Genomic DNA, 71250 nt, shown 5'->3' on the forward strand with positions numbered 1-71250 from the left:
ATCCGATGAGCTATAAAGCTCGTTTTCACTGATGCCCAGTCGGGGCAGGTCAGAACGTTACAAGAACAAACAATACAACAACACTATAGGAGTTCAAAGTATAGAAAAAGGTAAACAGATCACTTAAAATACGTACAAATAAAACTAAACTATGTTTTATCTTACCGAGTAAAGGCGCCATGGTGGCGAGATGTTAACTACCTCGCCTGGTATACAGGAGGTTGTGGGTTCACTCTGTATACTTGGAGGTTGCATTTTCTCTCTCCTCGTGGTTGGATTTTTTTCTCGGTCTTCTGGCTTTCCTTCCACATAGTAATAGGTTTTTACCCTTTCAACTGGTATAAAAAAACTGACACCTTTATACGAGGCATCATGTTTGCAATAACCACAACACAAGCAGTCAAAATGCAAACAAAAAGAAACAACTTTGATGATGATAATGATATGCACTGTCCTTGAAGTTGATTGGTCCACACTCGAGACAGCTTTTCTTAGAGCTTAGTCTCCATTGGTGTTGGACCAGATGACGCCAAAAGGCGTACAACTCAAAGACAGCACACTATCAGAGTATTGAGAGCTCGGGGTAAGCATTTACACTATGAGACCTCCTTTACCAGTGGCAAAATATAGTAATAGGTTTTTACCCTTTCAACTGGTACAAAAACTGACACCTTTATACAAGGCATCATGTTTGCAATAACCACAACACAATCAGTCACATTTCGAATCAACATGCATTTTGATTATTTGCCTGCGATAGATTTCCACGCGATGTTTTAGCCACTCCGTTGAGCTGTCATTCGTGATGGCTAGGTCGCTTCTGGAAAGAGAAACAAACCAGCTATATAGCCGAGTGGGCTTTACCCGGGTCAAATAAAACATAGTTTTAGTTTAAGGCCCACTGAGCGATGTAGCTTCTTTTTCAAAAGCGCCATGGCCACAAATGATCGCCCAACGAAGTGGATCGTCATCGCGAGGAGCGAGGAGAAGGAATTTTGATTGTGGGCTCTGAACTCTGGCGATGAGTTCTCAATTTCGATTTAAAGCTTTCTCGCGACTGCAGGGATTCATATTCGTGGTTCTTTCGGTAAAGTCGCGTAGAAGGGAAACAATAAAATGATAAAAATATAACACAATACAAATTTCGATTTAAAACTTTCGTGACTGCAGGCATTCATCTTCTTGGTTCTTTCGGTAAAGTCACGTAGAAGGGAAGCAATAAAATAATAAAAATAAAACATAATACAATTATTCTCACGACCTTTCGGCCACAACGCAAGCAGCCGTCCTCAGGTGAAGACCAGGTCTGTCGGGGAGATAGCTGGTCTTCACCTGAGGACGGCTGCTTGCGTTGTGGCCGAAACGTCGTGAGAATTATGTTATTATGTTTTATTTTTATTATTGTATTACTTCCCTTCTACGTGACTTTACCGAAAGAACCAAGAAGACAATACAAATTCTCACGACGTTTCGACTGCAGCACAAGCAATCACGTCGTGATAATTTAATTGTTTAATATTTTATTATTTTACTGTTTCCCTTCTCCGCGACTTGACCGAAAGAACCAAGAATACGAGTTCTCAGTTGCACAAAATAATTCTGACAATTTGGCCGCGAAGGAAAACAAACCAACCAGGCACACTTGAATATTAGGTCTACATTCTCAGGATCAGCATCTTTAGTTATCGTGGTAGAAATCCGATGAGCTTTGAAGCTCCGTTTCACAAACGTCCAGTTGTAGCATCTCAGAACGTTACAGCAACAAACAATACAAACATACGATCGGAGTGCAGAGTTTAGGAAAGGGGTGAACACATCGCAAAAAAAAACGAAAATGAAACTATTTTTACATAATGGGACCTCCTTTGCCTGTACCAAAATATAATAATAGGGGTTTTTTTCCTTTATTATTTGGTACTGGCAATGATGTAGATGCTCACCCCGAGCCCTCATTACTCTGATAGTGCATTGTCTTTGAGATGTGGACGCCTTTTGGCGTCCTCTGGTCGAGCACCAATTGGGACGAGGCTCAAAAGAAAGCCGTCCGTTGGTGTGGACCAATCAGCTTCAAGGACAATGCCAATATATTATCATAGTGTGGTTTTTTTGTGCATTTTGACTGCAAGTATTGTTTGTGGTTAATGCAGACATGAATCCTCGTAAAAAGGTTTCAGTTTTGTTGCCAGAAAAAAGGGGAAACCCCTTATTATTATTAAACTATGTTTGTTTTGCGGGGGAAACCCCACTAAATCTATTCATTCTTTTCCATGCTGTTTAGCCAGTACCTCTGGGCAGAAAGAGATGGTGGGTGTCCCCCCACATGTTACCGCACTGCACGGGACCCTGACGATCACCTAACTGCTGGTTGTACCCATTTGATATCGCCCGTACACTTACATGGGGAGGTATATGGTCGACCGATTTCCACGGCTGACGAGGCATGGGAAGGCCTTCACTCAGCAGCGTATTGAGCAAGGGCTGTACATGGTGATGATGATGATGTTGGTGATGACTACGATGGTTTATTAATTGATTCATTAATTATTATTTACATGTTTACCTCTGTATTTGATTTAATTATTTTTTTCTCGAGATCTGATTTGTTGCGTCGCGTTCTATAGATAATACCTCGTGCTGGAGTATCCCACCCACTCTCTAGCCCCTCCCACTCTCTCACTAGCCCCACCCACTCTCTCACTAGCCCCTCCCACTCTCTCACTAGCCCCTCCCACTCTCTCACTAGCCCCACTCACTCTCTCACTAGCCCCTCACACTCTCTCACTAGCCCCACCCACTCTCTCACTAGCCCCACCCACTCTCTCACTAGCCCCTCCCACTCTCTCACTAGCCCCTTCCACTCTCTCACTAGCCCCACCCACTCTCTCACTAGCCCCTCCCACTCTCTCACTAGCCCCTCCCACTCTCTCACTAGCCCCTCCCACTCTCTCACTAGCCCCTCCCACTCTCTCACTAGCCCCACCCACACTCACTAGCCCCTCCCACTCACTCACTAGCCCCTCCCACTCTCTCACTAGCCCCACCCACTACTCCTGTGACCACGCCCCTCTGCCGAGTACGAGGTCACGACATTTGAAACCGGGAACAAATTCCGGAATGTTTTATTTCATATTTTTTTACAATTTATGTTTTTGTTCCGGCTAAACCGGGGCCGCTCCGGCTATTGCCGGCACGTTGGTAACTTTATTTCGGTTGTGGCGTTGTTGGCGCGACTGTTGTTGGTTAAGCGGGCACACGTGACTGCCAGGCGTTGGACTGTACCTCTATGTGTCCTCACGTATACTCGTGTACGAGGTCACACACACACACATTTGTGGATGTACACACTTGTGCACACACACATGCACCAGTGCACACATGCGCACTCTGTAAACACACTTGTGTGTACAAATGCAAAGCTCCCCCTTATAGCCTCGACAGACTTTTGTGGAAAGTGCTGTTTCACAAAGCTGTGCACATCCACAGTTGTAGACACACACACAGGTGTAGACACACACACACTTGAGATCACGAAGGGAGGGGGACAACTGGGGGAGGTGTGGCTACAACCCGCACCTTGATGACCCCTTGACCTCAAAACATTGACCTCAGCCCTCTCCCTCCTCCTCCTCCTCTACCTCCTCCTCCTCCTCCACCTCCTCCCTCAACCTCCTCCTCCTGCCTCCCCTTCTCCCCTCTCCATCCCCTTCTCCACCTCACCACCACTGTGCCTTGTTTGAGGAGGGACGGTGTGAGCTTGAGATGATGTATTTTATACCTCGACTCGTCATTCGTATTATTATTTGATTTATAAATATATTTTTTCTGGCAAAGACAAAAAAAGTGTGCGGGCAGAATGGTTACCTTGACTCCAATAAAGATGGCGAGCAAAGAGCGGGTTTCCCCACGCGTGTGTGGATTGTGTGTGGGGGGGGGGGTGACCGTGTTGGTGGTGGAGAGGATGGTCACAATTGTGGTGGTGGTGAATGGTGGTGATGATGGTTGTGATGGTAAGGGTGATGATGGTGGTGAAGATGGCCATAATGGTGATGGGGGGGTGGTGATGATGGTGGTAAGGGTGGCCATAATAGTGATGGTGGTGATGGTGAGGGTGATGATGGTGGTAAGTGTGGCCATAATGGTGATGGTGGTGAAAAATAGTGATGATGGTTGTGATGGTGAGGGTGATGATGGTGGTGAGGATGGTTGTGATGGGGAGGGTAATGATGGTGGTGAGGATGGCCATAATGGTGATGGGGAGGGTGATGATGGTGGTAAGGGTGGCCATAATGGTGATGGTGGTGAAGATAGTGATGATGGTGGTGATGGGGAGGGTGATGATGGTGGTAAGGGTGGCCATAATAGTGATGATGGCGGTGATGGTGAGGGTGATGATGGTGGTAAGGGTGGCCATAATGGTGATGGTGGTGAAACATAGTGATGATGGCAGTGATGGTGAGGGTGATGATGGTGGTAAGAGTGGCCATGATGGTGATGGTGTCGAAGATAGTGATGGTGGCGGTGAGGGTGATGATGGTGGTGAGGATGGTCACAATTGTGATGGTGGTGAATGGTGGTGATGGTCGCGGTGATGGTGATGATGGTGGTAAGGGTGGCCATGGTGGTGATGGTGGTGAAGATAGTGATGATGGTGGTGATGGGGAGGGTGATGATGGTGGTAAGGATGGCCATAATGGTGAGGGTGATGATGGTGGTAAGGGTGGCCATCATGGTGATGGTGGTGAAAAATAGTGATGATGGCAGTGATGGTGAGGGTGATGATGGTGGTAAGAGTGGCCATGATGGTGATGGTGGTGAAGATAGTGATGATGGCAGTGATGGTGATGATGGTGGTGAGGATGGGCATAATGGTGATGATTGATTGTGCTGGTGATGATGGTTGTGATAAAGGTGAAGGTGGCGATAGTGATGATGGTGGTGATGGTGTTGGTGGTTAGGGGCCGTCCATAAATGACGTCACGCGATTTTGGACGATTTTTGACCCCCCCCCCCTTCGTCACACGGCGTCACAAAGCTCTGCCCCCCCCCTCCCCCAAATAAAACATGCTTCAAATAGATTTAAACTATTGTCATTATAGTGCGTATTTAATGTGGCGCTGCACTCTGATGTTGTAGGAGAAAACATTTATTTAAAAGTCTATTTAATGAAGTAGAACGTGTTGTCTATATTTATTTAAAGTTGCGCATTTTTATGTGTCGTCACATTTCTCAAACCCCCCCTCCCTCGTCACACATGGTCACAAATGTCTGACCCCCCCCCCTAGGTGCGTGACGTCATTTATGGACGCCCCTTATAATGGTGATGGTGAGGATAGTGATTGTGGTGATGGTGATCCTAATGGTGATGATAGTGATGATTGCGGCCGACTCCCCTAGGTCGACTCAGCCTCAAATGAGTACCTGGTACGGTGTGTAGACATCGCTACGAGGGAGACAAAGGCGGCCGGGTGTGGTGCTCGCCACCCACCCCCTCGAGTACCATGCCGGCCTTCATAGGTGTTCGCTAACAGCACTTGCCCCTACAATCTCTTAGGGCTATACGGGGCAATCTTCGTCTCGGTTGATGATGATAACGGTAACAATGGTTGATGATGGTGTTTCTGATGATTGAGATCAAGGTGGTGTTATTTTTATATATACAACTTGGCAGAGGTGGGACAAAGTCATTGTTATGCAAGTCACAAGTAAGTCTCAAGTCTTTGCTCTCGAGTCCCGAGTCAAGTCGAGTCAAAGATGAGGCAAGTCCCAAGTCGAGTCAGAAGTCAAAGCCTGCAAGTCTCAAGTCGAGTCCAAAGTCCTACCATTTTAGTTTCGAGTCATTTCAAGTCCTCTTACCACAGAAATAAAATTTATACAAATCATGTATGTCTGTAACATTTGTATTTATTTAAACCTCTTTTTATACAATGACATTAATCAAACACAGTAAAAAACAGAAAATTTAATTTTCACAAAAAATGCTCTTATTTCAACAGCATATTGCACTAGAACAATGCACAGCAGCTTCAGTCCTGTATTGCATTGACCTCATATTGCAAAACAGTTTAACTTTCAAATAGACATGGGTTCTTTTAGCCTAAACTTTTTTAAACATGTCATCAATAAAATCCTCACTCCTCAAAATTATCACTTCTGAAAAACTGGACCAACCTGATAATATAATTGGAATGCCTCCATAGAGACTGGTGTGTATGAGAGAGAGAGCTGTGTGGACAGGTGATGAGCAGAGAGTGAGTGTGTGTGCGCATGCGTGCTGTGGACAGGTGGAGGGAGGCCCCTACACTGCATTGCATTTGCAAAAGATCAAATTGGCCAAAAGTCTGTCAGTCATTTGTGCACGATGGGGACGCAGAATGATGCCACCATGGCTGAAAACTCGCTCCACTGGAGCACTAGAAGCAGGCACTGCCAAGACTCGGATGGCTACTTGAAAGAGTGAAGGAAGAGTCTTACTGTTCAGTGCCCAGAACAAAAGGGCATTCTGTCCTTCTGCCATGTCAATGTAGTGACTTAGCTGTACTGCTGGTGGGGTCCCAACATCCCTTTTCTGCCTCTTATGGTATGCAGCAAACAGCCCTTCTCCTTCCATGTCCTCTAGTTCTTCTTCAGCAGGCACTGGCACAGGCACAGGTTGCTCCGTCTCTGCAGCATCTTTCATGATCAATTCTAAAAAAACGTGTCACAACAGCAGAAACAAAAGAGCTCTTATTACCATTACTGATGTTGATGATACTGTGCAAGACTGAACATTGTTATTATTGTTAAAGTCAGATTAATATCACATTAGATCCTAGATCAGATTAAGATCAAATTATTTTACGTTGCATTTAAGTTGCATTGCAAGTCAATAAGATTTACCTTTAACTCGTTGTGCCACCTCTGCCTTGATGTCACGGTTGACCAGCACATGGGGCTCAATCCACAGCAGACAAAAGGCTGGATCCAAGGCAGCTGCTTTCAGGTAGACTGTGTCTGAAAAGGGGGCAGTGATCCCTTCTTGAGACTGGGCCATTTTCACATTAATGAAGATCCCAAGAAATCTTTTTTCCAGGGATGCCTGCAGACCTCTGACCAGGCCGCTCAGAAAACGAACTTGAGGCTTCAGCTTCTCAAGATGGTGATTGAGGGACAAGACGGATGGAACAACTGCACTGATTGTAATGACTTTCTCCCCGTGTCAAATCAGTTGCTTCTCCGAACGGTTTCAAGATGTCCACCAACTCCTTCAGCAGATTCCACTCTCGTAGTGTGAATGACAGTTCTTTATGCCCGGCCTTCTCAAGAACTGCGCAGAGCTTTTGCTGATCACAATGAAGGACTGCTTTCACCTGCCGCAGTGTAGAATTCCACCTCGTGCTCACTGCAGCAGGGATGCCTCTGTGCTCCCCAAATTCACCATCGAATATGTCTTTAAACGTTGTGCTTGTGTGGAGCAGGGAGCTAAGTTTTGATAACTTGGAGAGAGAAGGACATGCCGCTTTTGTTTATTTCAAACCGTCTCCCACCACCAGCTGCAATGTGTGTGCAAAACACTGCAGGCGATGTTTCTTTGCCAAAGCAGCATCGACGGTTTGCTGGTCTTCTAGGGTTAAGTCATGCCATAGCTCAGGATCATCAAGATTATCTCCAGCATCATCATCTTCCTCCTGTTCGCTGGGGAAGCATACCGTAAATGCCTTGCGCATGTTAGCAGCATTGTCACTAATGATATAGTCCAATTTAGCTTTGATGTTGTATTCATCACATATTGCCTCAAATTGGTCACAGATGCGCTCCGCTGTGTGAGAGCCTTTGAAGCGGTTGCAGGCCAAGAGATTTGTCTTTAGCTGTACCCTCTCTGCATCTCTCTCCATCCAGTGCACAGTGACACCAAGGAATCCCCTCATCTTTCAATCAGACCAAATGTCCACAGTGACTGAAACATGGTCAGTGTTGCTCAATTGAGTTTTTAACTTTGAACGTCTCTCCTCAGCAAGGCTCTCTGTTTTTGTGGTCAGCGTTCGGCGACAGACTGGGGTATACTTGCTGTCCAGCACAGCCAGAAAGTGACGAAAGCTCTCATTTTCCACAATAGATAGAGGAAAATTGCAATCAATAATCAAGTCAGACAGTATCGCATTGGAGATGGCCTTCTGCTGTGGGTGGCTCATGCTGTAACGCCCTACACGAGTGTCCAGGAATTGTGAGATTGAAGGCTGTTGTGGTTCATCTACGATGCTTTTGTTCATCTGGTATTCTTCATACCTGTAACAGAAAAGAATATGAAACAGATGTCAGAAAATCCCTTATAGCCACACATGTTGTATTTGAAACTACTCTTTACTCATATCAATGTTGTTGTGTTAATATTCATTGTCTATTGTACACTACGGTATACGATAATACATTTCAGTTTCAGTGTATGCAATATTAAGAATATTTTCACTGCTTCAAAACTCATAAGAAAGCCCTTTCCCTCAAGAAACTGAAGTCATATCCTTTATAGCAGTGGTTTTCAAAGTGGGGACAGGGACCCCTGGGTGCCGCGAGGGGGTGCTAGGGGGGCCATGGCAAGTTGGCATGAAAAGTATAGCAAAACAAAATAATTGAATAAATTAAATAAGTAAAATAAACCAAATTAAACCAAAAATAAGCTAAACAATATCCCCATTAGTTAAGAACTGCACTATAATAATCTATTGCATCTCTGAACATTACTACTATAATCGTTTTTATTTTATTATATACTGTATATATCCCAGTGGTGCGCTGCCTCACAGACCTAGACTATGGTACCACGCTATGTCCATGCGCTGCCTGCTGTTTGGGCATGATATGAAAAGGGAAGGCTAATGGTGGATCTTCTGTGACTGTGTCATCATTTTCCTCTTTACAGTGTATATGTCTTACTATGTTTCCTGTTGTACTTGGATGGGTTTAGGGATGCACCAACTCCATCGAGTTGTGAAAGGAGGTGCACAGAAAAAAGAGTGTGGCACGGCCCATGTCAGGGGGGCCTTGGCTGGAATCTACTGGTATATGGGGGGCCTTGTCATGGTAAAGTTTGGGAACCCCTGCTTTATAGTTCACTCTCTCCTGCACACCAGATTCCATGGTGCCTTGCTGCATCACACAGCAATTGCAGGTCTACTGCTGCCTCATTCATTGTTTAATTGTGATAGTTTATGTCTTCAGCGACAGTTCAGCTTAGTTGTGATTAACCAAAATTACATAAACGACCTCAATGAGGCAGCACACCAGCCACTCTGAAACTGAACGATTGAAAGAGTAAAACTGGAAGGCCTGTTTTTGTCTCATGTGTGTTGGAGAGACTGAGATATACATTTGTGTTTATCCGTCTAGCAGCAAGGTAGAAATGATACTTTAAAACGGACGTTGACATGATGTTGAAGAGGTTTTCCATCTGAGTGTGCTACACTCATGTACCTCATATAATCGGGGTTCAAAAATCCCTATTTTTGTAAGCATTAACCAGCAAGGGAGACGTGCGTTTACTGTCTCGTTGATACAGTAAATATGCAGCAGCTAGTAAGTTACGGTACATCCGATAAGGTGCTTAGCATTCGTTCAAAACTTACCTTTCTTTGTGCAACTTCAGGTGTCGAACAAAGTTAGACGTTGTGGCAGCACCGTCTGTAATCTTCGACCCGCATGTTTTGCAAATTGCAACTCGTTTTTTGTCGACTACATCGTAATTTTTATAGCCAAACGAAACTATCTTCGGTATCATTTTGCCAACTGGCGCGTTGTTGCTTGTTGCGCTTCATTGGTTGTCTTGCAATGTGCCTGCTTAGATGCTGTCCAATCAAAACAACGTGGGACTACAGTGATTGGATGTCGTGCAGGCAGCGCGCGTGCTCTCTGCATGCATACAGGTGGTGCACATTTTTTTCACAGATGCAGATAAACTGAGAGCGGCGCGGCCGTGTGAACATTTTTTCCCCCAGTTTTCATGGGAAGTAGCAAGTCTTCTCGAGTCAAAAGGCGCAAGTCCAAGTGAAGTCACGAGTCATTGATGTTAAAGTCCAAGTCGAGTTGCAAGTCTTTGTACATTTTGTCGAGTCGAGTCTGAAGTCATCAAATTCATGACTCGAGTCTGACTCGAGTCCAAGTCACATGACTCGAGTCCACACCTCTGCAACTTGGATGTAAATCCCACAGGAGGCTATATCGTCATCGGCCTTGATCACTCCACTGCCGTGAGAAGGGGCTTTCAAAACCCATCGGATTCCTCCTCGAGTGTCAATAAAACATTCTCATTCCGTTCGACCATACTTCACCTGCAATAGTTTGCTGTCTTTTCTTGGATTTTCTGTTTGCACATAGTCACTTTAAGATGTTTTCTTGTTCATGTTTTTGTTTTCTGTTTGTTGCGGTTGCACCCGATTCAAGAGCCGAATGGCTCACAGGGCTACACCTAATAAATGAACTTGAAATTGAACCACGCTGGCTGCCGGTGTGTTGCCGAAGGCGATTGAATGAGCGGCCCATGGCCGGTTGAGGATGTCACGCGCCAGTGACGTCAGCCGTGACCGGCAATTCCAACGCGGGTGATCCCTGGCGTTGGGGTGCCACGGTGGCTGGGAGATGTTAACTCCCTCGCCTGGTCTGCAGGAGGTCGTGGGTTCTATCTCGACCATGACGCCTGCTGCTGTGTATTTGGAGTTTGCGTGTCTCTCTCTCTCTCATCATCATCACGGTGGCTAGGAGATGTTAACTCCCTCGCCTGGTGTGCAGGAGGTCGTGGGTTCGATCCCGACCCTGACGCCTGTTGCTGTATATTTGGAGTCTGCGTGTCTCTCTCTCATCATCATCATCACGGTGGCGAGGAGATGTTAACTCCCTCGCCTGGTATACAGGAGGTCGTGGGTTCGATCCCGACCCTGACGCCTGCTGCTGTATATTTGGAGTCTGCGTGTCTCTCTCTCTCATCATCACGGTGGCTAGGAGATGTTAACTCCCTCGCCTGGTATACAGGAGGTCGTGGATTCGATCCCGACCCTGACGCCTACTGTAAATTTGGAGTTTGCGATGTCTCTCTCTCTCATTATCATCACGGTGGCGAGGAGATGTTAACTCCCTCGCCTGGTATACAGGAGGTCGTGGGTTCGATCCCGACCCTGACGCCTGCTGCTGTATATTTGGAGTCTGCGTGTCTCTCTCTCTCATCATCACGGTGGCTAGGAGATGTTAACTCCCTCGCCTGGTATACAGGAGGTCGTGGATTCGATCCCGACCCTGACGCCTACTGTAAATTTGGAGTTTGCGATGTCTCTCTCTCTCATTATCATCACGGTGGCGAGGAGATGTTAACTACCTCGCCTGGTATGCAGGAGGTCGTGGGTTCGATCCCGACGGTGCCTGCTGCTGCTGCAGTATTTGGAATTTGCGTGTCTCTCTCTCACCGTGGTCGCGTGAGTCGAGATTTCCACGCAATGATACACCACTTCGTTGAGCTATCATTTGTGCCTATGTCGGTTGTGCAGAAATAAGCGAATAGCTCAGTGGGCTTGAAAGTACAACTATTGTTGTCTTTATTTGACCAGGTAAGGCCCACAGAGCTACATAGCTGTTTCTTTACAGAAGCGACCTGGCTATCGCGAATGACGGCTCGGCGGAGTGGCTTTATATTGCGTGCAAATCGATTGCAGGCAGATAATGATCGAAATGCATGTTGATCCTAAATGTGGAGGGAAAAAGCCAGAAGACCGAGAAAAAACAATCCAAGAAACCACGAGGAGAGAGAGAGAGAGCTACGTAGCTTAGTGGGCATTAGCTGGTAAAAAAAATATAAGTACTTTTATTTAACAGCGCGCAGTGAATTTCGATTTAAAGCTTTCATGACTTCAGGGATTCATATTCTTGGTTCTTTCGGTAAAGTCACGTAGAAAGAAAATAATAAAATAATAAAATAATAAAAATAAAACTATTAAATTATCACAAGAACATTTTATTTTTATTATGAAATTTTTACTATTCAATGTTTCTTATTTTGTTATAAATTTTTTTATTATTTTATTATTTCCCTACTACGTGACTTTACCGAAAGCGCGCAGTGCGCTATCCACTGCCCCACCGCTTCCCCCTCCCCTTCGCTCCCCCACTCCCCCCTCCGCCTCACCCCTCCGCCCCCCCTCCTCACCACGTGACCGTGACCACGTGCTCCCCCGTGTGCATCGTGGAGACGCGGCGTGAGACTGGTGCCGAGTCTGTAACTCGGAGTTCGACTCGCCGAGATCCCGTGAGGCGGGCCGGAGTTCGTTGTTTTCCCCTCCCCTCGCACGCCATGTCTCGCCTCATCGTCAAGAACCTGCCCAACTCGGTGAGGGGCCGTGGCGGCGGCCGAGAGCGCACGAGAGCGAGTAGGCCTCTCCGGGAGGCCTCGGTCTGGCCTAGAAGTCCTGCCGGGTTTGGTGAATGGACTCCCGCGAGGATGAGAACGCCGAGGCGGGGGCAGTGATTATGGTGGTGCCGATGATGGTGGATGGAGGTGGTGTTAGTGACGGTGGTGGTGGTGTTCATAATGTGGGGAGCGGTCGTGTTGCGGTTAGCGCGCAGCGTTATGAACCCGGCGACCCGAGTTACACCAAGTGACGAACATCTGAACCGGTCATGGGCCTTCCCTAGGTCGACTCAGCCTCAAATGAGTAACTGGTGCGGTGTGTAAACATCGCCACTGGGGAGACAAAGGCGGCCGGGCGTGGTGCTGGCCACCCATCCTCTCGTGTGCTGTGCCGACTTTCATAGGCGCTACTCGCTAACAGCACTTGTCCTAACAGTCCGTTAAGGCTATACGGGGGATCTTAACAATGTTTATGTGGTGCTGGTAGTGGTAGAGATGACGATGGGGGGGGGTATGTCTTATTCTTGGTGATGTGATGATTATGATAGGGTTAGTAAAGATGGTGGTGATGATGGTAATGATAGTGGTGGTGGTATTGAGAGTGGTGATGGTAGGAGTGATGTTTGTGATGGTGATCGACATTGTTGTGGTGTTGATGGGGAGCGGCGCGCGGTGGTTAGTGCACTCCCAACAAACCCGGCGACCCGAGTTCGATTCCCGCTCATTACCAATAGCAGTGGCTAATATCTGAATCAACTTAAGCTCACATGAGTACTTGATACGATGTGTAAATACCAGCACAGGGCAGATAAAGACGGGATGGAGTGGTGATGATGGGGATGTTGGTAATGATATTGGTGGTGATTTATGGTGATGCTGATAATAGTGGTGGTGGTGGTATTTGGAAGTGACAATGGTGATGTTACTCGTGTCTTTTGTGATGCTAGTGGGATTTCGTTGTGGTGTTGGTGATTATTGTGGTGTTGGTAATGGTTGTTGTGGTGATATGGGAAGAGGCGGCGGTTTCGTAATTGTGCTCATTATTCCGAAACAAAAACATAGTTGTGGTTGCATCAAGAACATAACATGAACCACGGTGACCTCCTGAACCCCCAGATGACGGACGCGCGCTTGCGCGATCTGTGCACCGAGTTCGGCGCCGTCACGGATTGCCGCATCCGGAGGGACGCCGCCGGGAGGTCGCGCCGCTTCGGCTTCCTCGGCTTCTCCAGCGAGGACAGCGCCCAGCAGGCCCTGGGGGCGCTCAGCGGCTCCTACGTGGGCAGCTCGCGTGTCACGGTGAGGGCCCCCTCCTTCACCAGACCACCCCCCCCCCCCCCCGCTAGGACCCCCCCACCACCGTCACGGCAGCGCCGGACTAACTTAAGGCGCCACGGTGGTGAGATGTCAACTACCTCGCCTGGTATACAGGAGGTCGTAGGTTTGATCCAAACCCTGACACCTGTTGTATATTTGGTGCAGTTTGCGTGTCTCTCTCTCACCGGGTAGGTGAGTGTGTGAGTGGTATATAAGGTGAGTGAATGAGTGGGTGGGTGAGTGAATAGGTGGTTGAGTGAACGAGTGAGTGGGTGAGTGAATGAGTGAGTGAGGAAATGAGTGGGTGAGTGAGATTCAAGGTGAGTATGTAAATGGTAAGGGGGTAAATATTTGAGTGAGAAAAAGGTACAGCAAGAAATAAATTCTCGTCTCATCTGTATGGGATAGATATTTGCCCTTTCGCGTGCATTCACACACCAAATGAGCATTCACTTTGCATCTCACTATTTAATTAGCGTCTCATTAACATATCATTTGCACGTGGTTCGATTCTCGCTGTTGCCTTCTTTGCCGCTCGTTTTCATGGGGACGCGATGGGTACATCGGTGGTGATTGCTCATCGGTTGTTTCCCAGGTGGAGGTTTGCAAGCCCCTGGGGCAGTCCACAGGAAGCGGGCGGCACAAAGCTTCCCAGAATGCTGAGCGGCGACCAAAGGGGGACAGCTCTTCCGCCAAGGCCAAGGTGACCTTCCTGGAGGTTGTGACCTTTGAGGGGTCATCACCTACGGGGGAGAGAGGAGGAGGTGTGGGTGTGGGACCTGATATTCCGAGTTCCATGTCTGGGTCTCTGTCTCTCAGCGGGGTTCACAAGGGCGCCACGGTGGTAAAGATGTTAACTACCTCGCCTGGAACGCAGGAGGTCATGGGTTCCATCCTGACCCTGACGCCTATATATTTGGAGTTTGCATGTCTCTCTCCCTTGTTCGCATGGATTTTCTCCGGGTCCTCTCCACATTTAGAATCAACATGCATCTAAGAGTATTTTGCTGCTGTGATTTTCCACGCGATGATAAGCTAAGTCGTTGAGCTATCGTTTTTGGCCAGGTCGCTTATGAAAAAGAGCTCTATAGCTAAGTGGGCCTTACCTGGTAAAATAAATAAAACATTAGTTTCGTTTTATTTTCTGTGTTGGAGACACTGAGCCAACACCGCTGAGAGCCTGTGTTTCAATCCGGGTTTCATCTCCAGCCATATATACGTTTACACTTGGTTCTCAGATGTCTTGGGTCTCTGCCCGGTCGCCAGAGGTTGCAAACGGGTTTTGATTCCTTACCCGTACCCGTACCCGGCCGCACCACGGTCGCAAACGGGTAACCGTACCCGTACCCGGCCGTACCCGTACCCGTACCCGGCCGGGTACGGGTACGGGTATCGGGTACCTGATTGCGACCTCTGGGATGAAGCCATGTTGCATGCACGGGTGGGTTGATTCTAGGAACTTGAATTGTGAGAAGAGACATGACCTTGGGAAATGAGTGACAAACGGTTACTCACCAGTGACTTACGGTCTACCCGTACCCGAACGCACCAGGGTCGCAAACGGGTACCCGTACCCGGCTGGGTGCGGGTAGCCGGGTATCGGGTAGGGTACGGGTATCGGGTACCCGGTTGCGACCTCTGCCGGTCGCAATCGACTCTCGTAGAGACTCATAGACTTGCATAGAGTCTGATAGACTCGCACATAGACTGGGTTCGGATTGAACCGGGATTTCAGGCGCAGGGGATTGATGGACTTGGTGGTCTGCGTTGTTTGCCCACAGACGCCAGCAAAGAAAGGGAAATCAACAGGAGCCCTGGGAGAAGTGAGTGATGCACACACACGCTCACTTGCACAGCATGCACCCACTCACACAGCATGCACACACACCTGTATTACAATACCTCTGTGTGTGTACGCGTGTGTATGGGGAGCGGTGGCGCAATGGTTAGTTAACTGATCTGCGTACCTGGCGACCCGAGCTAGATTGCTGCTGCTCACGGCCAACACCAGTGACGATTCATCTGAACCAGTTCTGGACCTCCCTCCCCTAGGTAGACTCGGCCTTAAATGAGTACCTGGTGCTGTGTGTATCAAACATCAGCACTGGGGAGACAAAGGCGGCCGGGTGTGGTGTTCGACACCCGCCTCCTGCCTCGTGCATCTTGCCGGCCTTCGGAGGTGTTACTCGCTTCCAGCACTTGCCCCGGCATCACGCGTGGGCTACACGGGGGGGGGGCCTTTGTCTTAATCTTCTGTGTGTGCGAGCAGACGGACTCCGGGTTCTCCGAGTTCCTGGAGGCTCATGTCAACCGCGCCGAGTCCACCTTCTGGGGCAACGACGATTGCACGCTTGGGCACCGCCCCGCGGCCAAGAAGGGTGTTGGCGACGATGACGACGCCGATGACGACGCCGGCGGCGGTGGTGGTGGTGGTGGCAAGGTCAAATCAAAACCCAAACCTTCGGCGGTGGGCAAACTTGCCGGAGCGACGCGCGTGGGGAGAGAGAAGGCCGTAGCCAAGGATGACTACCTGAACTTTGACGATGACGACGATGGCGATGATGATGATGATGGCGGTGATAATGGCGATGATGGCGGTGATGATGGGAAGGCAAGGAAGGAAGGTGAGGAGGTGATGTGGTCGTGTGGTCGTGTACCGAGCGTGGCACAAGCGCCGTGGTGACGTCACCGCCACTTCGTGGCGAACGATGGTTGTGTGTGAGGATCTAAGTGCGAGTGTGTGTGTGTGTGTATGTACACGTGTGTGTGTGTGGGGAGCGGTAGAGTAGCGGTTAGCGCGCTGCGCTACGAACCTGGCGACCCGGGCTCGATTCCCGCACACGTCCACCAATACCGGTGACGATTATCGGAACCACTCCTGGGCCTCCCCTAGGTCGACTCGGCCTCAAATGAGTACCTGGTGCGGTGTGTAAACATCGCCACGAGGGAGACAAAGGCGGCCGAGCGTGGCGCTGGCCACCAACCCCCCTCGTGTGCCGTGCCGGCCTTCATAGGTGCTCGCTAACAGCACTTGCCCCGGCATTTTGTCTTTGGTGGTGGCGGCGGCGATGACGATGATGATGGAACGCGTAGCCGTTCGCGACCGCTATTATTTCACGATGAAGGTTTTTTTGAGTGAGATCGACGCATTTCTATTCACGCGATCCACCCCAATAACAAAAAAACACGACGACCTATGTATGGCCGCGGGCGACGAGGTTTGCGCATGACGACGTTTTGCAGAAGTGAAACCCGCCAACATGAAGCAGCTCTCCGACCTGGAGTACCTCCGAACGAAGATGGTCAAGGCCCTCGGCAGCGACGACGATGATGGCGGCGACGGCGGTCACGGCGAGGAGGAGGAGGAGGAGGGGTAAGGAGTGCGGTTGTTGTCGCGGTCAGCGGTGACACCGTGGGGGGGGGGGGGGGGGGCGGGACCCTTCTGAGTTTGAGGGTCAGGCCACGCGTCCTATGGCAAGGCTCGTGTCGTCACGGTTATGTTGTCATCATCATTATTTTTATTATTGCCCCTTTACCTGGTCACGTAAAAATAGTTTATTGATGCACGTGGTCAGTGCCCTCCCTCCCTCCCTCCCTCCCTCCCTCCCTCCCTCCCTCCCTCCCTCCCTCCCTCCCTCCCTCCCTCCCTCCCCTCCCTCCCCTTCCTCCCTCCCTCCCCTCCCTCCGAGAATGAGCGAGTCCTGTAATCGTCATGCGTGTGTTTATGGGTGACGCACGCCGCAGTATTAACCAGGGCGGCCCGCTGCACCTACACTGCTGTGCTCTTGCAGTGGTGACGCTGGAGGAGGAGGAGGAGGCGGAGGCGGCGGTGGAGGCAGGAAGTCTGACAGCGATTACGAGACGGGCGGGGAGGGAGGGGCCCGGGCCGGCAAGGGGAAGCCGCAGCGACGGCGGCGACGAGGGGTGAGGAGTGCCGATCGGCCATACTTCACCCTCACGGTCACCTTGACCCCCGTACCCCGTCCACAACCTCCCGCCCATAAGTGATGATGGCGATGGTGGCGATGGTGATGATGGTTGATGATAATGTACGTTGAACTTCTTTTGCACCGTACGTAGCCAACTGTGCTAATCTGAGCATGACAATATTAACGGTGGTGGTTGATGACGATGTCCATGATGATGATGATGATGTTGATGATGTTGATGATGATGATGATGATGATGTTGATGATGATGATGATGATGTTGATGATGTTGATGATAATGTTGATGATGATGTTGATGATGTTGATGATGTGTCCTGCAGAAAGCCATTGAAGAGGTGTCCGAGCCGAAAGCCGTTTTCACAGCAAAGCTACGTGGGGTCCCTTTCAACGTCAAAGAGGTGAGGATGTGTGACTGGTGGTGACGGCGTGTGACGACGTGTGTGTGTGTACGTGTGTGCGTGACGACGTGTGTGATGTGTGTGACGTGTGTGTGTGTGACGTGTGTGTGTGTGTACGTGTGTGCGTGACAACGTGTGTGATGTGTGTGACGTGTGTGTGTGTGTGACGTGTGTGTGTGTGACATGTGTGACGTGTGTGTGTGTGACGACGTGTGTGTGACGGTGTGTGACGACGTGTGTGTGTGTACGTGTGGGCGTGACGACGTGTGTGATGTGTGTGACGTCTGTGTGTGTGACGTGTGTGTGTGTGTGACGTGTGTGTGTGTGACGTGTGTGTGTGTGACATGTGTGACGTGTGTGTGTGTGACAACGTGTGTGTGACGGTGTGTGACGACGTGTGTGATGTGTGTGACGTGTGTGTGTGTGTGACGTGTGTGTGTGTGACGTGTGTGTGTGTGACGGTGTGTGACGACGTGTGTGTGACGTGTTTGTGTGTGTGACGACGTGTGTGATGTGTGACGACGTGTGTGATGTGTGTGTGTGACGACGTGTGTGATGTGTGACGACGTGTGTGATGTGTGTGTGTGACGTGTGTGTGACGTGTGTGTGACTGCGTGTGTGACGGCATGTGTGACGGCGTGTGTGATGTGTGATGTGTGTGTGTGTGACGACGAGTGTGATGTGTGATGTGTGTGTGTGTCGTGTGTACGACGTGTGTGTGACGAAGTGTGTTGATATTTGTGTGTTAATGATTTTAATGTTTGTAGATGATGTTGATGATGAAGGTGTCGCTTGTAATGTAGATGATGTTAAAGATAATATTGACGACGATGATGATGGCGATCGTGTGGTTTCGATTGCAGGATCGCATTCGCGAGTTCTTTCTGCCCCTGCACCCGGAGTCCGTGCGCATCGTCACCACCAAACATGGCTCCCGCACAGGTACTGTCCCGCACACACCACCACCGCACACCACCACCACACACTTCCACCGTACTCCACCACCGCACTCCACCACCGTACTCCACCACCGCACACCACCACCGCACACCACCACCGTACACCACCACCGCACACCACCACCGCACACCACCACCGCACACCACCACCGCACACCACCACCGCACTCCACCACCGCACTCCACCACCGCACTCCACCACCGCACACCACCACCGCACACCACCACCGCACACCACCACCGCACACACTGTCCCGCATATTGTGTGCCGTGCCGGCCTTCATAGGTGCTGATGCTGCTGCTGTGCGTGTGTTCAGGCTACGTGTTTGTCGATTTCAAGTCTGATGACGACCTCCGCAAGGCTCTGAAGCGCAACAAGGACTACATGGGTACGCACACACGTGTACAACACTCGTGTGCACACAGTGTAATGCGATGACGCGACCCCGTGACCCCACGATCACATGACCCCCACCCCCCCCCCCCCCCAGGCGAGCGCTACATTGAGGTGGCACGCGACACGAAAGCGGGGGGCAAGCCCCCCCCACCGGGTGCTCCCACCCCCCGGGGCTCCCCCGGCCCCCCGGAGGGCGTCACCCCCGCCCCCGACGTGGCCGAGACGGGGCGGCTCTTTGTGAGGAACCTGCCCTACACCTGCAGCCAGCTCCACGTGGAGCAGCTCTTCAGCAAACACGGTGGGGGGGGCGGGGGGGGGGGACAGGTGGGGGGGGGGGGTCATGGGGGGGAGAGGGGCGGGGGGGGCAGTGGGGGGAAGGATGCTGCCACTGGATGTGCCGTGACCTCTCCACCCCCCCCCCCCCCCGTGTTGCCCCCAGGGCCCCTGTCGGAGGTTCGTTTTCCCCTGGACACGATGTCCGGCCGCCCCAAGGGCTTCGCGTTTGTTGGGTTTGCGCAGAGCGAGGACGCCGTGCGCGCCCTCGCGCTGCTCGACGGCTCCATCTTTCAGGTGCGTGGCCCCCGCGGAGACGGAGCGATGGAAGGACGCGTGCGTAGCGGCCAGCGTGCGCGTGTGTGGACTGTGTGTGTGTGTGTGGACTGTGTGTGTGGACTGTGTGTGTGTGTGTGAACTGTGTGTGTGTGAACTGTGTGTGCGCGTGTGTGGACTGTGTGTGTGTGTTTGGACTGTGTGTGTGTGAACTGTGTGTGTGTGTGAACTGTGTGTGTGTGTGTGTGGACTGTGTGTGTGTATGTGGACTGTGTGTGTGTGTGGACTGTGTGTGTGTGGACTGTGTGTGTGTGTACTGTGTGTGTGTGTGTGAACTGTGCGTGTGTGTGTGTACTGTGTGTGTGTGAAGTGCACATAGCCTGGCGCAAGCGGTGACGTCTCCGCCACTTAGTGGCGAATGGCGGTTGTTGTTGTGCGTGAGCGGTGGTGTAGTGGTTAGTGCGCTGCGCTACGAACCCGGCGATCTGAGTTCGATTCCCGCTCGGCTACCACCAACACCAGTGACGATTATCTGAACCGGTCCTGTAAACAGTTAATCGAATGAGTACCTGGTGCGGTGTGTAAACATCGCCACTAGGGATACAAAGGCGGCCGGGGGTGGTGCTGGCCACTCCACCCCCTCGTGTGCCGTATCGGCCTTCATAGGTGCTGCTCGCTCACAGCACTTGCCCCAACAGCCTGTGTGGTCCATAACACAGGTTTTTTGGGTGAGATCGCGTAAATATATAAATGTGTCGTTAAACCCGCCACCATCCGACACAGCCAACTAATAAGGGTTGTCACGTAAACAGAACGTGGCCAATTCGTCACTAGCACAGCACTAGCCGCTTGTGTGTTGGAGAGTGAATCCACAACTCTTTGGTTTTTTCGGTAAAGCCACATAGGTGAAAAATTTAAATAAATTAAATCACGACGTTTTAGAGGCAACACAAGCTTACTGATACAGTGATTGTGCTGTGACGGTTTCACCTGAAGACTGTTTCACCTGAAGACGGAAGCTTGTGTTGCCTCCGAAACGTCGTGATTTAATTTATTTTAGTTTTTCACCTTCAGTGACTTTACCGAAATAACCAAGGAGTATGAAGCCTTGCAGTGACGAAAACTTCCAATCTGGAATTAAATCCACAACGTTGACAATCTGTGCGGGCTCCACTAGGGATCTTTGTCTTGTGATGTGCGTGGTGAATAGTGAGCGTGGTGTGTGTCTCCCAGGGTCGCATGCTGCATGTGCTGCCTGCGCTGGCGAGGAAGGAGGAGGAGGAGGAGGTGGGCCCCACCTCGTCCACCTCCTCGTACAAACGCGACAAGGAGAAGCGCGACAAAGCGAGGTGACGATGGCGTCGTCATCGCCATCATCGCTCTGCCATCGTCACCATCGCCATCGATGTCACAGTCGTCAATCAACTAAACCTCATTGAAACCTGATTTGCCAGTAAAAAATATGATAATTGGTTTTTTACCCTTCTATCTGGCAACAAAAAAACAATTATCATATTCTTTACTGGCAAATGAGGTTCCAATGGTGTAAATGCTTTTACCCCGAGCTCTCGTACTCTGATGGTGCATTGTCTTTGAGTTGTGCGCCTTTTGGCGTCATCTGGTCCAACCCATGTGAGACTAGGCTCTAAGGAAAGCTGTCTCGGGTGTGGACCAATCAACTTCAAGGACAGTACATACATTATCAGAGTTATGTTTTTTGTGTGCATTATGACTGCAGATATTGTGGTCTATGCAAACATGACTCCTTGTAAAAAAAGGTGTCAGTTTTGTTGCCAGATAGAAGGGTAAAAAAACAATTATCAACTAAACCTCATCGGTATCTTGATCGTCGTGCTGTCGTTATCATCATCATCATCGCCATAATGAACATCATCGTTCAGTCATCGCCATCGTCATGAGCACATTGATGAACCTGATTGCGGTGTCAGGGAAGTGATGATTTCAATGATCTTGTTATTTGTGAAGATGCTGATGAAGGTGGTTGTGATGATGGTGACGGTGAATATTGTGATGGTTGTGATGACGATGGTGACGTCCACAAGGTGGTGACGACGACGATGTTGACGAGGTGGTGGTGGTGGTGATGGCGATGGTGATGACGAGGATTCTGATGATCACGATGTTGACGATTTTGTGGTGACGACAATGACGACGCCGCTGACGACGGTGGTTGGGGTCCGTGTCTCTCTCAGCTCCCACAACTGGAACGCGCTGTTCCTGGGCATCAACGCAGTGGCGGACGCCATGGCCACCGCTTACGGCACCAGCAAGAGGCGCGTGCTGGACCACGTGAGTGTCTGTGTGTGTGTCAGTGTGTGTGTGTCAGTGTATGTGTCAGTGTGTGTGTGTCAGTGTGTGTGTGTCAGTGTGTGTGTGTGTCAGTGTGTGTGTGTCAGTGTGTGTGTGTGTCAGTGTGTGTGTCTGTGTGTGTGTCAGTGTGTGTGTGTCAGTGTGTGTGTGTCAGTGTGTGTGTGTCAGTGTGTGTGTGTCGGTGTGTGTGTGTCGGTGTGTGTGTGTCGGTGCGTGTGTGTCGGTGTGTGTGTGTCGGTGCGTGTGTGTCAGTGCGTGTGTGTCAGTGCGTGTGTGTCAGTGCGTGTGTGTCAGTGCGTGTGTGTCAGTGCGTGTGTGTCAGTGCGTGTGTCAGTGCGTGTGTCAGTGCGTGTGTCAGTGCGTGTGTCAGTGCGTGTGTCAGTGTGTGTGCGTCACCGTGTGTGTGTGCGTCACCGTGTGTGTGTGCGTCACCCTGTGTGTGTGCGTCACCCTGTGTGTGCGCGTCACCGTGTGTGTGCGCGCGTCACCCTGTGTGCGCGTCACCCTGTGTGTGCGCGTCACCGTGTGTGTGCGCGTCACCCTGTGTGTGCGCGTCACCCTGTGTGCGCGTCACCCTGTGTGCGCGTCACCGTGTGTGTGCGCGTCACCGTGTGTGTGCGCGTCACCCTGTGTGCGCGTCACCCTGTGTGCGCGTCACCCTGTGTGTGCGCGTCACCGTGTGTGTGCGCGTCACCCTGTGTGCGCGTCACCCTGTGTGTGCGCGTCACCCTGTGTGCGCGTCACCCTGTGTGCGCGTCACCCTGTGTGCGCGTCACCCTGTGTGCGCGTCACCCTGTGTGCGCGTCACCCTGTGTGTGCGCGTCACCGTGTGTGTGCGCGTCACCCTGTGTGTGCGCGTCACCGTGTGTGCGCGCGTCACCCTGTGTGCGCGCGTCACCCTGTGTGCGCGCGTCACCCTGTGTGCGCGCGTCACCCTGTGTGCGCGTCACCGTGTGTGCGCGCGTCACCCTGTGTGCGCGCGTCACCCTGTGTGCGCGTCACCCTGTGTGCGCGTCACCGTGTGTGTGCGCGTCACCCTGTGTGTGCGCGTCACCCTGTGTGTGCGCGTCACCGTGTGTGTGTGCGTCACCGTGTGTGCGCGTCACCGTGTGTGTGCGTCACCCTGTGTGCGCGCGTCACCCTGTGTGCGCGCGTCACCCTGTGTGCGCGTCACCGTGTGTGCGCGCGTCACCCTGTGTGCGCGCGTCACCCTGTGTGCGCGTCACCCTGTGTGCGCGTCACCGTGTGTGTGCGCGTCACCCTGTGTGTGCGCGTCACCCTGTGTGTGCGCGTCACCGTGTGTGTGTGCGTCACCGTGTGTGCGCGTCACCGTGTGTGTGCGTCACCCTGTGTGCGCGCGTCACCCTGTGTGTGCGCGTCACCCTGTGTGCGCGTCACCGTGTGTGCGCGCGTCACCCTGTGTGTGCGCGTCACCCTGTGTGCGCGTCACCCTGTGTGCGCGTCACCGTGTGTGTGCGCGTCACCCTGTGTGTGCGCGTCACCCTGTGTGTGCGCGTCACCCTGTGTGTGCGCGTCACCGTGTGTGTGTGCGTCACCGTGTGTGCGCGTCACCGTGTGCTCGTGGCTCCGTCTCCGTGGTCCTCCGCTCCCCGCTGGTTGCTAGGAGACGGAGGGGAGCGCGGCGGTGCGGCTGGCGCTGGGGGAGGCGGAGATCGTCACGGAGACGCGGCGCTTCCTCGAGGAGGCCGGAGTCCAGCTCAACACGTTCGGCCAGGTGAGGGCCCCACAGGGCCAACGTGAACCCACCCACACCGCACACACCACCACCACCACCCACACCACCCACACCACCTACACGGCACACACCACCCACACCACCCACACCACCACCATCCACACGGCCATCGTGAACCCACCCACACCACACACACCATACACACCGCCAATACCACCACCCACACCACCCACACCGCACACATCGCACACCACCACCACCACCACCCACACGGCCATCGTGAACCCACCCACACCACCCACACCGCACACACCACACACAACACCCAAACCGCACACACCACACACACCACACACACCACACACACCACACACCACACACACCACCCACAGCACACACACAAAACCAGCCACACCACCCAAACCACCCACACCACACACACCACCCACACCGCACACACCACCCACACCACACACACCGCACACACCACCCACACACATGGCCAACGTGAACCCACCCACACCGCACACACCACCACCACCACCCACACCGCACACACCACCCACACCACACACACCACACACACCGCACACACCACACACACCGCACACACCGCACACATGGCCAACGTGAACCAACCCACCCACCCACAACGCTCCCATACACACACCACACACACCACCACCCACACCACCCACACCGCCCACACCACGCACATCACCCACACCACCCACCCCGCCACCGTCAATGACAAATGGATGAAGACGATGTGAAGGAGGTGATGACGCTGATGACCTCCCCCCCGCCCTCCCACCCCGCGTAGCCCACCTCGTCACGGAGCGACCGCGTCTTCCTCATCAAGAACCTCCCGGCGAGCGCCGACTTCACGCACGACGACCTCCGCGCCATCGTGGCGGGCGGCGGAGACGACGACGACGACGATGACGGCGGCGGCGGTGGGGACGCGCGTCACCGTGCCCTGGGGGCCCTGCTGGGCCGTGCCGCGGGCCCCGGGGGCCTGTCGCGCCTCCTGCTGCCCCCCAGCGGCCTCACGGCGCTGGCCGAGTTCCTGGGGCCCGACGCCGCCAAGAGGGCCTTCGCCCGGCTCGCCTACAGCAAGGTGGGCCCACGTGACACACGCACAGAGACCCATAGACTCACTCACTCAGAGAAGAGACCCATAGACTCGCATAGAGACCCATAGACTCACTCGCACAGAGACCCATAGACTCACTCGCTCAGAGAAGAGACCCATAGACTCGCATAGAGACCCATAGACTCACTCACACAGAGACGAGACCCATCGACTCACTCTCAGAGTCTACGGGTTTAGTTTATCGTCCTCCCGCCACACCTTCCATTAGCACTGTGGGCTATGTACTGCGCAAAAAAAGTTCAACATACGCACATAACCGAGGTTTTATTTTGTTGGCTTAGATCGCGTAGACATATAAATGTGTCGTTAGACCCGCCACCACCCGACACAGCCAACTTAGTAAGGGTTTTCACGTAAACAGAACGTGCCAATTCGTCACTAGTACAGCACTAGCCAGTGTGTTGCAGAGTAAACCCACAACATTTACAATCTGAGTACGACGCTTCGTCAGTAATTACAACGAGCATCATCGGGAGATTTGTTGAGAAATCTTCCCGTTTCGTTCTTAAACAGAGGGGTTATAAATGTGATGTCCGTCACGTGCTCATGCGCACGTCCACCTGTTTACACCTCTATTGGGATAGAGCGTTGCTCCCTCGCACGCACGGGTTTTCTCCGGGTGCTCCGGGTTTCCTCCCACGCGTGTGAACACTCATTCGCTGGCCGACCGCCACCTTTCATATGTCGAGGAGGCCAGAGCTTGGATGGCGCCGGCTCTTCCTCGCCGCATGGCTGCCACTGCCGCCGCCGCTGCTGCTGCTGCTGCTTTCTCGTTGCTCCGTTGTGTGGTTCGTCCTCCTGGTGCCTCTTGAGTCGCCGGCCACGACACGGGGGCCATCGCCCGAAACGTCGGCCATCATTTGTTGTTGGCAACCGCGTTGAGCTTCGTGTGATGTGTGTGTAACTATGTACGTTACGTGTGTTTTGTGTGTTGCTTGTGTGTTATGTACACGTGTTTTGTGTGTGTGTGTTGCGTGTTGCTTGTGTGTTGTGACTTGTGTGTTGTGTACACGTGCGTGTTGCGTGCGCGTGGCACGTGGCGACCGCAGTTCAAGAGCGTGCCTCTCTTCCTCGAGTGGGCGCCCATCGACGTGTTTGCCAAGAGGTCGGAGGAGGTCACAGGGCAGGCGGACGCGGGAGTCGGGGGTCACGTGGAGGTCACGGGTCAGGCCCCCAGACGGCCCCCCCGAGGCTCCCAGCAGCAGAAGAGGAAAGAGGAGGAGGTGGAGGAGGTGGAACCAGAAGGAGTGAGAGGCAAGGGTGAGTGGGCGTGTGTGTCTGTGCGTGCGTGTGTGTCTGTGCGTGTGTGTCTGTGCGTGCGAGAGTGTGTGTTTGTGTGTGTGAGAGTGTGTCTGTGCGCGTGCATGTCTGCGTGTGTGTGGGGAGCGGAGTGGGGGCTAAACGGGTGCGAGAGGATATGGAGCTGAGTGGACTTGCCGATGACTGGTACCAGCGGTGTCAAGATCGGCCTCTGTGGAGGAGGCTCGTGAAGGACGCTAATGGGCAGTTGGAGGCAGTCGCCCTCCAACAACAACGGAGGGCGGAGGAGCGACGCTTACAACAACGAGCGGAAAGCCGGGTGGCTAAAACACAGCAAGTTGGCACAGTGGCGGGCACAGGTGGTGCATCGGCCAGTCGGTCATCTCAGTCAGTCGACCTGTGGCACCTGGGTCTGTTCCGTGACCTCCTGCCAGCGGGCGTTCGACACTTCACGTGGCCTCAAGGTGCACATAGCCTGGCACAAGCTCCGTGGTGACGTCACCGCCACTTAGTGGCAAATGGCGGTTGTTGTTGTTGGAGAGCGGTCGTGTAGCGGGTTTTGTGCGCTGCGCTACGAACCCGGCGGCCCGAGTTTGATGCCCGCTCACGGCCACCAACACCGGTGACGATTATCTGAACCGGCCTCAAATGACTACCTGGTGGGCGTGGTGCTGGCCACCAAACCCCCGCGCGTGCCGTGCCGGCCTTCATCGTCCTGCGTAGGATATACGGGGAGAATCTTTGTCTCTGTGTGGGCTACACGGGGGGGGGGGGGGGGGGTGGGGGAGGCCTCCAGCAGCGGTGGAGCGAGCCGGCAGTTGCGGGGGCTGCGCCTTTGTGTGACGGCTTCGCTGTGTGGGGGGGGCCCTCTTGCGCTTGGCAGGTACAAAACGTGAAAGCGACGACGACGATGAAGATGATGAAGAAGATGAAGATCAGCACCTTCCTGGCTGCACCATCTTCATCAAGAACCTCGACCTGCTCACCACCGAAGACACCCTGCAGCAGGTGACACCACCACCACCATCGTCGTCTCATGGGTGTGGTGTGACCGGCATGGTGTATGGTGTGACGCGTCTGTGACGCGTGTGTTGTGACGTGTGTGTGTGTTGTGATGGGTGCGTTGTGACGTGTGTGTGTTGTGACGTGTGTGTGTGTTGTGTTGTGACGCGTGTGTTGTGTGTGTTGTGACGCTTGTGTTGTGACGCATGTGTGTGTGTTGTGTGTGTGTTGTGTGTGTGCGTTGTGACGCGTGACGTGTGTGTTGTGTTGTGACGTGTCTTGTGTGTGTTGTAATGTGTGTGTTGTGTTGTGACGCATGTGTGTGTGTTGTGACGTGTGTGTGTGTATTGTGTGTGTTGTGTGTGTGCGTTGTGACGCGTGTGTTGTGTTGTGACGTGTGTGTTGTGTTGTGACGTGTGTTGCGTGTGTTGTGTTGTGACGTGTGTGTTGTGTTGTGACGCATGTGTGTGTGTTGTGTGTGTGTTGTGACGTGTGTGTGTGTTGTGTGTGTTGTGTGTGTGCGTTGTGACGCGTGTGTTGTGTTGTGACGTGTGTGTTGTGTTGTGACGTGTGTTGTGTGTGTTGTGTTGTGACGCATGTGTGTGTGTTGTGTGTGTTGTGTTGTGACGTGTGTGTGTGTTGTGTGTGTTGTGTGTGTGCGTTGTGACGCGTGTGTTGTGTTGTGACGTGTGTGTGTGTTGTGTGTGTTGTGTGTGTTGTGACGTGTGTGTGTGTGTTGTGCGTGTTGTGCGTGTTGTGCGTGTTGTGCGTGTTGTGCGTGTTGTGACGTGTGTGTTGTGACGTGTGTGTGTGTTGTGTTGTGACGCGTGTGTTGTGTTTGTTGTAATGTGTTGTGTGTGTTGTGTTGTGACGTGTGTGTGTTGTGTTGTGCGTGTTGTGCGTGTTGTGTTGTGTGTGTGTGTTGTGACGTGTGTGTGTGTTGTGTGTGTTGTGTGTGTGCGTTGTGACGCGTGTGTTGTGTTGTGACGTGTGTGTGTGTTGTGTGTGTTGTGTGTGTTGTGACGTGTGTGTGTGTTGTGCGTGTTGTGCGTGTTGTGCGTGTTGTGACGTGTGTGTTGTGACGTGTGTGTGTGTTGTGTTGTGACGCGTGTGTGTGTGGTGTGTGTTGTGACGCGTGTGTTGTGTTTGTTGTAATGTGTTGTGTGTGTTGTGTTGTGACGTGTGTGTGTTGTAATGCGTGTGTTGTGCGTGTTGTGCGTGTTGTGTTGTGTGTTGTGTGTGTTGTGACGTGTGTCTGTGCAGGTGTTTGCGAAGTGTGGCCGCCTGCGCAGCTGCACTTTGTCTCGCAAGACGAACACGTCTGGTGAGTGTTCACGCACTCGCAGCACTTGCCCCCAACAGCTTAGGTAGGCTGCACGGGGCGTCTTTGTGCTGTCTGTGCGTGCGTGTGCACATACAGACACCAGGGAGAGCGCTGCGCTACCAACGCCGGTGACGATGAACTTAACGGGGTCCTGTGCCTCCCCTAGGTCGTCTCCGCCTCAAATGAGTACCTCTTGCGGCGGTGTGTGAACATCGCCACTGGGGGGGGAGACAAAGGGGGCCGGGCGTGGTGTTGGCCACCCCCACCCCCTCGTGCGTTGTGGCCAGGCCTTCATGTTCGCGAACAGAATTTGCACCCAACTGTTTGTGAAGGCTGTCTGGGGGGGGCACGGTTGTCTTTGTGCGCAGGAGAGAAGCTGTCTATGGGCTATGGGTTTGTGGAGTTTCGTGAGCCAGCATCGGCTAAGAAGGCTCTCAAGACCCTCCAGGTGAGTCTTCATCACCATCATCATCACTATCATCATCATCATCACTACCATCATCATCATCATCACTACCATCATCATCATCATCACTACCATCATTATCATCATCACTACCATCATCATCACTACCATCATCATCATCATCACTACCATCATCATCACTACCATCATCATCATCACCACTACCATCATCATCACTACCATCATCATCATCATCACTACCATCATCATCACTACCATCATCATCATCATCATCACTACCATCATCATCATCATCACTACCATCATCATCATCACCACTACCATCATCACCACTACCATCATCACCACTACCATCATCATCACTACCATCATCACCACTACCATCATCACCACTACCATCATCATCACTACCATCATCATCACTACCATCATCATCATCACTACCATCATCATCACTACCATCACTACCATCATCATCATCATCACTATCATCATCATCATCACTACCATCATCACCACTACCATCATCATCATCATCACCACCATCATCATCACCACCACCATCATCATCACTACCATCATCATCATCACTACCATCATCATCATCACCACTACCATCATCATCATCACCACTACCATCATCATCATCACTACCATCATCATCATCACTACCATCATCACTACCATCATCATCATCATCACTACCATCATCATCATCATCACTACCATCATCATCATCATCACTACCATCATCATCATCACTACCATCATCATCACTACCATCATCATCATCACTACCATCATCATCATCATCACTACCATCATCATCATCATCACTACCATCATCATCATCACTACCATCATCATCATCACTACCACTACCATCATCATCACTATCACTACCATCATCATCACTACCACTACCATCATCATCACTACCATCATCATCACTACCACTACCATCATCACTACCACTACCATCATCATCACTACCATCATCATCACTACCGTCATCATCATCACTACCACCATCATCACTACCACCATCATCACTATCACTACCATCATCATCACTACCACTACCATCATCATCACTACCATCATCATCACTACCACTACCATCATCATCATCATTATTACCATCATCATCACTACCATCATCATCACTACCACTACCATCATCATCACTACCATCATCATCACTACCACTACCATCATCATCACTACCACTACCATCATCATCATCACTACCATCATCATCATCACTACCATCATCATCATCACTACCATCATCATCATCACTACCATCATCATCATCACTACCATCATCATCACTACCATAATCATCATCATCACTACCATCATCATCACTACCACTACCATAATCATCATCATCACTACCATCATCATCATCACTACCATCATCATCACTACCACTACCATAATCATAATCATCACTACCATCATCATCACTACCATCATCATCACTACCATCATCATCACTACCATCATCATCACTACCATCATCATCACTACCATAATCATCATCATCACTACCATCATCATCACTACCACTACCATAATCATCATCATCACTACCATCATCATCATCACTACCATCATCATCACTACCACTACCATAATCATAATCATCACTACCATCATCATCACTACCACCACCATCACTACCACCACCATCACCGCCATAGACTCACATAGAGACCCATCGACTTACTGCGCTAGTTTGCGGGTCTGCGTGTGAGTCTGTGGGTCTGCGTCTGAGTGATGGTTTCTGTGTGAGTCTGCGGGTTTCTGTGCGAGTTTGTGGGTTTCTGTGTGAGTCTGCGGGTTTCTGTGCAAGTCTGCGGGTTTTTGTGTGAGTCTGCGGGCTTCTGTGTGAGTCTGCGGATCTCTGTTTGAGTCTGCGGGTCTCCGTGTAAGTCTGCGGATCTCCATGCGAGTCTGCGGGTCTCCATGCGAGTTTGCGAGTCTCCATGTGAGTTTGCGAGTCTCCGTGCGAGTCTGTGGGTCTCCGTGCGAGTCTGCGGGTCTCCGTGTAAGTCTGCGGATCTCCATGCGAGTCTGCGGGTCTCCATGCGAGTTTGCGAGTCTCCATGTGAGTTTGCGAGTCTCCGTGCGAGTCTGTGGGTCTCCGTTTGAGTCTGCGGGTCTCTATGCAAGTCCGGGTCGATGAGTCTCTGTGGTCGTGTGCAGCACGCGATGGTGGACAACCACAAGGTGGAGCTGAAGATATCGGAGAGAGCGACACGGTCAGTGGTGGTGGTGGTGTGTCGATGGTGTTGGTGATTGGAATTATTGTGGTGTTGATGGTGGTGGTTGTGTTGATGGTGGTGGTTGTGTTGATGGTGTTGGTGGTTGTTGTGTTGATGGTGTTGGTGTTGGTGATTGGAATGATTGTGGTGGCGATGTTGTTGGTTGTGTTGATGGTGTTGATGGTGGTGGTTGTGCTGATGGTGTTTGTGATGTTGATGTTTGTGTTGATGGTGGCGAGCGGTAGCGCAATGGTTAGCGCTACGCTGTGCTATGAACCCGGCGAGCCGAGGTTCGATTCCCACTGGCGGCCAACATCAGCGACCATTATCAGAACCGGTCCTGGGCCTCCTCTAGGTCGACTCCACCTCAAATGAGTGGCCGGTGTGATGTGTGAACATTGCCACTGGGGAGACAAAGGCGGCCGGGCGTGGTGCTGGCCATCCACGCCCTCGTGTGCCGTGCCGGCCTTCATAGGTGCTGCTCGCTAACAGCACTTGCCCCGACAGTCTGTTACAGGCTACACGGGGGGGAGGTCTTTGTCTTTTTTTTATGGTGTTGATGTTCATGTTGTTGATGATCTTGATGGTGGTGATGGTGTTAATGTTGTTGGTGTTGTTGATGGTGTTGATGTTGATGGTGTTAATGTTGATGGTGTTGATGGTGTTGATGGTGTTGATGGTGTTGATGGTGTTGATGGCGTTGATGTTGGTGTTATTGATGGCGTTGATGTTCATGGTGTTGATGGTGATGGTGTTGGTGGTGTTGATGGTGTTGATGGTGATGATGGTGATGGTTTTGATGTTTGATGGTGTTGGTGTTGATGGTGTTGGTTTTGATGGTGTTGATGGTGCTGATGTTGGTTTTGTTGATGGTGTTGATGGTGTTGATGGTGTTGATGTTGATGGTGTTAACGATATTTGATGGTTTTGGTGTTGATGGTGTTGATGGTGTTGATGGTGTTGGTTTTGATGGTGTTGATGGTGCTGATGTTGGTTTTGTTGATGGTGTTGATGGTGTTGTTGTTGATGGTGTTAATGATGTTTGATGGTGTTGTTGTTGGTGTTGATGGTGTTGGTGTTGGTTTTGATGGTGTTGATGGTGCTGATGTTGGTTTTGTTGATGGAGTTGATGGTGTTGTTGTTGATGGTGTTGATGATGTTTGATAGTGTTGTTGTTGGTGTTGATGGTGTTGTTGTTGGTGTTGATGGTGTTGTTGATGGTGTTAATGATGTTTGATGGTGTTGATGGTGTTGGTGTTGATGATGGTGTTGATGTTTGATGGTGTTAATGATGTTTGATGGTGTTGATGATGGTGTTGATGTTTGATGGTGTTGGTGCTGATGGTGTTGATGGTGTTGATGGTGTTGATGGTGTTGATGGTGTTGATGGTGTTGGTGTTGGTGTTTATGTTGATGGTGTTAATGGTGTTGGTGGTGATGGCGTTGATGTTCATGGTGTAGATGGTGCTGATGGTGATGGTGTTGATGGTGTTGTTGATGGTGTTGGTATTGATGATGGTGTTAATGTTTGATGGTGTTGGTGTTGATGTCCCCCAGGAGTGGCACTGGGACCCCACGGGCCCCCAAGGGCCCCGTGGCCGCGGCCGCCCCCCCTCGCTGCTCCAAGCTGCTCGTGAGGAACGTCCCCTTCCAGGCCAAGGCCCAGGAGATACGCGAACTCTTCAGGTGCCGCATGCGCACGCTGCTGCTGCTGCTGATGATGTAGCTGGTGCTGATGATGTAGCTGGTGCTGATGATGATGATGGTGTCGCTGGTGCTGATGATGATGATGCTAATATTGATGCTGATTATTCTAATGGTGCCTGTCGTGGTGATGGTGGTTGATAGCAATGGTGGAAATGGGCATGGTGGCGGCAGTGGTGCTGCTGATGATGATGCTGATGGTGATGATGATGGTGTCGCTGGTGCTGATGCTGCTGCTGCTGATGATGCTGATATCGTTGCTGATTATTCTTATGGTGCCGGTCGTGGCGATGGTGATGGTGCTGCTGCTGATTATTAAGGTGCTGATGATGCTGCTGACGCTGCTGCTGCTGACGCTGCTGCTGCTGCTGCTGTGTGTGACGCTGCTGCTGCTGTGTGTGACGCTGCTGCTGCTGTGTGTGACGCTGATGCTGCTGTGTGTGACGCTGACGCTGCTGCTGCTGCTGATGCTGCTGCTGATGCTGCTGACGCTGCTGCTGCTGCTGTGTGTGACGCTGCTGTTGCTGCTGCTGACGCCGCTGCTGCTGCTGACGCTGCTGCTGCTGTGTGACGCTGCTTCTGCTGCTGCTGATACTGCTGCTGTGTGTGACGCTGCTGCTGCTGCTGTGTGTGACGCTGCTGCTGCTGCTGTGTGTGACGCTGCTGCTGCTGCTGTGTGTGGACGCTGCTGCTGCTGCTGTGTGTCACGCTGCTGCTGCTGCTGTGTGTGACGCTGCTGCTGCTGCTGTGTGTCACGCTGCTGCTGCTGCTGTGTGTGACGCTGCTGCTGCTGCTGCTGTGTGTGACGCTGCTGCTGCTGCTGTGTGTGACGCTGCTGCTGTGTGTCACGCTGCTGCTGCTGCTGTGTGTGACTCTGCTGCTGCTGTGTGTGACGCTGCAGCACGTTTGGGGAGCTGCGCTCGGTGCGGTTGCCCCGGAAGCCGGGCGCCGGCGCCGGCACTAACCACCGCGGCTTCGCCTTCGTGGACTTCATCAGCACGCGCGCCGCCCGGGTCAGTGTACCTAGCCTGGCACCCGCCACCCAGCGAGCGAGCGTACACCCGTGCGCGTGTCTGTGTGTGTGTGCGTCTGTGTGTCTGTTTATGTGTGTCTGTGTGTGCCAGGCCTGGCACAAGCGTCGTGGTGACGTCACCACCACTTAGCGGCGAATGGCGGTGGTTGTTGTCTGTGTCTGTGTGTGTAGTGTAGCGTAGCGCGCTATGAACCTGTCGACCCGGGTTCGATTCCCGCTCACGGCCAACACCAGTGACGATTATCTGAACCGGTCCTGGGCCTCCCCTAGGTCGACTGAGCCTCAAATGACTACCTGGTGCGGTGTGTAAACATCGCCACTGGGGAGACAAAGGTGGCCGGGCGTGGTGCTGGCCACCCACCCCTTCGTGTGCCGTTCCGGTCTCCGTAGGTACTCGCGGACAGCACTTGCCCCTACAGTCTGTAGTGGCTTTGTTTGTTCCGGAAGCTGCCTAGCTTTGTCACTCCACCAGAAGCTCCGGGACTTCTCGGCCACAGTTATTGACCTCCCTTCTCTCCGCTTGCGAGAGATGTTGGAGCGCTCTGCTTACGATCCATCCTGCGTTTAACCAGGCTGGATTGTGTGAGGAGCTCACAAATCCTTGAAAGATCTGGACACATTCCCACCGGTGAGCTCCTCCGGCAGGCAAGGCTGCGTTGGCTGGGTCATGTAGCCCGCTTTCCCGGTCATCACATGCCCAAAACAGCTTATGTTTGACCGCATAGAGGGGGCTAAACGGGCATGGCACGGCCTGGAGAAGAGATGGACTGATGCAGTATGGGTGGATGTGGAGCTGAGTGGACTTGTCGATGACTGGTACCAGCGGTGTCAAGATCCGCCTCTGTGGACGAAGGATGCTACTGGGCAGTTGTAGGCAGTTGTCTTCCAATAACATTTTGATTGTGATGATGAGATTGATGTAGATGATGGTCATGTTATGGCTAATGTCAATGCTGATATTGTTGATGATGCTGATGCCGATGCCACTTGTGTGTAGATACTGATGGCCTCTCTGTGATGTTGAGGATGATTGTGGTGATGATGTTGTTGAGGGTGTTGAGGGTGGTGATGGTGGTGATGGTGGTGATGGTGGTTATGATGTTGTTGGTGGTGGTGATGGTGGTGATGATGATGATGGTGGTGATGTTGTTGTTGGTGGTGGTGGTGATGATGTTGTTGTTGTTGGTGATGGTGGTGGTGATGATGTTGTTGGTAGTGGTGGTGGTGATGGTGTTGTTGTTGGTGGTGGTGGTGATGATGTTGTTGTTGTTGGTGGTGGTGGTGATGGTGTTGTTGTTGGTGGTGGTGATGATGTTGTTGTTGGTGGTGGTGATGTTGTTGTTGTTGGTGGTGGTGATGATGACGTTGTTGTTGTTGGTGGTGGTGTTACGCTGCGTAGAGGGCGATGGCGTCTCTGTGCAGCAGTACCCATCTGTACGGACGCCGCCTCGTGCTGGAGTTTGCCTCCGAGGGGACGGACCACGACCTCGACACCGCCCGCCGGAAATCGACACTGCTAGGTCAGGGGTCACGGGGTCGCGCGCGGGTCACACGGTCGCGCGCATTTACCAGGGTCATCTGTGTTGCTGTGTCACCGTGTGTGTCACTATCAGTGTCTCTGTCACTGTGTTTCAATTGGTGTGTCACTCGGTTTCCGTCATTGTCACTGTGTGTCAGTTTCTGCGTCACGGTCTGTATCACTGTACGTGTCACCGTGTGTCTCACCATCACCGTGTGTCACCGTGTGTCACCGTGTGTCACTGTGTGTCACCGTGTGTCACTGTGTGTCACTGTGTGTCACCGTGTGTCACTGTGTGTCACTGTGTGTCACCGTGTGTCACCGTGTGTCACTGTGTGTGCCACTGTGTGTGTCACTGTGTGCGTGTCACCGTGTGCGTGTCACCGTGTGTCTCACTGTCACCGTGTGTCACTGTGTGTGTCACTGTGTGTGTCACCGTCACCGTGTGTCGCTGTGTGTGCCACTGTGTGTCTCACCGTCACCGTGTGTCACTGTGTCTCACCGTCACCGTGTGTCACTGTGTGTCACCGTGTGTCACCGTGTGTCACTGTGTGTCACCGTGTGTCACCGTGTGTCACCGTGTGTCACTGTGTGCGCCACTGTGTGTCACCGTGTGTCACTGTGTGTCACCGTGTGTCACTGTGTGTCACTGTGTGTCACCGTGTGTCACTGTGTGTCACCGTGTGTCACTGTGTGCGCCACTGTGTGTCACCGTGTGTCACTGTCTGTCACCGTGTGTCACCGTGTGTCACTGCAGGATCTTCCGCACCAAAGAAGCGCCACTCGGAGTTGCTCGACGACATCATGAGGATGGTGGAGGGAGGAGAGGGGGCGGAGGGGGAGGAGGACACGTGACAGCCCCCCCCCTTCCCCCCCCGTGCACCACCCCCCCACCCCCCCAGTAATGTAGACACAGGGGGTGAATGCGTGCATCAGTGTGTGTGTGTCTGAGTGTGTGTGTGTCTGAGTGTGTGTGTGTGTCTGAGTGTGTGTGTCTGAGTGTGCATGTAACTGTGTGTGCGTGTAGGTGAGCGGTAGTGTAGCGGTTAGCGCTACGCTGCGCTACGAACCTGGTGACCCGAGTTCGATTCCCGCTCACAGCCAATAACATTGACGATTATCTGAACCGGTCCCGACCTCCCCTAGGTCGACTCGGCCTCAAATTAGTATCTGGTGCAGTGTGTAAGTATCGCCACTGGGGAGACAAAGGTGGTCAGGCGTGGTGATGGCCACTCACCCCCTGGTGTACCGTTCCGGCCTTTATAAGTGCTCGCTAACATTACTTGGCCCTGCAGTCTGTCCAAGGCTATATGGGGGATCTTTGTGTGTGTGTATGTTTGTCAGGCCCTGGTCTCGGAGCAAATTTAGGCCTGGGGTTCACCTCAAACAGGAACTCGTCTAACCCCTGTCCCTCGTGCATTCCCATGTATTCCCTTTCATCCTTTCTATCCCCTTATATATAAACATGATCATTAACAAACCCACGTTTTGTCTGTGTGTGTGGTCCAGCCTGAAGTGAGTTTCTGGTGCGGTGGGTAAAAACATCACCGCTGGGGAGACAAAGGCGGTCGGGCGTGGTGCTGGCCACCCACCCACCACCTCGCGCGCTGTGCCGGCCTTCAGAGGTGCTCGCTTGACGGCACTTGCCCCAATGGTCTGCTTAGGCTATATGGCGGGATCTTTTGTCTTTATGGTCCAGACCTGGCTATCCCCTAGGTCGACTCAGCCTTAAATGAGTACGTATGTATATTGGACTTCTTTTGCACCGTACGCAGCCAACCGTGCTAACCGGAGGTGCCTGGCGTGGTGTGTAGAGCGCCCAGCGCCGGGTGTGGTGCTGGTCACATCAGTGGGCCTCGCCTCGTGGGTGTTGCTGCTGCAGCACTTGGGATTTAGAATATTTATAGCGGAGGAATCCGATGAGCTAAAAAGCTCTTGTGCACGCATGTCCTAGCAGCCAGCATGGGCTACACACGGGGGGTTTCGTTGCTGTAACAATATGGGGAGCGGTGGCGCAGCGGTTAGAGCAATTGCCCGAGTTTCATGAGAATTTCGGCATAAAACTGCCACTCCCAGCACCACCACCGCACCCACCGCCACCTCCGCTACCCACCACCACAACCATCACTGCCCCCCCACTGCCACCGCTGCCACCACCATCAGCCACTGCCACCATGTGGCCTGGCCTGCCCCGTAGCGAGCGCTGTGAGTTCGCTGTGGTCCTTCACCCCCACGAAGGCCGTCGGCAGCAGCGCGCACAACGCCCGCCGTGGATTTCGGCTTTAATCGCCAAAGAGCCGTCGCGTGCGGCTGGGCTACTGCGTTGCAGAGGTCGCAACCGGGTACCCGATACCCGTACCCTACTCGATACCCGGCTACCTGTACCCATACCCGGCCGGGTACGGGTACCCGTTTGCGACCCTGGTGCGGCCGGGAACGGGTAGGCCGTGAGTCACTGGTGAGTAACTCATTTACCAACGTCTTGTCTCTTCTCACAATTCAAGTTTCTAGAATCAACCCACCCGCGCCTGCAACATGGCTTCATCCCAGAGGTCGCAATCGGGTATCCGATACCCGTACCCGGCTACCTGTACCCATACCCGGCCGGGTACGGGTACCCGTTTGCGACCCTGGTGCGGCCAGGTACGGGTACGGGTAAGGAATCAAAACCCGTTTGCGACCTCTGCAGCGTTGTGGCGGGGAGCGGGAGCGTAGCGCTAACTGCTCGCGACCCGGCTTGGATTCCCGCTCACGGCCAATACCGGTGACGATTATCTGAACCGGTTCTGAGCCTCGCCTAGGTCGACTCGGCCTCAAATGAGTACCTGGTGCGGTGCGTAAAAACATTGCCACTGGGGGAGACAAAGGCGGCCGGGCGTGGTGCTGGCTACCCACCCCCTCGTGTGCCGTGCCGGCCTTCATAGCTGCTCGCTAACAACACTTGCCCCTACAGTTTGCTAAGGCTACATGGGGGGGAGGTCTTTGTCTTTTTGTTTATGGTGTTGATGATGTTGATGGTGTTGATTGTGTTGTTGATGGTGTTGGTGTTGTTGATGGTGTTGTTGATGGTGTTGTTGGTGTTGGTGATGGTGTTGATGGTGTTTGTGTTGTTGGTGTTGTTGATGGTGTTGATGATGTTGATGGTGTTGATGGTGTTGATGGTGTTGTTGATGGTGTTGATGATGTTGATGGTGTTGATGGTGTTGATGGTGTTGTTGATGTTGTTGATGTTGTTGATGGTGTTGGTGTTGTTGATGATGTTGATGGTGTTGGTGTTGTTGATGGTGTTGGTGTTGTTGATGGTGTTGATGGTGTTGATGGTGTTGGTGTTGTTGATGGTGTTGATGATGTTGATGGTGTTGGTGTTGTTGATGGTGTTGATGGTGTTGGTGTTGTTGATGGTGTTGGTGTTGTTGATGGTGTTGATGGTGTTGGTGTTGTTGATGGTGTTGATGGTGGTGTTGTTGATGTTGTTGATGGTGTTGATGGTGTTGGTGTTGTTGATGTTGTTGATGGTGTTGTTGAAGGTGTTGATGGTGTTGTTGATGGTGTTGATGATGTTGTTCATGTTGTTCATGGTGTTGATGGTGTTGGTGTTGTTGATGTTGTTGATGGTGTTGGTGTTGTTGAAGGTGTTGATGGTGTTGGTGTTGTTGATGGTGTTGATGATGTTCATGTTGTTCATGTTGTTCATGGTGTTGATGGTGTTGGTGTTGTTGATGTTGTTGATGGTGTTGGTGTTGTTGAAGGTGTTGGTGTTGTTGATGGTGTTGATGATGTTGTTCATGTTGTTCATGGTGTTGATGGTGTTGGTGTTGTTGATGTTGTTGATGGTGTTGGTGTTGTTGAAGGTGTTGATGGTGTTGGTGTTGTTGATGGTGTTGATGATGTTGTTCATGGTGTTGATGGTGTTGATGGTGTTGGTGTTGTTGATGGTGTTGGTGTTGTTGAAGGTGTTGATGGTGTTGTTGATGGTGTTGATGATGTTCATGGTGTTGATGGTGTTGGTGTTGTTGATGTTGTTGATGGTGTTGTTGATGGTGTTGTTGGTGTTGTTGATGGTGTTGATGATGTTGTTCATGTTGTTCATGGTGTTGATGATGTTGTTCATGTTGTTCATGGTGTTGATGGTGTTGGTGTTGTTGATGGTGTTGGTGTTGTTGATGGTGTTGATGGTGTTGGTGTTGTTGTTGATGGTGTTGATGGTGGTGTTGTTGATGTTGTTGATGGTGTTGATGGTGTTGGTGTTGTTGATGTTGTTGATGGTGTTGTTGAAGGTGTTGATGGTGTTGGTGTTGTTGATGGTGTTGATGATGTTGTTCATGTTGTTCATGGTGTTGATGGTGTTGGTGTTGTTGATGTTGTTGATGGTGTTGGTGTTGTTGAAGGTGTTGATGGTGTTGGTGTTGTTGATGGTGTTGATGATGTTCATGTTGTTCATGTTGTTCATGGTGTTGATGGTGTTGGTGTTGTTGATGTTGTTGATGGTGTTGGTGTTGTTGAAGGTGTTGGTGTTGGTGTTGTTGATGGTGTTGATGATGTTGATGATGTTGTTCATGTTGTTCATGGTGTTGATGGTGTTGGTGTTGTTGATGTTGTTGATGGTGTTGGTGTTGTTGAAGGTGTTGATGGTGTTGGTGTTGTTGATGGTGTTGATGATGTTGTTCATGGTGTTGATGGTGTTGATGGTGTTGGTGTTGTTGATGGTGTTGGTGTTGTTGAAGGTGTTGATGGTGTTGTTGATGGTGTTGATGATGTTCATGGTGTTGATGGTGTTGGTGTTGTTGATGTTGTTGATGGTGTTGATGGTGTTCTTGGTGTTGTTGATGGTGTTGATGATGTTGTTCATGTTGTTCATGGTGTTGATGATGTTGTTCATGTTGTTCATGGTGTTGATGGTGTTGGTATCGGCGGAATGTGAACGCAACTCCGCGTGTCGTCTTGACGGGGTCGGGTTCACCCCCCCCCCCCGCCGCTCCCACCTGCTTCACCTCCCGGCTCCCCCCACGCCTGTCAGCGTCGAAGCAGCGTTTTGTTAATCGTCCGCAACGCCGTGGACCGGCTTCGCCCATTCCGGGTCTCATCAGCAGTGGCGGGGGGGGGCACGCTTGCTCGAGCCCGTGCCGAGGGACTGCCCGGTGAGCCCGTGGTGGTCGCGTGGGGTTTGTTTTCTCTCCGGGTCCTCCGGTTCCCCCCCCCCCACCCCTCTCCTCCTCCCCTCCACGTTTAGAATCAACGTCACGCGTGTTCTTGGTTCTTTCGGTAAAGTCGCGTAGAAGGGAAATAATACAATAATTAAACAATAAAATTATCACGACGTTTCGATTGCAACACGCGCAATCATCATCAGGTGTGAAAACCACAGCAAGATGATTGCTTGTGTTGCAATCGAAACGTGTGAATTTTATTGTTTTATATTTTTCTTGTTTTCTTATTTCCCTTCTACGTGACTTTACCGAAAGAACCAAGAATATGAATCCCTGCAGGCACGAAAACTTTACATCGAAACGTCTTTGCTGCCGCTGCTGCTGTTTGTCGTTTCCACGCAAAGATGTTGAGGATGATATCGGTCACTTTGTTGAGCGATCTATTTGTGATCGCCAGGCCGCGTCTCAAAAGAAGTGTCGTTTCATTCCCCCGCCTGTTTCGTAGGCAGGGGCCCGCGAGATACGGGGCCTGGGTTCGACACGGGTCCCCAGTTGCACGCAGAGCTCTGTCGCTGGGCAGTGGCATCTGTGAAATCGGCCCTGACTGCCGGTGAGACCCAGAGAGGTGGAAACCGGCCCAGAGTCGGCTTTGCTGGGACCCGATGCTGCTGGATGATGGCGATGATGGCGATGGTAAATGATGGCGATGGTTACGATGGTGACGATGGTGATGATGATGACGATGATGGCGATGATGGTGACGATGGCAACGATGATGGTGACGATGGCAACGATGATGGTGACCATGGCAACGATGATGGTGACGATGGTGACGATGGTGATGATGGTGATGATGGTGACCATGGCAACGATGATGGTGACGATGGTATCGTGGTGGAAGCCAATCGGCCGATGCACTGAACCGCATTGTTTATCCGTGCTCCCCGCGTCCGACGGGACGTCCCCCAAGGGAGATGGAGTGGTGCCATCAGCTCGTGGTGAGCAGCACGGCAGCCGCTGCTGGGTGTGCGTGGATCGTCGCTGCATGGCGGGACCGTGAGTGAGATGTTGGGGGGGGTGGGGGGGGTGTAGTGAGATGGGGGGGGGGGGGTAGTGAGATGGGGGGGGGTGGTGTAGTGAGATGGGTGGGGGTGGTGTAGTGAGATGGGGGGGGGGTGGTGTAGTGAGATGGGGGGGGTGGTGTAGTGAGATGGGGGGGGGGTGGTGTAGTGAGATGGGGGGGGGGTGGTGTAGTGAGATGGGGGGGGGTGGTGTAGTGAGATGGGGGGGGGTGGTGTAGTGAGATGGGGGGGGGTGGTGTAGTGAGATGGGGGGGGGGTGGTGTAGTGAGATGGGGGGGGGGTGGTGTAGTGAGATGGGGGGGGGGTGGTGTAGTGAGATGGGGGGGGGTGGTGTAGTGAGATGGGGGGGGGGGTGGTGTAGTGAGATGGGGGGGGTGGTGTAGTGAGATGGGGGGGGGTGGTGTAGTGAGATGGGGGGGGTGGTGTAGTGAGATGGGGGGGGGTGGTGTAGTGAGATGGGGGGGGGGTGGTGTAGTGAGGCCTTCATCCAGCAGTGGATCGACCACGGCTGATGCGAGTGACGACGCGGAGACACGGGAGTTGTGCTTACATTGCATTTAATGCCTCGACCCCTGACCCTTGACCGTTGACCCTTGATCCCTGTCCAGGGGGTGGGGGTTTCAGAGGGGTTCAAGGGGGGGTCCCACACAGCCGCCCCGAGGGATGCCTACAACCGGGGGGTCCTGAATGCACTAAAGGGACCCCCGGCTGCACCCCCCCCCCCGGCCCTTTATCAGGGTGAGGGGGGGGGGGTCCCTAACTCGGTGCCCCCCCCACACCGCGACGGCGCGGTGGTTGGGGGGGGGGCCGTCATGAAGGGGGCGGCAAAGTGGGGGAGCCCCTCCCTTACACCCCCCACCCCCCCCCCCCGCCCGGAGAGGGGGAATTGTCGGGGTGGGGGGGAATTGTCAGGGTGGGGGGGGGGGGATTGTGAGGGTGGTGATTGTCTCGCCGCACGAACACGAACCAGCTGGGGGGGGGCGGGGGGTCAGCATCCTGCGGCTACGGAGCCGCATGCAGCAGGGATCGTTAAGGGGCAGTCCAGTTTACCATGGGAGTTCAGTTTACCATGGGAGTCCAGTTTACCATGGGAGTCCAGATTACCATGGGAGTCCAGTTTACCATGGGAATACAGTTTACCATGGGAGTCCAGTTTACCATGGGAGTTCAGTTTACCATGGGAATACAGTTTACCATGGGAGTCCAGTTTATTATGGGAGTTCAGTTTACCGTGGGAGTCCAGTTTATTATGGGAGTTCAGTTTACCGTGGGAGTCCAGTTTATTATGGGAGTTCAGTTTACCATGGAAATCCAGTTTACCATGGGAGTCCAGTTTATTATGGGAGTTCAGTTTATTATGGGAGTTCAGTTTACCACGGGAGTTGAGTTTAGCATGGATTCGTGTTCTTGAAGCTGGGGGGGGGGGGGTCGTGGGTCAGAAGTCCAGGTTTGGGGGGGGTGAGGGTGTTTATGAAGGAGAGTGAAGGAGGAGGGGGGGTGGAAGCAGAGATGATTGGCTGTGAGTGGATTGGCGAGGCGGCAGGCGACCAATTGGGGAGGCCGACGGGGCTGGTGAAAAGTGGGGGGGGGCGGGGGGCTCTGGTGCTGGTCTGGGATTGGATGAGAACCTGGTCCATGTGAGGCCGGAACGATGCGACGCCTTTAGAATGAATGGGACTGGGTGGGAATGAATGAAGAGGATGGAGTCTGGTGATTGAATGCATGAGCCTAGGTCTCAATAATGGGACTGGGTGTGAATTAATGAATGGGTCTGGCTCTGGGTGTGAATGAATGGGACCCGGAGTGAATTAATGAATGGGTCTGGCTCTGGGTGTGAATCAATGGGACTGGCTTCCCATTGGATGGTACAGCCATGTCGTCAGTGCAGACAGTGGTGGGGGGTCAAAATCTCATCGTAATTTTCCCGGCGCCTTGCCCAATTAAGAACGGCAGAATGTGTTAATGTAGCGGTGGGTGGGGATGGGGCGAATACAATAGACGAGAGGACGTTGTAATGGGCGAACCTGTGGTGCATGCACTCGATACAACAGCGAAATTAGTGACGAATGGATTGGGTGAATGGGGATCGAGCGAGAGCCATGTAATGAGAATTTGAAGCGGGAACAGGAACGGCGGTCGTGGTGGTCGTCGTCATGAGGGGGTGGGGGAGATTAAGGCGGTCGTGGGCGTGAGCTGAGGGGGGTGGGGAAGTGAATGTTGAGGGAGAAGCAGAAAGAAGATGACTGCTTAACGTGGAGATACCACGGTGGGCACTCAGAGTGCCTAGCGGTGATGGGGGACCTGGTGGCTGTGGTGGCTGTGGTGGTGGTGGTGGTGGGTGGCCTGCTCCTGCTCTTGCTGCTGCTGATAATGATGCTGCTGCATGGAGGACCGGGACGATGATGATGACGATGACGAGGAGGAGAGGTAAGCGATGATGTCCCTGCGCACGGCCGACATGGGTGCGAGGGGCGCGTAGCGTCGCACGGGGCGTCCCGCGGCGCTCACGAGGAACTTCTCGAAGTTCCACTTCACGTCGGAGAGGCGCAGCGGCTCGTAGAAGAGGCGCCCGTGCGGGTTGCCGAACGAGTCGCCCACAGGAGGGCACGACGTCTGGGGTGGAGGGGGCAGGCGATGGGAGACGGAGGAGGGAGTGTTGGGGATGGGGAGTGTGTGATTGTTATCATCACCATCGCTAATATCACCACCATCATTATCACCAACAACAACAACCGGCATTCGCCACAAAGTGGCGGTGACGTCACCACGGCGCTTGTGCCAGGCTAAGTGCACGTTAAGGCCACGTGAAGTGTCGAACACCCGCCGGTAGGAGGTCACGGGGCAGACCCAGGTGCCACGGGTCGACTGACTGAGATGAGTGGCCGATACACCACCTGTGTCCCCTACTGTGCCAACTTGCTGTGTTTTAGCCGCCCAGCGCTTCGCTCATTGTTGTGAGCATCGCTGCTCTGCCCTCCGTTGTTGTTGGAGGGCGACTGCCTCCAACTGCCCAGAAGCATCCTTCACGAGCCTCCTCCACAGAGGCGAATCGTGGCACCGTTGGTACCAGTCATCAGCAAGTCCACTCAGCTCCAAGTCCTCCTGTACCACATCAATTACTCTCTTTTCTAACCCGTACCGCGTCCGTTTAGCCCCATCTATCCAGTTGAACAAAAGCTGTTTAGGCATGCCAACTCCATGACTCGGCCAACGCAGCCTTGCCTGCCGGAGGTGCTCACCGATGGCACTTGATCAAGATCTTTCAACGATTTGTGAGCTCCTCACACAATGCAGCCTGGTTAAACCCAGGATGGATCGTAGGCAGGCCAGCCTAAATGTTTCTAACCGGGGAAGATGCTCCATTAGGGGGGTCCACGTTTCCCAAGCATAGAGAAGGGAGGGCATGACCATGGCCAAGAAGACCCGAAGCTTTGTGTGGAGCAACAGACCAGATAGTAGTTTCCACACAGACTTACGCAACTGATGAAAATATAATGCCGCTCGACTGATTCGGAGTGAGACCTCTGTTGTCAAACCGGAGCCGGTCATGAGCACACTCTCCGCTCTTTGCACAAATGCCCCATCACCAATTGGGAGTTGTGGGGGTGGAGTGTCTGATGGTATAAAATACCCAGGCAGGTCCTTAGTTTTGGTGGGGCTGATGGTAAGGCCCCACCTCGTAGTGGCACACTCCAGTCTCAGCAGCAGCACCTCCAACTCCTCCTCTGAGTGATCAGCAATTACCAGATCATCGGCATACGTAACATGGTTGACCAATAGGGAGCCATCCCTTTACCGCACCCGGGCATCGATCAGCCTCCCATTGTATTTGTACCAGATGGAAATTCCTCTGGTACAGCAATTGAAGGTTTCACGAACGACATGGATGTTAAATAATGTGGGAGCCAGAGGACATCCTTGTCTCATCCCAAGGTGTACAGGAAATGGCTCCGACTCTCAGCGACATAGTTTTACCCAGGCCCGCTCACCATCATGAAGGTCCTTAATGATCATGAGCAGAGGGTCAGGGACTCCCAAAGCACGAAGAACAACCCAGATCCCAGGCCTACTGATGGTATCATAGGCCTTGACCAGGTCAATAAAGCAGAGATGTAGGTCTTGTTGGAATTCCCTACACCTCTGCTGTAGCAGACGGACAGAAAATATGGCATCTGTGCAGGACCACCCTTTGCTGAAACCGCACTGGGGCTCCACAAGCCTCTCCTCAGGGTGCTTAGCAAGGCCATGTTGAATAATCCTTGCCAGAACCTTTCCCGGCACACTGAGGAGTGAGATGCCCCTGTAGTTGTTACAGTCTGTGCGGTCCCGCTGCTTAAAGAGGGAGACCACCAGGGCATCCTTACAATCCTGCGGAGCACGTCCAGTGGTCCAGACTGTTGTTATGATGTCATGTAGGACAGTCTGTGCTCAAACACCAACCTCCCTCAGCATTATGCTTTGGAGATCATCGGTTGATGGCACCTCAGCCAGCCACTCACAGGGGGTGACTTCTTCCAATATTTGAGGCACCGCAGCCTCGGCAGGGTCATCCCCACTTTGTCCCACGGCATGCATCCATGATGTTGTGTGGATGCGCCAATGCCGGAACAGCGCGTTGGTAATGACAAGCCCATGGGCTGCACAAAAATCTAGCAGCCTCCTGCCGTTGTTATTGAGCTGATCTGGCCCATGCCTTCCAATCACTCCAGACCCGGTGCCAGCATCATGGCCAACTCAGGTATTGAAGTCACCCAACAAGATGACTATCCCGAGGGGCCACTTTAGCTAGCACCTGTGACAGGAGGTCATAGAAGGCATCTGACTCATCGGCTTTGCCTGCATCCCTCCACGGATGTTCGTCTTCGGTGGGGGCATAATTAACCCCGACCACCACTCCTCGCCTCCGGTCGATGGGAAGGCGAACCCAAAGTAGCCTGGGGCTTACAACTTCCCACACCTCACCGCCACTCTCCCATGCCCCCTTAATTATTTTGTTCAGAAGAAGAGCCACTCCCTGTTGTTTGGCAGTCTCCTGCCCCGGGAAGAGGACTGTCCACCCCTCATGGTGGCAGGAACCAGAGCCGGTCCACCGGACCTCCTGAATACCACAGAGATCCAGGCAGTACCGGTCCAGCTCCCGACAGAGGAGTAGCAGCCTCTCCTCCACAGTGAGCGTTCGAACATTCCATGTGGCCTCACGTAGTGTTTTTTTGTTGTTTCTGGATGAGGGTAAGGATTCAGTCTCCTTGCTCCGCCAAATGGTGTTTGGCCAGGAGACGTCATAGATGCTTGTCCCCCCGGAGCTTCCGACACAAGCTTATTAAATACAATTTTCAATCGTGGTTTAGTGGTAATTAATTGAAGGTGGAGGGGTTACCAGCCCCGCGCACCTGCCCAGAGCCCCAACTTGGCCGCCGTGGTGGTTACAAACGCCATGAGGGGAAAGGCCAATCTAATTTGGCCCTCCCCCCACGGCACTGCCCACCACAGCTTTGCCGCCTGGCACCACGGGGGTTGTTTTTGCCGGACTATCATCAACACCACCACCATCACCGCTCACATTACCGTCACCACCACCATCACCATCATTACCACTATCATCACTTACATTACCATAACCACCACCATCACCATCATTACTACCACCAGCATCACTCACATTACCATCACCACCATCATCACCCTCATCACTCACATTACCACCACCACCATCATTTCCACCATCATCACTCACATTACCATCACCACCATCATTTCCACCATCATCACTCACATTACCATCACCACCATCACCATCATCACTCACATTACCCCCTCACACACTCCGCTCTGAGCCCCCCCCTCGCCCCCCGCTGGGGTGGGGGGCAACATTCTCCAACCTCCCCGCCCCCCACCTTGAGGTAGGTGTAGAGTGGCTGCTCCTCCGCCCCGTTCACGTCTCCCTTCTTGAAGATGGGAAAGTTTGGTTCAAAACCCTTCCCGGGTCTCACGTGCCTGGGGGACGGGGCGGGGGGGAGATGGATGAGGTGGGGGAGATAGGAGAGAGATGGGGATGGGGAAGACGCGACAGAGAGGAGATGGAGGAAAGTCGTAGAAAGAGAGAGGCGAGGTAGAGGAGAGTGGGGTTTGAACCCATCATCCCAATTGAATAGTTCATTTTAAACCGTGGCGCCAGTGGCCACTCTTGCGAATTACGCCAGGGAATCTTAAACATCCATTGCGTGAGTGAAGCAGACAATATTTGTTGTGAAAACAACACATCTTGTATCTTACCAAGTAAGGGCCTCTGAGCTAGACAGCTCTTTTTTTTCTTTCAGAAACGACCTGGCCACAAATGATAGCTCAACGAAGTGGCTTAGCACGTGGACATTTTTCGCAGCCAAATATTCGAAACACCCGTTGTTGATTCTAAATGTGGAGGCAAAAACCCGGAGTACCCGGAGAAAAATCCACGCGACCACCACGGGAAGATTGAACACGCAAACTCCAACGTTTTACAGCGGGCATCGTCAGGGTCAAGATCGAACCCACGACCTCCTGTACACCAGGCGAGGTAGTTAACATCTATCCACTGTGGCGCCCTTATGATCAAAGTCAGGGTTAACGTGCTCCGCAGTACTAACTAGGGTAGCCGGCCGGACGAGTTCGAACCGCCAACCTCGAGCTACCCCTGGGCCGTTGCATCACGCGGTGATGCGGGCAGCCAACAATAACAAGAAGAGACACTTTTTGACGAATTCCGTAAATAGAGATAACCCCCCTTCCCCTTCAATATCGCAAGAGCCGCAGCAATGCACTGTGTCCCTTCAAGAGCCGCCGCATGCGGCTATGGACCCGCAGGTTGCCGACCCCCTGGTTATGCGATCATCGTCGCGATAGTCGTAACAGGTCGTCGTGATATCTGATATCGTATCGTGAGTGGTGATATCGCCGCGGCCCCAGAGGGACAGAGCAAAAGAGACAGAGAGAGAGAGACTGAGCGAGAGAGAGACAGAGTGAGAGACAGAGAGAGAGACAGAGCGAGAGACTGAGCGAGAGAGAGACACAGAGAGTGGACGAGCGAGAGAGAGAGACAGATCCACAATGGCCACCTACTTGAGTCCGGGAAGAATCTCCTCCTTGGAGCCAGGCTCCTGCTTCCCGAACTGGTTAGACGGGAAAGCGAGCACCTGGAACTCCGGGAGATGGGAATGTAGTGCATTCAGGTCTGGTGGGGGCGTGGAGGGGGGGTGATGGACGAATGATCAGCACAAGACTAAACGAACATCAGAGAAATATTAAATTCTCCCAAATACAACTGTCAGCAGTAGCTGCACACGCGTGCCAACAAGGACACTCGATTGATTTTGATAATGTTGAAGTTCTGTGCAAAACTATCCACTACTGGCCAAGACTAATTCGAGAATCTATCGAAATTGAAAGAAGTAAAAATAACTTTAACCGTTCGGATAGCTACCGCCTTAGTGCTGCGTGGAAGCGAATGATCAAATAATGCATTGTTTAAATGCATGCCTACAAAGGGCAGCTTACTTAAAAAGGGTTTACCGTTGGTAGGGCTATTTTAATAAACACAATAGATAGGAAAGACAAGTTCAAAACGCTCGCGTAATGCACACGCATAATGTACGTTGCCTCAGTAATCCCCCCCCCACTACGTCGCCTGATGAAGCTAGTTGTAATTACTGGCGAAACGTCGTACTCAGATTGTAAATGTTGTGGCTTGGCTCTCCAACACACCAGTGTGCTGTGCTAGTGACGAATTGGCATGCTCTGTTTACGTGACAACCCTTACTAGTTGGCTGTGTCGGGTGGTGGCAGGTTTTAACGACATATTTATATATTTACGCGATCTAACAAAAAAAAAACCTCTTATGGATGATATTGGTTGCGAAAGCCGGCGCATTAAAATATACAAGTTTGGCTCTAACCCCGAACTGTATCTCCCGGTCGTACCCCCTTAATCATTACATTCTGTAACACAACTTTTGTTCCTTAGGTAGTAAGTGTTATTTCCTCATTGCTTATGCCGAAAAAGTATAGAAAATGGATATTATTCCCCACAAAATAGCTTTTGTGACCAGGACAGTGATATTCAGAAATGTACCTCTTTTCAATGAGAAAACGGGCGAATTTGTGTCTTTTCGTTCACATAAAGTCAGAAAAAAAACATGAATAAAAATTAACATGTATTTATACTAAAGTAATAGAAAAATTACTACAAAAGATTTAGAAGCGAGTAGTTTTTCGAGATTTACGATTATACTGTAAATGACGTTCATCAATCAGCTCCAAATGTAGTCTCCCATCATGTTCCCGTTATACTGTCCTTGGTAGCGGCGTTCAAAGTCCAGTATGTCCTGGTGGAAGCGCTCGCCTTTCTCTCTGAGTACGCTCCCATATTCTCCTTAAATTTATCAAGATGAGCATCAAAGATATGAACTTTGAGGGACATCCTACAGCCCATTGTGCCATAGTTCTTCACCAGAGTCTCAACCTGCTCCACATAGTTTTCGACCTTGCGATTGCCCAGGAAGCCACGAACCATTGCCGCTTCCCTGCTGCTTTCTGCTTACTAGTGAGCTTCTTGAGGAGTTCATTGCACTCCAGGATCTTCTTTATCTGTGGTCCAACGAAGACACTGGCTTTGACTTTAGCCTCAGACAGCTTAGGGAAGAAGTCTTAAAGGTACTTGAAGGCTGCCGACTCCTTATCTACAGCTATGACAAATTGTTTCATAAGGCCCAATTTGATGTGCAGTGGTGGCATCAACACCTTCCGGGGGTCCACCAGTGGCTCCCACTTGACGTTGTTCCTCCCCACAGAGAACTCGGTCTGCTGTGGCTAGTCCCGCCTGTGGTAGTGCAACTTGGTGTCCCTGCTGTCCCAAAGGCAAAGATAGCAGGGATACTTGGTAAAACCGCGTTGGAGACCCATGAGGAATGCCACCATTTTGAAGTCTCCGATGATCTCCCAGCCATACTCATCATACTTCAAGGCGTCCAGCAAGGTCTTGATCCTGTTGTAATCCTCTTTGAGGTTCACCGAGTGAGCCAGGGGAAGAGACAGATACTTCTTACCATTTTGGAGCAGCACGGCTTTGAGGCTCCTGGAGGAGCTGTCAATGAAGAGGCGCCACTCATTCTGGTTACAGGCGATTCCGATTGCCTCGAACAGGCTGGTCACATTGTGGCAGAAGCAGAGCCAATCTTGACGGGTGAAGAAGCTGCAAAAAGGTTGGTGACGCTTCCTCTGATCCAACAAGTTCCACTGCTTGAGCCTAGACGTCAAAAGCTCGGCATTGGATTTGGCGAGACCAAGATCTCTGATAAAGCCGTTGAGGTCATTTCGGTTTGGGTAATATGGGTTTCTCTCCTCAGCTCCACCTCTGAAATTGTCATCTGGATTTACAACGTCTTCCTCGCTCTCTGACTTGCTGCTCTCTTCTAAAGACGGCTGCTCTCTATCCAGAGGAGTGGGTACGGGGAGCTCATGTCAGTGTGGATGAAGGAAGGTCCGGATACGTAATAGCAGGTGCATTCTTGCCAGTCCGACGTTTGGAAGGGTCCACCATGCAGAAGTAGCAGTTGCTTGAGTGGTCAGTGGGTTCCCGACAAATTCTTGGGATAGTGAACTTCATGGCTCTCTTTTCCCCTCTGTACCATCCTCCAAAAATACATGTATTTCACCCATGACTAATGTGTAAGAGATTCTCGCAACATTTTTAAAATATGATATATGTTTCAATAACATAAAATTCCGAGCAACAATTGTCCATCTTACCTTGCAGGTTTTTTTGCATTGCTCGCAGGTAAAATGAGGTGCCCAAGGGTTTGTCTTGATCCCCGACAGGCATGCCGAAATATGCCTTGTAGGCCTCACACATCTTAGCAGATGCTTCCACAGAGTATTTTCTCACTCTTGTCTTGATAAATTGGCCACAGACATATCAAAATGCGTCTGCCGGATGCTTGCAGCCTCTTTATGCTATCTCAGAAAAATGCAGATATGTATCCACTTAGGCAGCTGGAGCTAAACTGAACTGGTGGGCTTAAGGCTCCTGTGTTTATACAACTATTTATATTACTGGAAAGTTCTAGAATGTTCTAGATGTTACTCCAAGTTTACTCAGTCCTGAATCTATCTGGAATGTTCTGGAAAAGAGGTAATTTTAAAAATATCACTGTCCTGGTCACAAAAGCAAAGTTTGTGGGGAATAATAGCCATTTTCTGTACTTTTGAGGCATAAGCAATTAGGAAATAACACTTACTACCAGGAACAAAAAGAAATAAAAATGAGTTACAAAGTGTTATCATTTGTCCTCGGGGACCCTTCCAGTGGCAGCTGCCCCTACGCCACTATTTGGTTGCGAGCCCTCCCTCAGAAGGTCACAAGGTAGATGCATTTATTTATTTAGTTTAGCCTAGGGGACCGCCCAGTGGCAGCTGTCCCTACCCCAGCATTGAGCCATGAACCATCCCTGAGCCCAGCGTCCATCATTGCAAGGCTCCTGCTGGCCACTGGCGGGGCCCCTGGTGGCCTTTAGTGCGGCCCCTGACGACTTGCGGCCCCCACCGACAACACACAAACAGCCAAGATCCCCTCCTCCCCATCATCATCATCGTACTGCTGTCACAACCCCCAAAAGGTTTCAAATGTTGCGGCAACCCTCGCTCACACTGACGATGTCTTATCGGCGAAAGTGGCGACCCACTCCCTCTAAAAATTAGTGAAGAACATCGCCATTGAAGGCCGCCACGTTGAGTGATTTAGTTTAGCCTAGGGGACCCCCCTCCCCCAGCGGCAGCTGTCCCTACCCCAGTATTGGGTCGTGAGCCCTCAGAAGGTCGCCACGTTGACCACGAGCAGCACTTGACCTCTGAACTCGCTGAGCGGGACCAGGCGAGACTCATTCAGAGTCCACGCCGAGTAGTTGTGCAGCGAGTCTCGTGCCCCGCCCGCACACTCCACCTGCCGGATAGTGATGGTGGTGGTGAGTATCAGCAGCAGCAGCAACAAATACAAAGACCCCTCCCCCACCTCCCGTGTTGTCTGTAACAGACTGTTGGTGCACGTGCTGTTAGCGAGCACCTATGAAGGCCGGCACTGCGGCACACGAGGGTGTAGGTGGCCAACACCACGCCCGACCGCCTTTGTCTCCCTAGTGGCGACGATTCTACACACTGCACCACAAGGCCGTAATTATTATTTATATTGGGGCGGACACAAATATGCTCAAAATGTCCCCCCCCCCCAATATTATGCTATAAAAATAATAATTGCTATGCTATGTAAATAAAAACAACACTTTGCTTAACCTTTGCCACAATATCTGGACTTGTCTTCATATAAATCAATGCATAGATTCCTGTTTATATGATTGTGGTTATGGTTGTACTTTATTAATCCCTAATCTCTGCCATTACATACAATGAAACAAGAAATGGTAAAGTTAAAACAGAGCAATGTAATACAATACACTATTCGACATTGTTGTAATAAATACATAAAAAGTCCATCCCATGTGTTAGTGCATTTTTTAATATTTAGGCAGGAAATTAGTTTGCAAATTTAGATATTTTTCTGGGTTGGGACCCCCAGACCCCCTGGAAGATTTGGTCCCCCCCAATGTTGACTCCATGGCTACGGCCTTGCTGCACCAGGTACTCATTTGAGGCTGAGTCGACATAGGGGAGGCCCAGGACCGATTCAGATAATCGTCCCCGGTGTTGGGCGTGAGCGGGAGTCGAACTCGGGTCCATGGCTTCGGAGCGCGGCGCAGCGATAACCGCGACACCACTGCTCCCCATCAGCAACAACCACAGCGTATCCACTGTCAGCAACACTGCCGTGACCATCACAATGATGGGAAGGATAGGAACAGCCGACTGGCGTTGAACGAGCTCCACCAACAGCATCATCATCATCAGCGCAACATCATCATCAGCAACATCAGCAGCAGCACCAGCAGTATTTGTACACGTGTACGGATTCGTGTCGGTGTGCGTAGCTTTGTGTACGTTTAAAGTTCCGACTACTCCCAGTCTTTGATCTATGTGTGTGTGAGAGAGTTCGCGTGTGTGCGTGTATCAGAATGTGTGTGTGTTCGTATGTGTGGACTTCATAGGTGCTCGCTAACAGCAACTTTCCCCAAAAGTCTGTTAAGGCTACACGTGTGTGTTTACACGCGTGTGTGTGTGTACACGCGTGTGTGTGTACACTGTGTGTGTGTGTACACGTGTGTGTGTGTACACGTGTGTGTGTGTACACGCGTGTGTATATATATATATACGCGTGTGTGTGTACACGTGTGTGTGTACACGTGTGTGTGTCTACACGCGTGTGTATATATATACACGCGTGTGTGTGTACACTGTGTGTGTACACGTGTGTGTGTCTACACGCGTGTGTGTGTACACGCGTGTGTGTCTACACGCGTGTGTGTCTACACGCGTGTGTGTCTACACGCGTGTGTGTGTACACTGTGTGTGTACACGCGTGTGTGTACACGCGTGTGTGTGTACACGTGTGTGTGTACACGTGTGTGTATACGTGTGTGTGTGTACACGCGTATCTGTGTGTGTGTACACGCGTGTGTGTGTACACGTGAGTGGGGAGCGGTAATGCAGCGGTTAGCGCGCTGCGCTACGAACCTGACAACCCGGGTTCGATTCCCGCTCACGGCCAACATCAGTGACGATTATCCTGAACCGGTTTTGGGTCTCCCCCAGTGGCGTCACGTGGGTTGGTGTCACCCCCCATGGACCTCCACCCGTACCAGATCATATAGAATCTGTAGTACTGGTAGGAACCTCCTGGTTACACCAGCCCACAGGGGATTATTGTGTCCGTCTGTCCGTCGTGCATCCAAAAATGGGAAGGGAGGGGCTGGGTGGAGAGGGGCTGGTCACCTCGTGGTGCCCTTACAAAACTCAACGTTTAACCTACTCACGCCGGCTTGTGCCCGCCCTCACAGTCGGCCATATTTGCGGAATACACCACGCCGCCGTTGATCCTGGCCATTGACCGAGCAACCCAACGTTCCTATCAGCTCCCTCCGCAGGCATGTGTTTTTTGTACTAATGTAACTCGTAAATCGTAATTCCCGTATATCACTGAATGCAATGGCCAATCGTAGTGACATGAACAACTAGCAAAATTATAATTACACCTTTAAATTACAATATTTCCTTTAATCACTTCATTCTCAAAAAAGCTATTGATATAGATCATTAGACCTCCTTTGCCAGTACCAAAATATAATAATAAGGGGTGTTTCCCCATTGTTCAATGCATATATTATCAGAGTGTATTTTTCGATATCAGAGTGTGTTTTTTGTTTGTATTCTGACCACAAGTATTGTGGTTAATGCGCACACGATTACTCGTAAAAAGGCTTTAGTTTTGTTGCCAGAAAAAGGGGGAAACCCCCTATTGTTATTGATATAGGTTCACAAATACTAATTACCACAATATTGTCGCCAAAACACCAGCAAGTTTGACTAAATCAGCGACTTTAGAAACACGAGCAGCGACGAACACAACAGCGCGCGCTTGGGCGCGTGCAGACGAAACCACCACGTGACTCGAAGCGTCACTGTCGTTGGGTAACAATGGCGGCTTTGACAGGAGCGCATTCGAAGGTTCAACAAGTAAATTGGCATAGAGTTTTAACCTTGTAGGTATATTGATACAGTAGTACATGTAAGCTAGGCTTACGAAAACAAATTATTGTAACTAACTGCCGGGATATTTTATTATGTATAAAATCAAATTCTGCTGAAACACTGCACGAAAAAATGTGTTTAGACAATCATTTTGGTGTGACCCCCCCTCCTCTGATGGTGTCACTCGGTGAGGTCCGCACCCCCCGCACCCCCCTAGTAACGCCACTGGTCTCCCCTTCGTCGACTCGGCCTCAAATTGGTACCTGGGGCGGTGTGTAAAGTCATCGCCACTGGGGATACAAAGGCGGTCGGGCGTTGTTGCTGGTCACCCACCCCCTCGTGTGTCGTGCCGGCCTCCAGAGCTGCTGCTGCTCGCTAACAGCACTTGCCCCAACAGTCTGGTCAGGCTATACGGGGGATTTTCGTCTTTGGATGTGTATGTTTGTGTATGCGTGTTTGTGTATACATACAGATATGTGCGTACACATATGTGTGTGCGTACACGTGTGTGTACGCGTACACATGTCCACACACACATACACACACGTGTATGTGTGTATGTGTGTACACGTGTATGTGTGTACACGTGTGTGTGTGTGTACACGTGTATGTGTGTACACGTGTGTGTGTACACGTGTGTGTGTACATGTGTGTATGTGTGTACACGTGTGTGTGTACACGTGCGTGTGTGTGTGTACACGTGTGTGTGTGTACGCGTGTGTGTATGTGTGTGTACACGTATGTGTGTGTATGTACACGTGTGTGTACACGTGTGTGTGTACACGTGCGTGTGTGTGTGTGTACACGTGCGTGTGTGTACGCGTGTGTGTGTACACGTGCGTGTGTGTGTACACGTGTGTGTGTGTACACGTGTATGTGTGTACACGTGTATGTGTGTACACGTGTGTGTGTGCGTACACGTGTGTGTGTGTACACGTGTGTGTGTGTACACGTGTGTGTGTATGTGTGTGTACACGTGTGTGTGTGTACACGTGTGTGTGTGTACACGTGTATGTGTGTACACGTGTATGTGTGTACACGTGTATGTGTGTACACGTGTGTGTGTGCGTACACGTGTGTGTGTGTACACGTGTGTATGTGTGTACACGTGTGTATGTGCGTACACGTGTGTGTGTGCTTACACGTGTGTGTGTGTACACGTGTGTATGTGTGTGTACACGTGTGTGTGTGTACACGTGTGTGTGTGTACACGTGTGTGTGTGTATGTGTGTGTACACGTGTGTGTGTACACGTGTGTGTGTGTACACGTGTGTGTGTGTACACGTGTGTGTACACGTGTGTGTGTACACGTGTGTGTGTGTACACGTGTGTGTGTGTACACGTGTGTGTGTACACGTGTGTGTGTGTACACGTGTGTGTGTGTACACGTGTGTGTGTGTGTACACGTGTGTGTGTGTGTACACGTGTGTGTGTACACGTGTGTGTGTACACGTGTGTGTGTACACGTGTGTGTGTGTGTGTACACGTGTGTGTGTGTGTACACGTGTGTGTACGTACACGTGTGTATGTGTGTACACGTGTGTGTGTGTGTACACGTGTGTGTGTACACGTGTGTGTGTACATGTGTGTGTGTACACATGTGTGTGTGTGTACACGTGTGTGTGTGTGTGTACCTGCGTTTCGCCTGTCACCGCCACCACCGCCGCGGCCACCGCCGCGACCAGAGTGAGAGTTCGAGCCCACATCTCGCACGTGTCGCTGGGGTCCCCTGGGGGTGCCCCCTCGCCGCCCGCCGATACCCCCGACGCGAACCCCGCGGCAGAACCCCCCCCCCCCTCTCGTCTGCTGGAGCGCTGTTCCCCGAGTCTTCAACGAGAGAGCCGCTAGCGGGACCTGGGTCCCTTAGATCCGAGACTCTGCAAGCAACGGCCACTTTTATCCCAAAACCAACCGAGTGCCAATAACAGGAAACACGAGGCCCGGGCGAGAACTTCGGGCGAGGTGGGGGGGGTTGCGTTCGGAACATGTTGTTACTTAACTTTATTGCAACACAACACAAAATAATCGCCGGAGTTGTTGCTGTGCAGACGATGTTCAAGACTAGACCTGTATACACGTATATACATGCGTGTATAGAAATATATGCACAGGTCTATATGTATTCTCAGAAACCGCGTTATAACGCGCGTGACTAGCGCTATAACGGGCGTGTTCCGCGTTATGACGAGCGAGTTCAGCGTTGTGTGGACACGCGTTGAGCGAGGACTGGCCGTATATACAATGCACGCTATCCTTATAGTTGATTCAAAAGCCGATGAGGCTGATGGATGTGAAGATCATAACACTGCATCGTTCTGGAACAGAATAACATCTTTTTTTCTGGAACATTTATTGATTTCATTACACAAATTATATCTCGTGATTGTTGCTGCGTGGGCATCGGTGCATACGCTATACTACGAAGTAAACTATTATATTTCACCAGGTAAGGCCTCACTGAGCTACACAGCTCTTTTTCAGAAACGACCTGGCAATCACAAATGATTGCTCAACGAAGTGGCTTACCACGTGGGTACTCTAAACGCGTGATGTTGATTCTACATTGTGGAGGGAAAACCCGGAGGAATCGGAGAAAAATCCACGCGGCCACAGAGAGAAAGATAACTCCTACATAAACAGCTGGCATCGTTAGGAATCTAACCCACGACCTCCTGTATATCAGGCGAGGTAGTTCACATCTCGTCACCGTGGCGCACAACCAACGAACACTACAAGACGCTCATTCTGTGTGTGGGGGGTGGGGGGTGGGGGGGCTTATTCATATCACGTGGACAGGGAGAGGCCAGGAGAGAGATGGAGTGGATGAGGCGGGTGGAGGGGCCGAATAGGACTCTCATTGTAAAAGTTGTGCGCGGTGCAGTCTCCACCGCGTATTGTCCACCCACTCTGTCTCCCTACTGGCTTCTCCGTGTACGCGCCGCGAAGAGGGGCCATAGCCCGAAACGTCGTCTACGAGAAACATTTGCTTTTAAGGCCACACACGGCCACACACACGCCGTGTTATTGACGCGGCTAAACGTGTTGAGGTTTTTGTTATGGACTTTATGATCGTGGGGGGCAGCGGGGGGTGAGGGGGTGGGGGCGGGTTTGTGCTGACCTCATGTCCCCTCAAACCTCCACCCCACCCCGGTGTTTACGCACCACGTGATGTCCCCCTTTGTTCTGATCATGAATGAGCGGAAATGAAAAACATCCGGTCCGAACTTATCCGACCCTTGGGTTCTTCCTCGGGGCAGGGGGGGGTCCTTGCTCGGGGCCTTCCTGCCATCAACTTTTCATGAACTCGAGTCGCGCGCAATCTGCTGATGAGCCACCGAATGTCGAAACCCGTCCTTGCCTATGGACAGCTGGCAGTGTCACGGTGGCTAGGAGATGTTAACTGCCTCGCCTGGTACGCAGGAGGTCACGGGTTCGATACCGACCCTCACGCCTGCTGCTGTATATTTGGAGTTTACGTGTCTCTCTCCCCAGGTGGGTGAGTCAATAAGTGAGTGGGGAAATGAGTGGGTGAGTGCGTGAAGAATATATGAGGTGAGTGGATGAGTTAGTGAGCAAGGAACTAAGTGGGTGAGTGAGATTCAAGCTGAGTCTGCGTGTCTCTCTCCCCGTGGTCGCGTGGGTTTTACTCCGAGTTCTCCGGTTTTTCCCCTCCACATTTAGAATCAACATCACGCGTTTAGAGTATTTGGCATACTGTCATACATTTCCACGTGATAAGCCACTCCGTTCAGCTATCCTTTGTGGCTAGGTCACTTCTGAAAAGAGCTGGATCGCTCAGTGGGCCTTACTTGGTAGAATAAAATTAGTTTAGTTTATTGGTTCAAGCAAGCCAGCCCGACTCCTAATGAGACACTGAATGTCGAAACCAGTATCTTAACGCTTTTGAGGGTTGCAGCGATGTCAGATCTTGTCACGTCTGCAGCGATGACACGTTTGTCATCTGGCCACATGACCGACCGGCTCTGAAACAATTCCTCAATCACATTAATTCCATACACCCAGCAATCAAATTCACCATGGAGGTGGAAACGGATGGCATGCTACCTTTCTTGGATGTCTTAATCAAAAAGAGACCAGATGGCTCATTGAGCCACTCTGTCTACAGGAACCCATATTGACGCCTACATAAAACCTGATTCCCACCACCATCCATCCCAGAAGAATTCCCTCATCAAAACGCTACACCATTGATCTCAATGTATTTCCGACCATGAACACCAGACCAGTGAACTTAAACACGTATGTAGTGGATTCAACTGAGTTGCAGACGTACTTCTTGGAGGCAACACATATGTATTTACACCAACACATTAACACAAAGGGGTTACTGCCCCTTCACCAGATAACCTATGGTGGTGGACCACCAGGCTAACTACGCTAGTCACTGGGATTAGCTACAACGGACAGGACCCTGGCCTGGGTCCTCGTCCACGTGTTGGTGACTTCTTCTTGGACGTAGATCGTAGATCTTCGGATGACAACAGCAACGCAGCGCCCCAGTCCGTGTGGACCCGGTTTATATGCTCCCGGGTCGTGGCTGGCCCCGCCCTTGGCCACGACCACCTTCGAAAAACCTCCTGTCGTTCTCGTAAGATCTCACCCTGACACGTGACCACCCCCTAGCCCCCACCTGCCCCCCCCCCCCCTGTGTAGATCTTACTGGTCACGTGCCTTCCAGGGTCAACCAGAGTGCCATGGCCCAGGGTAACCTCACCCCATGGCTGACACTCTCACACTCCCTCCTGTAGGGGTCGGCACTGCACGCCACGCGTGGTGCCACTGCGCTATCCCAGCGCTCACCGAGCCCCTTCTAGGGCTGGTACTGCACCCACCTACGGGGTGTCCGCGATGACGATGCAGCGCATGCCGTGCCTCGCTAGAGTCGGCATTACACAGCGACATTCACGATGTCGCTACACACGTGATGTCCGCGATGTGAGTACATCGCACGCCGTGCCCCTCTAGGGCCTGCACCGCACAGTGACATCCACAATGTCACTACACGTACACCAGCCTCTCAAGGCGTATGGATATTCTGACTACACAATCTGCAAGGCCATCACCCCAACCGTGAGGAAGGAGCCATCTGAAGATCCAATCAAAACCATCACCTTGCCTTACATAGCAGGGATAACCAAAAAGATATCCAAAATCTTGAACAAACACAAGATCCAGGTCCGATTTAACACAGTGCATGAAAATCGTGATCTAATCCCAGCTGTGAAGGACAAGATTCCTGACATGCAATATCCTGGCGTCTACAAACTAAGCTGTATCTCTGGCAGCAGTTACATTGGGGATACTAAACGACATGTCTCGGACCGTGTTTGTGAACACAAGGCAGATCTGAAACATGGCAGGACCAAAACTTCTACCGTGGCTGATCATTACTTTAATGCGGCTAGCTCACATGAAATTGATTTCTCTAAGATGATGGTACTTTGCAAGCCGACTGGCTATCAACAAAGATTCGTTCATGAAGCCATCCATATATACAGACACAGACACAATTTCAACCGAGACGACGGTTTTAAACTCAGCAATCATTGGAAAGATGTCATCAACCACTTTGGGTCATGACTTGATTTGTGTTTTCTTGTCAACCTCTACCGTCAGCAGTGTGGATGTGTGTAGCGAGGTGCAATGCCCCCCCCTCCATCTCTACCCCCCTATCTCTACCCCCTTTCCTCCCCCATTGTCTACTCCTACATTGCCATTGGCTGACTGGCTGCCCCGCCCGTGCTGTTTGCGCCGCGCAGCTCTCCTCCTCCAAGCTCTCGTCCTCAGCCCACTCACTTTGGAAACCCTTTTAAGCAGTTGCATTTGGAGGCTTGCCCCCTCTTTTCTCTCCGCCTGATGAAGACTGCTTGTGTTTTGCGATGGAAACTTCGTGGGTTTTTTGCTTTTATTATTTTCAATTTATTATTTTTATTTGTACATTTTATTTTATTACTTATTTTTATTTCCTATGTGACTTTACACTTCTTGGAGGCAACACAGTTATTAAAACCAACACACGGTGTACTACCCCTTAACACATTAACCTAGGGTGGTGGACCACCAGGCTAACTACACTAATTACACTGGAATTAGCTACGACGGACCGGACCCTGGCCCAGGTCCAGGTCCACGTGTTGGTGACTCTTGTAGGATGTAGAACGTAGAACGTAGATTTTTCAGGATGAACAACAGCAGCCGGTCCCGCTCAGGGACCCGGCTTATATCCTGTGTGGCGGGGCTGGCTCCGCCCTTAGCCACGGCCACCTTCTATAATCCTCTAGCAGGTTCTCGACCCTGACACGTGACCACCCCTAGACCCCACCTGGGGTGCCCTGTATAGAATTTACAGGTCACGTGTCCTTCGGGGTCAACCAGAGTGCCATGGCCTTTGGTAACCCCATTCCCATGGCCGGCACTCTCACACCCTATCCTGTAAGGGTCGTAGACCACTTGTTTTGCGATGGAAATGTTGTGGGTTTTTAAATTTTATTATTTTCTATTTCTTATTTTTATTGTTAATTTTAAATTAGATTTTATTATTTTTATTTTCTATCTACGTGACTTTACCGAAAGAACCAACTAGTGTCGGAAGTGGCCAAACATCATCTAGTAAAGTTAGACATCTTATGTCATGGCTACGCGACGCAGACTACGTACTATGAAGTCGGATGATGAAGATGAAGACCTCATCCCTCTAACAGCCCCGGGGATGGCGACCCCGGAGGAGGGAGGCAAGGTGCTGTCAGCGGAGCAGCGCACCGACCCGGCGTGTGATGGCTCACTGCCGCTGGGGAAGGAGCGCCGGATGGCACACTCCCCCCTTCTGGAGCTCCTCCAAGCCGCGGCATCCATCATGGCAGAGCTCCACCATGAGGAGGAGCGGTGGACGGAGGTGCAGCGGAGCCACGTGGAAACTAAGTTTCCGCCGCCATTTCCCACCAAGCGGGAACCTCTGTGGTACAGCCCGCGCTTGAGGCCGCCATCTTGTCAGAAGTGCGGAGCGCGGAGCCCGCCAAATCCGAAGATACGTCTAAATCGCCTGTGGACGTTCCATCTCTCCGGCGACGACTGCCTTTCGTGAAATAATTTACAGATGCCGGAGGCGACCGAGTGGCCTTCAAGGGGCGGTTCCTGATGAACGCCGACTTAGCGGGGTGGACGGAGGCGGAGACACTGAGAGCACTGCCCGCCGCCCTTGGTGATGACGCCCTGGCGACGTTTCTCACCATCCCGCCGTCGGAGAGGGCCACGCTGACTCAAGCCTTTGACCAGATGGCGGCAATGTACGAGCTGCCGTCGAACGTTCGCCAGAGGTTCGCAACGTGCAGAAAATGGGAAACCGAGACACCCCTCGCCTTCCGTAGTGCACTTTTGGCGCCAGCGAAGGCTGCCTTTCCAAAGATGGACAATGATGGAATCGACTCGCTGGTCCTCGAGAGATTTCTGGCTTTAGCTAAGGACCTCAACATTGTCCTGCCAGCTGTCGACGACGACGATCTATCGTCTATCAAGGTTGCAAGATGCATCTGGCGCAACAGCTCTTGCAACGGCACAAGGTGTTGATGGCGTGTACCGCACCCCGTGAGACGTGCGATACACCTGAAGTGGTGGAGCCCGTCCCAGCTTGCGCATCGACCCAGGGCGGAGGCTGGCGAGGGGACGGAATGGTGCGACGGGCGGACGCCCAACGACGGTGGAAGACATCTCCTCGTCCTGGGAACGGGCTCATTGCGTGCTACAACTGCAGCCTGCCGGGACACGTCTCGTCGGGCTGCCGCGTGCCACGACGACGCCTCCCCGGACCACCGCCATCATCCGCCCGACTGTCATCCACTTCACTACACCCAAAGGCGAGTCGCGACAAATCACACACTCGGCCTCTGATTCCACCTCACCCATCTCGTTCATTTGGGTTCTGTGCTAGTCGTGCGTCGGTGCGGGAGGGTTCGGACTTTCATCGGGCCGACCGGCTGCTCCGACCGGGTCAGTGGTCGGAGCTGGCCCATAGAGTGGTTGCCGCGACCGCAGGTTCATCCGCTGTTATTGGGTTGATAGAGGGGGTTGAGATCAGGATGCTCGTTGACACTGGTGCGTCAGCGACCATCATCTCAGGATTGATTTATAACATCTTACACCCTAAATGTCGTACCTTATGTCCTGTCAAAGCTCCGTGCTTTGCCACAAACAGCCGCTCATTGGGCATCAATGGGAGAATAACAGTGGAGGTGTGCATTGCGGATGTCAAGTTGATGGGGCCGGTTCTTGTGTCGACATCCCTCATTATTCCTTGCTTACTTGGGACCGACTTTTGAGGGAGGATGCCCCTGAAAATTTTGATCGACGAAGGGTGCATTGAATTACCATCCGGCCATCGAATGGCATTTTTGCCTTCTCCCACTTGCTTGTGCACAGCTTACACTACCGTACAGGTACTTGCATGTAGGACGGTTAAGATTCCCCCTGGCGCGCAAATGTTGGTCCCCTTGCGACTGCGGAAGCTGCTAGACCAAGAGGCGACAGCGGGAGGCATCCTCTTGGCACCCTCTAATAAAGTCAGTCGTGGATTGTCGTTAGTAGGGGCACAGACGTTGGTATCCAATGGTCAGGAACCCTTTATTCAGGTCCTTAACGCAGGGTTAGAGACGTCGGTCATTAAAAAAGGTACCGTGCTAGTTCATGCATCGCCAGCGCTTTGTGAGGGAAGCATCATTGGCAGTGTGGGTGCCGCATCAAATAATTGGCCACACAAGAGTTCTGATGAAGGGTGGATAGATAAGCTTTGTTCGGAAAATGTGGAATTCTCCGAGGTCCAGAGAGGGTAATTGAGGGCACTTTTGCGCACATTTTCTGATGTTGTTAGCAAAGGGAAATTTGACATCGGCTGCACTACACTTTTGAGTCATCACATTGATATGGGTGACGCCGCTCCCATCCGCAGGAATGCCTACCAGCTGAGCCCTACGGAAAAATAATACGTTCGGCTGGTGGTTGACCAAATGTTAGCCGCGGTATATTATTTTACTGTCCACAAGCCAATGGGGAGCCCCAATTGTACTTGTTAAAAAGCAGGATGGTAGCTTGCGCTTCTGTGTTCACTTTCGTAAGCTTAAAAGATCTCTGTTGCTGACGCGTACCCTCCACCTCGGATGGACGACTCTCTGGATGCTCTAGCAGGAGCACGGTTCTTTTTCACTCTTGACCTCCTGTCCGGGTTTTGGCAGTTGCCACTAGATGAAGCCTCTAAGCCCAAAACAGCCTTTCGTACACCGCAAAGGCTTGTTCAAATTTAAATGGCTTCCAATGGGTCTTCATTTTACGCCGGCTACGTTCCAGCGATTGATGGAACTGGTTTTGGCTGGTCTCCAGTGGGACTCTGATCTACCTCGATGATGTTATTGTTTTCAGCCGTATGTTTGACGAAAACATTGAATGGTTATGTGCTGTCTTTCTCACGATGCGTGCGGCCAACCTGAAGTTTAAACCGCAGAAGTGTCACCTTCTCCAAAAATTGGTTAGGTATCTTGGCCACATAGTAAGTAAATCGGGTATTGCGACTGACCCGAATAAGACCGTGTGTGTCCGTACTTGACCAACCCTCACGAAAGTGGGGGAGGTGCGCAGTTTCATAGGATTTGCGTCCTATTACCGCCGTTTTGTCGCTGGGTTTGCTACCATCGCTAAACCCCTCCACGCCTTGATGGCAAAGGGTCAGAAATTCCATTTGGGGGAGGAGGAGTAGGCCGCATTTGTTGCGCTCCGGGATGGCTTGGTGAACGCCCCTCCCCGATTTTTCCTTGCCGTTTGTCCTTGATACAGCTGTCCTGTTTAAGTTGTCAATGGCGTCGAGAGTGTCGTCGCATATGGAAGCAGAGTGCTGTCTCCAGCCGAACAATGGTACTGTGTCACACATCGGGAACCGCTAGCTATTGTATTTTTCGTGTAAGAGTATCGCCCCTATTTGTATGGTAAACGCTTTGAGGTGTGCTCTGACCATGCAGCGCTGCAGTACGCGCTGCATATTGAACTGCAATCGGGCCAACTTTCACGTTGGTTGGAGGTCCTCCAGGACTATTCCTTTCATGTTACGTATCGCAAAGGCTCCCGACGCACGAACGCAGATGCCCTCTCACGATTACCAACGAGCAATGGGTGAGTGTGTTTTTCAGGCTCTGGGCGTTGTAAGCTGCCCACCAAGCACTCGCCCTCTCCCCTTGCGGCATCAGCCGAGGTTGGAACTTCTGAGGTGGCCGAGGGTCCGGTGGCGCGCGACGCCGTCATTGGGTTGAACCATGAAGAATGGGGGCACCTCCAGGTTGAGGACACGTCCCTGCTTAAATTGCGATGCCGGGTCAGGGAGGCTGATGGGGGTGCGGATCGACAGGGTGTTTCCTCTGTTATTCTCAGAGGTAGACTGCTCATGCATTGGGACGGTGGGTTGCACCGTTATAACATTCTTGTGTCCACTGCCCTGCGGGGTAAGGTAATTTGGGCGGTACACGAGTGACTGTCGCACCTGGGTGTGCATAAGACGTTGGCCACACTTAAGCTGGACTTCTTCTGGTGTGGCATGGTGGAAGATGTCGCTAATTTGTTGAAAGGTTGTGTACAGTGCACGCAGCGGAAACCGCCGGCGAAACCGTTTGCCACCATTGCAATCGATTCAGGTCTCCCGCATAAATTAACTGGTTGCTTTGGACATTCTTGGTCCATTTCCCACTACCCCGTGTGGGAATAAATATTTGCTGGTGGGAGTCGAGTACTTTTCACGATGGCCGGTGGCCTGGCCTCTTCCCAACCAGTCGGCGGCGACGATCATGGAGGCATTCCTCAATGGCTACGTCATGGACAAGGGTGCTCCTGAACGTCTTCTGACCGATCAGGGCAAAACATTTTTCTTCGAAATTGCTACGCGAGGTGTGCGATTTGTTGGGAACGAAGAAAGTACGCACATCACCATGTCACGTTGCCTAATCAGGAGGGTTGATGGTTGGGGTGTATCGAGTTGCGCTGGTGTTCGACCACTCAGAGTCCTGGCTGTTAGGGATGTCAGCTTTTTATTACCCCGAGCTGACACCGACAGCCCCAGGCAGAGGAGTTACAGCCGTGGAGCAGGCTACCAAAGAACATCAACCGAATAAGAATCAATACAAGATCACCCACACACATCCACTCACACCTAAGGTCCCTATCGCTTTCCCGAGACACACACACAAGCTTTTGGGGGGGAAAGGGGGTCGTCCACCTCCCCTACGCAACTCTGTTTCCCAGACTTCCCGCGTTCCTCTTCCAGGGGTTTCCCCCTCCCCTACGCAACTCGGCTTCACAGAGTTCCCGTCCTCGGACAGTGGGAGATGTCCGTGGGCAGCCCAAGTGGCCACCCCGGTAACCCGATGGCAACAGACTTCGTTCTCGGCCAGTGCCAGGCTGCAGCTCGCTTGCTTCCCGGCTCCTGACGCTGCTGGCATGCTCTTGGGGTCCCAGACGTCCCACCGGCCCTGGTTCACTCCACAGGTCGGCCGCTGGAAACATATAACAATAATAATACCGTCAGCTGATGTTTCCCTGTACGATATCTATTCTATAGAGCTGGAGACAGCACTCAGCTCCTACTTAGTGACGATCCCCTGGTCCTCACTCATGTCGCTCCTTGAGGGTGGGAGCTCGCCCAGCCACTCCTGCTGCTGCTGCCGCCGCAGCCGCTGCTGTTGCTTCTGAGTTGCGCCACCACTGTCGATTCGGGCACTCCTTTTATAGGGCTGCGCAGCCTATTGTTCGGTCCCTGGGCCAATCCCGTGATAGGTCCGTCTATAAATAGCCGACGTTCCCCAAGACCTGGTTGGCGTGTTCTCCACCAAAACCCGTTTCCCCATCGGTTTGACCACACTCTCTCCAGCCCACGGAGGAGGCTTCACGCACTACGCCACACACCATACCACAAGTAGACGGATGGCATGGTTGAGCGGCTGCACAGGACTCTGACATCGATGTTGAGTCATCAGGTCAGCGAGTCCCAACTTGACTCGGATTTGCATATTCCCGGAGTGCTGGCTGCATATAGGATGGCTCCTCACGCATCCACTGGCTACTCACCTTTTTTAATGTACGGGAGAGAACACAACCCCCCGATTGATGTCCAATTACGAGCCACGCCAAACAAGGCTTCCAGGGAAATTTACAATTCGGGCCAATTGGCAAATGAGCGGCTGAGTGGTTCCCGTACTTCCGCACATGAGTGGGCGCCAAGGGACAGAGGCTGGTTCCGAGGTCGCAAACGGGTTTTGATTCCTCACCCGTACCCGTACCCGGCCACACCAGGGTCGCAAACGGGTACCCGTACCCGGCCGGGTACGGGTAGCCAGGTATCGGGTAGGGTACGGGTATCGGGTACCCGGTTGCGACCTCTGGGCTTGGTTGCACTGTCCACAGGTACCGGTGGGAACGTCGCCCAAATTGTTGAAACCCTGGAGGGGGCCGGTTGATGTGATTCGGGTCGTTCGACCATAGTAGGAGTTGGTTTGTACATCCGTCACGCCTCAAGCCTTTTATCGCTCCGCTTGAGTTCATTCCATCTCCACACCGCTAGGGCCGAGTGTCAGATGTGACTGGCGATCTGAGGTGTGTTCCCGCTGAGGTTGGTCCTCAACGGAGTCGTGTGGTCCCGTCCTCAGGTGCCGCACGTCTAACGTCCCCGGAGCCGCCACCTGCACCATCGCCACTGGATTCGGGAGAGGAGAACCCGTCCACCCGGCCGACTGCTCTTCCTGAGGAGCCGGGTTCGACGGGACATTTGCACGCAAAAACGTTTTTTGGTTTGGCCATGTTTGTTTGTTGTAGTACGGAGTAAGACTTATGGCCCTAATCTAAGTTGTCTTGTGGTTGTTGTTGTTGTTTGACTTGCATCCCACTGAGATTCTTGCACACAGCATTGGTGTACGGTGATTTTTCTGCAATATTTTGCTGTCTTTTCTTGGATTTTCACTTTAAGATGTTTTCTTGTTCATGTTTTTGTTTTTTGTTTGTTGCGGTTGCACCCGATTCAAGAGCCAAATGTCTCACAGGGCTATACCTAATAAATGAACTTGAACTTGAACATTCCCTCCGGGACCTCCAGGGAGAGCGAGCCCACCTCCCCTGGGGGCCCGGCCACACGGACTCGATCAAAGACTCTCTGTCGCACTCGGCAAGCCGTATCAGTTATTGGCTGATCCTGGCCTTCGTTGTGCTTGCGGCTGTTGTCACACGCTGAGTGTGGGAGAGGTTGGTGATGGAGGGGATTCCGAGCGTTCGCGTTTTACTGCATTTTTTAAAATCCTTAATATTAAGTTCACTTGCTTGCTTGCTTGCGCGCTTACGACCGTGCAAATCTTTCGGTCGTTTTTTAACCCACTTCCCGTGATCCAATCGAGCTGACATTTTGCATACAGACTCGTTGTGCGTGACATTTTATTTTCGTGAAAAATGTTTTCCTAAATTTTCCACTTTCTAGGAAATTTTTTTTCATATTTAATTTAAAATACCAATGTGATAAAAATGAAACTCTTACTCAAGAAAAACAGAAATAAATAATAAAATAAAACCGATGCCACGCATATAAAGGATTTATAGTGAAAAACTTTGTTTTTACGGGTTAATTTTTTCTCTTTCGTGTTGTTGTTCTGTACTTCCACCCTTTCTCCCGTTTGTTACTTTACATTTGCAGATAGTGCATATATATTGTATAGGTGGGCTTGGGTATTTATTTGTTTATTGCTATTGTTGAGGCACACATAAGGGTTTTACTCACTTTGTACTCACTTATTCGCTGTGTTACTGTGTAATGCCGGCTCGAGAGAGGCACGGCGTGCGATGTATCGACATCGCGGGCACCACGTGTATGTGGGTGCAGTGCCGGTCCTAGAGGGGCTCGGTGAGCGCTGTCTGACAGTGCTGAGTGGCACCACGCTCTGCGTGCAGTGCCGACCCCTACAGGATGGGGTGTGGGAGTGCCAGCCATGGGAATGGGGTTACTAAGGTCCATGGCACTCTGGTTGACCCCGATGGACACGTTACCGGTAAAGTCTACACAGGGGCCCCAGGTGGGGGCTCGGGGTGATCACGTGTCAGAGTCGAGATCCTGCTAGGGGATTCTAGAAGGTGGTCGTGGCCAAGGGCGTAGCCAGCCCCGCCACAGAGGATATAAGCCGGGTCCCTGATTGGGACCAGCTGCTGTTGTTCATCCTGAAGAATCTAAGTTCTACGTTCTACATCATACAAGAGTCACCAACACGTGGACCTGGGCCAGGGTCCGTCGTAGCTAATTCCGGTATAATAAGTGAAGTTAGCCTGGTGGTCCACTGCCATAGGTTGTTAATGTGTTAAGGGGTAGTATCCAGTGTGTTGTTTTTAATAAATGTGTTGCCTCCAAGAAGTGCATCTGTGACTCAGTTTAACTCACTATAGATGGATGACGGCATGGCGCCATTAACGCTACGATGTTTAAGTTCTTCAAGGTCCCCTTGGTGTGCTCGTGTAAGACTTTACTTTGTTTTTTAAACCACACAGCTAAGCAACACAATCTCATGATATTAAGTCGGGAGCAGCCAAAGAGCCTCATGGGGGTAGCCAAAGATCGTCATGGGGGCAGCCAAAGAGCCTCATGGGGGCAGCCAAAGAGCCTCATGGGGGCAGCCAAAGAGCCTCATGGGGGCAGCCAAAGAGCCTCATAGGGGCAGCCAAAGAGCCTCATGGGGGCAGCTAAAGAAACTCATGGGGGCAGCTAAAGAAACTCATGGGGGCAGTTAAAGAGACTCATGGGGGCAGCCAAAGAGCCTCATGGGGGCAGTAAAAGAGACTCATGGGGGCAGCTAAAGAAACTCATGGGGGCAGTGAAAGAGACTCATGGGGGCAGCCAAAGAGCCTCATGGGGGCAGTGATAGAGACTAATGGGGGCAGATAAAGAAACTCATGGGGGCAGCCAAAGAGACCCATGGGGGCAGTGAAAGAGACTCATGGGGGCAGTCAAAGAGCCTCATGGGGGCAGCCAAAGAGCCTCATGGGGGCAGATAAAGAGACTCATGGGGGCAGCGAAAGAGACTCATGGGGGCAGCTAAAGAGACTCATGGGGGCAGTCAACGAGACTCATGGGGGCAGTCAAAGAGACTCATGGGGGCAGCCAAAGAGACTCATGGGGGCAGCCAAAGAGACTCATGGGAGCAGTCAAAGAAACTCATGGGAGCAGTGAAAGAGCCTCATGGGAGCAGTGAAAGAGCCTCATGGGGGCAGCCAAAGAGACTCATGGGAGCAGTCAAAGAGACTCATTGGGGCAGTGAAAGAGCCTCATTGGGGCAGCCAATGAGACGCATCGGAGCAGCCAAAGAGACTCATGGGGGCAGCCAAAGAGACTCATGGGAGCAGCCAAAGAGACCCATTGGAGCAGTCAAAGAGACTCATGGGAGTAGCCAAAGAGCCTCATGGGGGCAGTGAAAGAGACTCATGGGGGCAGCCAAAGAGCCTCATGGGGGCAGTGAAAGAGACTCATGGGGGCAGCCAAAGAGACTCATGGGGGCAGCCAAAGAGCCGCATGGGGGCAGTGAAAGAGCCGCATGGGGGCAGTAAAAGAGAGTCATGGGGGCAGCCAAAGAGACTCATGGGGGCAGCCAAAGAGCCTCATGGGGGCAGTGAAAGAGACTCATCGGAGCAG

General features: G+C 51.9%; 2 protein-coding genes across 3 annotated transcripts; one reads left to right on the forward strand and one right to left on the reverse strand.

Moving 5' to 3' along the window:
- Positions 1–12139: 12139 nt before the first annotated feature.
- RBM19 (RNA binding motif protein 19) lies at positions 12140–37136 on the forward strand. Its single transcript, XM_078607428.1, has 25 exons — positions 12140–12340; positions 13478–13660; positions 14274–14381; positions 15460–15501; positions 15948–16302; positions 16922–17051; positions 17470–17602; positions 17949–18026; positions 18890–18968; positions 19303–19374; positions 19477–19680; positions 19822–19952; positions 21165–21280; positions 22145–22241; positions 23887–23997; positions 24782–25078; positions 26164–26374; positions 27258–27382; positions 28640–28700; positions 29069–29148; positions 31342–31397; positions 32958–33086; positions 34006–34117; positions 35537–35657; positions 36414–37136. The coding sequence occupies exons 1-25, from the start codon at positions 12305–12307 to the stop codon at positions 36509–36511; spliced, it is 3165 nt and encodes a 1054-aa protein (XP_078463554.1). The 5' UTR covers positions 12140–12304; the 3' UTR covers positions 36512–37136.
- A 5289-nt stretch (positions 37137–42425) lies between these two features.
- On the reverse strand, positions 42426–57311 carry LOC144728126 (glutathione peroxidase 3-like). 2 transcript variants are annotated; one of them, XM_078607431.1, is made up of 5 exons: positions 57185–57311; positions 52701–52854; positions 48981–49092; positions 47780–47879; positions 42426–44498 (listed from the first exon to the last, which is right to left on the reverse strand). In XM_078607431.1, the coding sequence occupies exons 1-5, from the start codon at positions 57254–57256 to the stop codon at positions 44169–44171; spliced, it is 768 nt and encodes a 255-aa protein (XP_078463557.1). In that variant the 5' UTR covers positions 57257–57311; the 3' UTR covers positions 42426–44168. The 2 variants fall into 2 exon arrangements, with proteins under 2 accessions (XP_078463557.1, XP_078463556.1); XM_078607430.1 differs by lacking the exons at positions 52701–52854; positions 57185–57311 and adding an exon at positions 49990–52662.
- Positions 57312–71250: the final 13939 nt, after the last annotated feature.

Source organism: Lampetra planeri, chromosome 27 (genome assembly GCF_965212315.1).
Source record: "Lampetra planeri chromosome 27, kcLamPlan1.2.h2, whole genome shotgun sequence".
NCBI classification, from domain to species: Eukaryota; Metazoa; Chordata; class Hyperoartia; order Petromyzontiformes; family Petromyzontidae; genus Lampetra; species Lampetra planeri.

Bases quoted from the DNA above. Each gene is read 5' to 3' on its own strand.
- LOC144728126 (XM_078607430.1), bottom strand. From the start codon at position 50,071: ATGTTAATTTTTATTCATGTTTTTTTTCTGACTTTATGTGAACGAAAA. The intron at 49,093-49,989 runs GTACATTTCTGA...CGCCCCCACCAG, and splicing joins CGTTTTCTCATTGAAAAGAG to ACCTGAATGCACTACATTCC. The intron at 44,499-47,779 runs GTGGGGGGCGGG...CCTCCACCCCAG, and splicing joins CACTCTACACCTACCTCAAG to ACGTCGTGCCCTCCTGTGGG.
- RBM19 (XM_078607428.1), top strand. From the start codon at position 12,305: ATGTCTCGCCTCATCGTCAAGAACCTGCCCAACTCG. The intron at 19,953-21,164 runs GTGCGTGGCCCC...TGTGTCTCCCAG, and splicing joins TCGACGGCTCCATCTTTCAG to GGTCGCATGCTGCATGTGCT. The intron at 31,398-32,957 runs GTCAGTGGTGGT...GATGTCCCCCAG, and splicing joins ATATCGGAGAGAGCGACACG to GAGTGGCACTGGGACCCCAC.